The sequence below is a fragment of the Myotis yumanensis genome, unplaced genomic scaffold, assembly GCF_028538775.1.
Source record: "Myotis yumanensis isolate MYYU_CA2020_CCGP unplaced genomic scaffold, mMyoYum1.0.hap1 SCAF_10, whole genome shotgun sequence".
Taxonomy (NCBI): domain Eukaryota; kingdom Metazoa; phylum Chordata; class Mammalia; order Chiroptera; family Vespertilionidae; genus Myotis; species Myotis yumanensis.
In genome coordinates, this window is record NW_027223761.1 from 2,597,069 (window position 1) to 2,662,979 (window position 65,911).

General features: G+C 58.0%; 5 protein-coding genes across 20 annotated transcripts in view; 3 read left to right on the top strand and 2 right to left on the bottom strand.

Annotated features, from left to right (window-relative positions):
- Nucleotides 1-6,523: 6,523 nt before the first annotated feature.
- On the bottom strand, nucleotides 6,524-12,347 carry TMEM138 (transmembrane protein 138). 6 transcript variants are annotated; one of them, XM_070427225.1, is made up of 6 exons: nucleotides 12,037-12,347; nucleotides 10,842-11,046; nucleotides 9,722-9,949; nucleotides 8,527-8,698; nucleotides 7,455-7,530; nucleotides 6,524-7,066 (listed from the first exon to the last, which is right to left on the bottom strand). In XM_070427225.1, the coding sequence occupies exons 3-6, from the start codon at nucleotides 9,847-9,849 to the stop codon at nucleotides 6,618-6,620; spliced, it is 825 nt and encodes a 274-aa protein (XP_070283326.1). In that variant the 5' UTR covers nucleotides 9,850-9,949; nucleotides 10,842-11,046; nucleotides 12,037-12,347; the 3' UTR covers nucleotides 6,524-6,617. The 6 variants fall into 6 exon arrangements, with proteins under 6 accessions (XP_070283326.1, XP_070283325.1, XP_070283329.1 ...); XM_070427224.1 differs by lacking the exon at nucleotides 10,842-11,046; XM_070427228.1 differs by lacking the exon at nucleotides 10,842-11,046 and having other exon boundaries at nucleotides 9,722-9,807; nucleotides 12,037-12,293.
- A 374-nt stretch (nucleotides 12,348-12,721) lies between these two features.
- CYB561A3 (cytochrome b561 family member A3) lies at nucleotides 12,722-21,262 on the top strand. Of its 9 annotated transcripts, none has more exons than XM_070427236.1 (9): nucleotides 12,722-12,881; nucleotides 14,472-14,543; nucleotides 15,227-15,427; nucleotides 15,772-15,855; nucleotides 16,789-17,054; nucleotides 18,040-18,248; nucleotides 18,727-18,881; nucleotides 19,315-19,471; nucleotides 20,065-21,262. In XM_070427236.1, exons 5-9 carry the CDS (start codon nucleotides 16,871-16,873, stop codon nucleotides 20,086-20,088), a joined length of 729 nt encoding a protein of 242 aa, XP_070283337.1. In that variant the 5' UTR covers nucleotides 12,722-12,881; nucleotides 14,472-14,543; nucleotides 15,227-15,427; nucleotides 15,772-15,855; nucleotides 16,789-16,870; the 3' UTR covers nucleotides 20,089-21,262. The 9 variants fall into 9 exon arrangements, with proteins under 9 accessions (XP_070283337.1, XP_070283335.1, XP_070283334.1 ...); XM_070427234.1 differs by having other exon boundaries at nucleotides 15,304-15,427; nucleotides 15,772-15,965; XM_070427233.1 differs by having other exon boundaries at nucleotides 15,304-15,427.
- A 1,018-nt stretch (nucleotides 21,263-22,280) lies between these two features.
- TKFC (triokinase and FMN cyclase) lies at nucleotides 22,281-33,242 on the bottom strand. Of its 3 annotated transcripts, none has more exons than XM_070427231.1 (18): nucleotides 33,174-33,242; nucleotides 31,699-31,818; nucleotides 29,800-29,989; nucleotides 28,775-28,885; nucleotides 28,501-28,682; nucleotides 27,240-27,318; nucleotides 26,883-26,975; nucleotides 26,272-26,306; nucleotides 26,111-26,195; nucleotides 25,928-26,017; nucleotides 25,064-25,180; nucleotides 24,624-24,740; nucleotides 24,329-24,466; nucleotides 23,690-23,796; nucleotides 23,493-23,596; nucleotides 23,332-23,365; nucleotides 23,143-23,232; nucleotides 22,281-22,791 (listed from the first exon to the last, which is right to left on the bottom strand). In XM_070427231.1, the coding sequence occupies exons 2-18, from the start codon at nucleotides 31,699-31,701 to the stop codon at nucleotides 22,627-22,629; spliced, it is 1,740 nt and encodes a 579-aa protein (XP_070283332.1). In that variant the 5' UTR covers nucleotides 31,702-31,818; nucleotides 33,174-33,242; the 3' UTR covers nucleotides 22,281-22,626. The 3 variants fall into 3 exon arrangements, with proteins under 3 accessions (XP_070283332.1, XP_070283330.1, XP_070283331.1); XM_070427229.1 differs by having other exon boundaries at nucleotides 24,603-24,740; XM_070427230.1 differs by lacking the exon at nucleotides 33,174-33,242 and adding an exon at nucleotides 32,943-33,006 and having other exon boundaries at nucleotides 24,603-24,740.
- Nucleotides 33,243-33,349: 107 nt separating this feature from the next.
- On the top strand, nucleotides 33,350-58,605 carry DDB1 (damage specific DNA binding protein 1). Its single transcript, XM_070427242.1, has 27 exons — nucleotides 33,350-33,556; nucleotides 34,708-34,856; nucleotides 35,861-35,977; nucleotides 36,349-36,570; nucleotides 39,071-39,185; nucleotides 39,852-39,949; nucleotides 40,932-41,090; nucleotides 41,870-41,953; nucleotides 42,480-42,596; nucleotides 43,151-43,253; nucleotides 46,658-46,733; nucleotides 46,826-46,934; nucleotides 48,085-48,263; nucleotides 48,344-48,507; nucleotides 48,583-48,690; nucleotides 48,816-49,023; nucleotides 49,997-50,092; nucleotides 50,185-50,296; nucleotides 51,169-51,292; nucleotides 51,583-51,747; nucleotides 52,434-52,528; nucleotides 55,194-55,364; nucleotides 55,684-55,793; nucleotides 56,003-56,172; nucleotides 56,324-56,426; nucleotides 57,263-57,386; nucleotides 57,907-58,605. The coding sequence occupies exons 1-27, from the start codon at nucleotides 33,496-33,498 to the stop codon at nucleotides 57,988-57,990; spliced, it is 3,423 nt and encodes a 1,140-aa protein (XP_070283343.1). The 5' UTR covers nucleotides 33,350-33,495; the 3' UTR covers nucleotides 57,991-58,605.
- Nucleotides 58,606-62,273: 3,668 nt separating this feature from the next.
- VWCE (von Willebrand factor C and EGF domains) overlaps nucleotides 62,274-65,911 on the top strand; it is a 24,946-nt gene continuing 21,308 nt past the window's right edge. Inside the window, exons 1-4 of the mRNA XM_070426368.1 lie at nucleotides 62,274-62,383; nucleotides 64,450-64,544; nucleotides 64,663-64,752; nucleotides 65,078-65,206. Coding sequence (XP_070282469.1) covers nucleotides 62,274-62,383; nucleotides 64,450-64,544; nucleotides 64,663-64,752; nucleotides 65,078-65,206 — 424 coding nt within the window. The remainder of the gene's footprint in view (nucleotides 62,384-64,449; nucleotides 64,545-64,662; nucleotides 64,753-65,077; nucleotides 65,207-65,911) is intronic.

The window sequence follows — 65,911 nt, forward strand, 5'->3', positions numbered from 1 at the left end:
GAGGTCACGGTTGGATTCCTGGTGTGGGCACATGCCCGGGTGGCGGGCTCGATCCCCAGCAGGGGGCCTGCAGGAGGCAGCAGGTCCATGATTCTCTGTCATCGATGTTTCTATCTCTCCCTCTCCCTTCCTCTTCAGCGGTCCTCAACCTGTGGGTCGCGACCCCTTTGGGGGTCCAACGACCCTTTCACAGGGGTCGCCTAAGACCATCGGAAAAAAAATATATAATTACATATTGTTTTTGTGATTAATCACTATGCTTTAATTATGTTCAATTTGTAACAATGAAATTGGGGGTCACCACAACATGAGGAACTATTAAAGGGTCCCGGCATTAGGAAGGTTGAGAACCACTGTGACTTAGATCAATAAAAAATATATATTTTGCTCTAGCTGCTGTGGCTCAGTGAATAGAGCGTCGGCCTGCGGACTGAAGGGACCCGGGTTCAATTCCTAGTCAGGGCACATGCCCGGGTTGCAGGCTAGATCCCCAGTGTGGGGCGTGCAGGAGGCAGCTGATCACTGATTCTTATCATTGATGCTTCTATCTCTCTGTCCCTCTCCCCTCCTCTCTGAAATCAATAAAAATATATTTAAAAAATATATATATTTGAAGTGGTCAGTTGTGGCCATGTGACCACAGGACCCTCGCCCCACGATTCCCTTTTCTAACATCTGTCTGAAAACGAGGAGCGGTGTGCCTGACGGCGCTCTGCAAGCGCGGGGTGCGGTTAGGGGTCATTTGTCTAGCGGGCAGCCTGGGCGGGGGGGCGGGGTGGTGTGCGTGGAATGTACCAGGTGATTAGAAGGCACGGTCCTGGACCAGAACCGGAGGCTCCTTTCAAGGAGCACAAATCGGAGCCCGGGATCAGCACGTGACCCATGGGGAGCTCGCGGGGGGGGGGGGGGTCGCTGAGAGGACAGAGGACTCGCGGGAGTGGCGAGAGGTACCCAAGAGGCGCCTGCAAACGGGGTTTTGAAGCCTCAGCAGGTGAGCAGTCCAGGTGCTCCCGCCGCGGGGAGCAGGAAGGAAAGGGTGTCGAGGGGCTCCAGCTGCCTTGGCTGTCAGCGTGGTCGGTCCGGTAGGGGAGGAAGCCGATGGCGCTCAAACCAGGTCATCTGGGTCGCCAGACTAAGGACAGCGCTGTGACCAGCTGGCCGCCGTGGAGGTGGGCGTCACTGTTACGTCCCAGGAAGGGACGGGGCAGAGCGATCCCTGCACCTGGAGAGCAGTGGGGTGTCTCACTTGGGGAGAGGGTGAGAATGCCCCTGTGGGACGGTCTTGTCTTGAAAGGTGGAATATTAACCTCGAGGGAAGCTCGAAGGTGTGTGGGACGGTGCCCACGGAACCTGGGCAGGCGAAACCAGACTCTGTTGTCTATGTTTTGCCTCTGGCTCCACATTGACCTTCAGCTCCCGCGCTGCGATGCTGGCCTGGCCTCGGCACCGCCCCCCTGTCCGCGAGGGCACCTCCCCCCTCCCCCCTGTCCGCGAGGGCACCTCCCCCCTGTCCGCGAGGGCACCGCCCCCCTCCCCCCTGTCCGCGAGGGCACCGCCCCCTTCCCCCCTGTCCGCGAGGGCACCGCCCCCTTCCCCCCTGTCCGCGAGGGCACCGCCCCCCTGTCCGCGAGGGCACCGCTCCCCTGTCCTCGAGGGCACCGCTCCCCTGTCCGCGAGGGCACTGGCGGGACTGGGGGAGGGAAGGGCTTGTCTTCCCCTCCGGGAGCCCTGGTTGCTTCTGGCTCGCGCACCAAGATCTACCAGCCTTGCAGGTGCCCGGGCCCTCGGCCACCAGGTGGCGCTCTGCTCCAGCTGCACCTGGAGCAGGTTCTCCCAACCGGCTGAGGTCGGCCGCGTCCTCCTGTCCAGGATGCTGCCTAGGCCAGGCCTTGCACGCGGGCAACGCAGCTCCCTACCTCTGTGCACCTGGCCCTCAGCCTTGTTTACTGATGCCCTGGACCGTTTTCCCAAAGTCCTCCTGGCGTGGGCTCTGTACCCACAGCAGTGCCCCGCTCCCTCCCTCAGCTCATCCACTCCGGCTCTTCTCCCCAGAGGGTCGGTTCCCATTACCTGCCACGCCCCGTGTGGGCATCACACACTCCAGGTCTCCTGCACACAGACCTGCCACTCTTGGCGCTCCTGCCCACCAGCCGTGGCTCACCTGTGCCAGGAGGGTTGTTCACAGGCCTCTGGTTTGCAGTTAATTTGTTGTTAATTTTATCACCTCTGTATGTGGTGTGTGGTTTTTCTCTTGCCACTTTCAAGATTTGCTCTTCATTTTTAGCTTTCAATAATTTGTGATGTATGTAGGTGTGGCCTTGTTTTTTATTTTGTTTTTATGTATATTTTGTTGATTTCAGAGAGGAAGGAAGTGGGAGAGAAACATCAATGATGAGAGAAAATCATTGATCAGCTGCCTCCTGCACGCCCCCTACTGGGGATGGAGCCCACAACCCCCACATGTGCCCTTGACAGGAATCGAACCTGGGACCCTTCATTCCACAGGCGGAGGCTCTAGCCACTGAGCCAAACCGGCTAGGGCAGTGGTTGGCAAACTGCAGCTCGGCAAACTGCAGCTCGTGAGCCACATGCGGCTCTTTGGCCCCTTGAGTGTGGCTCTTCCACAAAATACTGACTTCTGCTCATGGGCCACGAAGTTTCAATCGCACTGTATGTGCGCGCCTGCACGTGGTATTTTGTGGAAGAGCCACACTCAAGGGGCCAAAGAGCCGCATGTGGCTCGTGGGCCTCGGTTTGCCGACCACTGGGCTAGGGCAGTTTGGCTCTTTTATAAATATATATATATATATATTGGCTTGAGAAAGAGAGAAGCATCATTTGTTGTTCCACTTATTATGCATTTCTATATGTGCCCTGACCTGGGATCAAACCCATAACCTTGGCGTACTGGCACCAAGCTCTACCGGACTGACCTACCTGGCCAGGGCTGCCTTTCTTTCTTTTGTGTGTGTGTGTGTGTGTGTGTGTGGAGTATCTTTTAAAAATCTTTCTCTGCCCAGCCAGTGTGGCTCAGTGATTGAGCGTGGACCTATGAACCAGAAAGTCACTGTTCGGTTTCCAGTCAGGGCACGTGCCTGGGTTTTGGGTTCAATCCCCAGTAGAAGGTGTGCAGATGGCAGCCGATCAATGATTCTCATCATTGATGTTTGTCTCTCTCCCTAACCCTTCCTTTCTCTGAAATCAATAAAAAAAAATATAATCAATAATGTAGTCCTATCTCTGGACTTGCTAGTGCTTTTCTGATGCCCAGGCATTGTGTAGAAAGTAGAGTGCCTCTAGATGTTTTTCTTCCCTTCTTTCCTCTGCTAGGCAGGCAGAATGGGGGCTGTTCACCTGAGTCCACTCGGGCCTGAGGGTTGAGGCTGCACGTGACTTTGATGAGCTCCAGTTCCTGGTGAGCAGCCCTCCTGAGCTCTCGCCTGAAAGCCCTGTGTCCCTGCCCCCCGCCCTCCGCCCCCCGCCGGCCCCAGGTTCTAATCACCAGCACAATAAGCCTGCCAACAATTCCGTTCTGCTTTTCAGAGGTTTGAGGCTGAGCTTTTCATAGCCTCTGTCCCTACACAGCTCCAGAATTCGGTAAACATCTCGAGGAGAAGTCGTGTTACGTGCTTCCGGCTCCTCCGCGTCCCCACTCGTGTCCCTCCAGCAGTGAGACCACGAAGCTCAGCTGACTTCCCCGTTCCCTGGCGCAGCCCTCCCTGGGGGCCATGCCTGCCTCTAGCTCAAGCCCGGAACCAGCACATGCCCAGGGGCAAAGCCTGCTGGTGGTCAGCGCACCTAGCTGGCCTCTCCTCCTTCAGAGCGTTAGGCCCCCAGACTGCTTCACTTAGCAGTTCCCTGAGGCCTTTAAAAGAGCCGGCATTTGTATTTGATCTGCTTTTTCTACTTCCAGATCCCCTTACCATCAGCGGAAGCAACTCCATCCGACTACAAGCCTCTCGGCACTTTTAAAGTGTTTACTTTCTTTCTCAGAGCTTTGAAAGCTGACTGTTCCTAAGGAATCAATTTACACCGTATCTTAAAAACATACTCCTACTGCTAAGTGGAAAAAACAACAAAAAAACCAAAACTATGTTATGCCATGTTCCCCGTAATCATGCTGTAGGTAAAATACATTTACAGACAGTTGTCCCTCGGTATCTGCTGAGCGTTGGTTCCAGGACCCCTCCCCCCTGGCAAATACCAATTCCAAGGATGCTCAAGGCCCTTCTATAAAATGGCGTGGTATTTGCAGAGCCGACATACTCCTGTCGACTTTGTATCATTGCTAGATTGCTTATAATACCTCATCGATGCAAATGCTATGTGAACAGTTGTTATCCTGCATTGTTTAGGGAATTACAAGAAAAAAGTCTGTACCTGTTCAATGCGGTCAGGCACGATAGGCCTAACAACATAATACCCTCAGCAGCAATGTATCATATTCCCCCCCCCCCCCCCACTGTTTTTCATCTGCAGTTGGTTCAAACTATGGATGCAGAACCCATGAGTATGGAGGACTGACTGTGGTTGAGGATTTGAGATACATGAGTGGGGTAGGATTATGGCAATTTATTTTGTAAAATGCTTCTGAAATATTACATAGTCTCTGAGAAGGACATAAATAAATGTCGGTTGTCAGGGGGGAGGGCAGAACCCGGGGCGGAGACGCAGGCGTGGGAAGATTAGCTGCGTAACTCGTCTCACACGTGAACTGTGTGCACACGGGTCCCCCGGTTCCCTCTGTCCCTCGGCAGCGAGGCCATGAGCTCGGCTGGCCGTGTCCTGGCTGCCGCCCTGCCCTCTGCCTGGGCAGTGAAGGGAATTACATCTGAGACTCGGGGCCACAAAGGGCCGTGAGTGTTTGAGGAAACAGGCAGTTGGTTGTACTCGCTGGCTTCCAAACGGAAGGAGCAGTCCAGCCCTGATGTGGAGGCACAGAAAATTGCCTCTCAGGACATTAATGAGCAAAGGGATTATACTTCTGCAAGATCCTTCATGAAAAGATCAGCTATTAATTATTTTTTGTATCGATGAAGGGATAGTAGGTTAGGACTTTTTAGATTACATTTTCTGATTATAGGATATGGATCTTAGATGATGTGTTTGGGCATTGTACCTTTTTAAAAAAATGTTTTGCTTTGAGAGAGGAAAGGAGAGGGAGAGAAATATGGGTCGGCTGCCTCCTGCACGCCCCGTTCTGGGATGGACGAGTGCCCTGACCGGGAGTCCAGCGGGTGACCTCTGGTGCAGGGGACAACACTCAACCACTGAGCCACACCGGCCGGCTGCACCTTTTCTTTTTAGATGTTAGTGTTGACAGCACAGCAGGTTACTGCCGACGGTCTCTCCTCACAGCGTTATTCTAGGCTTCCACACGGGGGTCAGCACACGACGGCCGGGCAAATCCAGCCTGAGTACCCGAGCTGGCATCAGCTGGCTTTGCATCCTCAAGCTAAGAATAGAACGACCTTTTTACATGGTTGAAAAAAATTTTATGACACATGCAAATATGAAATTCAAATTTCACGTCCTAAAATAGTGTCGCCGGAGCACAGCTGTGTGCATTCGTTCCTGTGTCAGCTGTGGCTGCTTCCCTGCATAATGTCGAGTCGCTGCAGCAGACCCCATGGCCCTCAAACTGAAAATATTTACTCCCTGGTCCTTCACAAAAGGACCCTGCGCTAGTGCCTACGAATAACAAGTTTCACGGAGCGACTTCCTGGGGGGTGGACCGACGATGAACGGCCCTGCCTGCAGCCAAGCCTTGTGCCGGGAGACTAGAGTGCCGCTTTCCCTCTGGCCCTGGCACAGTCACATGACCCGCTTTGACCAACGGGAGTCAGAGAGACACAACACAAACAGAGGCTTGACGTGGCCTTGCTCACGGGGGCTTGTTCTCCTGCTCCTCGGCCACTGGCACATGAACAGACTCGCTCATCACAGACGGGTCATGTGAACCCGAGTGAACAGCCCCGTCATCCCGGCGGAGGTGGCCTGGGTTAGCCAAGAGCCACGGGGCCCGGGGCCATCACGCTGCCTGGCTGACCCACAGCTGACCAGACTCATGAGCGAGCCCAGCAGAAATGGCCCGGACTCGGCCAGGCCGCCTGAACCCAACTCAAGAGCCGCGTGACCGTTTGTGGTTGTCTGCGCTGAATCCGGTGGCGGCTCCTCACACACTGTTCTGGCAACAGACAGCTGAGACCCTGGGCACACGGATTTAAAAAATGTCTTTGCCAACACAGGCTAAGGAACATGTCTGCGCTGCTGAGGGCAGTTTAGGGACCTGCCAGGGGCGGAGTCTGAAGGAAGCACAGAAGTCTGGACTCCAGGGGCGGGGCGGGGCGGGGCATTAGGTTACATTTTGAATTCCTCCAAAAATATCGTGTATGCATAACGGGACTCGATAAACTGTATCATGTGTGTATGTTCTGTGGCCCGAGCTGCCCAGGGGGCGAGGCTGGGACTTGGCCTGACTCCTACCAGGAAGGGGAGCGATCTGACCGACGGACACCACCACTTCTGGAAACACTTCCATTTATTCCCTATTTATAAAACGTTAAGAAACAGAAAGGGCCTTGGGCATAGAATCTCAACATCCCAGGCGTGGTCAGTCAGCAGCACAGAAACACCCCTTTGTGTGGCCTGGTCCTTAGGATGTGGAGCAGAGCGCAGATGCGGGGAGTTCCCACGGATAAAGCCGAGGGCCCTGTGAGCAGAGGGGGGAGGAGCAGGCAGAGCCGAGAGGGACAGGGACGGGGATGGGGCGGGAGGGGGGGGGGGCGGGGGGAGGGGGGGGCAGAGAGGAGCCGGGCAGAGCCGAGAGGGACGGGGACGGGGATGGGGCGGGAGGGGGGGGGGGCGGGGGGAGGGGGGGGGCAGAGAGGAGCCGGGCAGAGCCGAGAGGGACGGGGGGCTATGCATGGCCTGGAGTCTGCACCGGAACCTGAGTTTGCAAGAGGGAGGATCTTGCTTCTGGGCTGCTGGACACAACTGGCCTGAGCCTGTCGGCTGCGTCCCGGGCCCGGGGCCACCGTCCCCCTCGCAGATCCACATGTGGCCCCTGCCAGGCAGGAGGCACCCATCAGTGTGACGCGTCACCTTCGGACTTGCGTGAACTCCTTGCGCAGCCACACGGAGTCCTGGTAGAAGCGCGGGTCGCCCAGTCTCACGGCCGTGCGTTTGTAGAAGTAACAGTACAACACCGCCGCTGGGGGTGAGGAGAGGAGGCCGGGCCCCTGAGGACTTGCTTCAGCGAGAACGGAGCCCCAGGAGGCTGAGGCCACCTCGTGACGCCCAGGGACTCCCCGCAGCCACGGGCAGCAGCCCCGTTGTTGGTGTGGCTGTCCCCCACCCCCCCCGCCGGCTGTGGGGGCTCACAAGCCAGGACCCAGGCCCTCACCGCCAGAGCCACGGGGGGACTGCGGGGGCCTGAGGCTGCCCGCCCTTACCTAGCCTCTGGGACACAAACAGCGTTTGAAGCCCCTCTGTCCAGACAAAGCGGTTGGAGTCTTTCCAGCGTAAGTTCTGCAGGAGACAGGGAGGCAGGAAAGGTCAATGGCCAGGAGCGGCCTAACGCCTCCAACTGGGTGAGCTGCACAGAGGCCGCTGGTTTAAAGTCAGGCTGATCTCACCCACTTTCCACAGCCCCCAGGGGTGGTCCTCAGAGGTGCCTCAAGCGCCCTTTTTTGCTGCGAAGCAAATCTCCTTTTAACCCGAGGGAGGAGGTGTGAACTACGCTGGTTATACCTTCACCCACAGCCTGGCCCAGGAGAAAGGCCACACTAGCGCAGCCTCGAGGGCACTGCCGTCCTTGAAAAGCTCAGGCTCAGAGCTGTCAGACGAGGGCTCGGGCACCGCGGGCGTAATCCGGGCTTCCCAGGACACGGCCAGGACCCAGAGCAGGGACCATCTTCTCTAGGAAGCACCCGCGACCCGGGCACAGCCGGCTCCCTCCCTCCGAGAAGGTGGCTTCAGTACCGAGATGACCAGACCCCCGGAAGCTGTAATGCGCCCCTTAGAAGGCGACTTGGGAAACCCTGGGACACCCGAGGGAGGAAGCCCGTGAAGCGGAAGGAACCTGGAACCACGAACACTGCGTCTGCTCTGCGCCCATCGAGCGCCGAGGAGGCACCTGGCGTCGGCTCTCCTGGGGCGACGGTGGCGCGGGGGCCGAGGCACAGACGGGCAAGCAGCACTCTGGCGTGGCTCTTTCCCATAAGACACGGGGGCCTATAAAGCCCCTGGGTCAACACCCACCCAAACAGATGAGAGAGATTCAACTTCCCGTTTGGGCCCCAGGAGACCTGTTTGGGGCGAAGGTGAACTGAATGTTCCAGAAGCTGGGCTCCAACACGGAAGGTCGGGCAAAAGTGGCTCGGAGACTCACATACCCTAGTCCCGGCCGCACTCCCTTCACCTTTCTGATCCAGGGTCTGGGCGATGTGCGAGAATGATGCTGGTCCCCGAGGAAAGCTATTCCTGGCCCTTTAAGGATTCAGAGGTTCGCAGCTCCCCACTTACCATGACCCAGACGTGGAGGGCGATGCTGAGGGCGAAGTACACGGCCGTCAGGACGATGGTCCCCTTGAACTTATGGAACAGGAGGCTGACCAGGCCGGCCTGGAAGACGAACGTGTTGAAGAACATGAGGAAGATGATGATGATGTTGAAGAGGATCGCGATGTCCTGGATGCTGCAGGCAAAGGCAACAAAGCACGGCCATGGGGCGGCCGTGAGGGCCGAGCTGTGCTGGGTCCCGAGGGGCACCCGGACTCTGTCCTCCTGTGACCCCGTCCTCCAAAGCCCCCCCGAGGGAGCATGCGCTCTGGGCCCCAAATGAGATGAAGCTAAGGCTCCCACTGGCCGCGCAGCTAGTTGCAGCCACAGACAAGGCGTCCTGCTGACACGCTTCCCTCCAGGAGCCCCCTGGGCGCTGTGGGCAGCTAGTCCCTCCCTCTGTCCAGAGCCGCCATGCCGGGCACACAGCTGGGCACACGTCCTAGCAGACGCTCCCATCCAGACTGCAAAGCGCCTGCTGATCTGTGCAGGGCTGTGCCTCAGGGCCACTCACGTCTCAGCTCAGGTGTCCCTCTTCACAAAGACTTCCTTTAGCGCCGTTAGCTAAAGTGGCCCTCCCTCCCCGCCCCTCCCCAGCTACTGCATGTCCATTGCATGACACATCACTAGTTGAAATGACCCTTTTAAAATATGTGTATATTCCCTGTCCACCAGAAGGGAACTCCACGAGAGCAGGAGGTCGGGGTCGCCGCTGTGACGAGAGCGCCGTCTGGCAGGCCGGGGCACTGCCTCATGGAGGACGGTCACGCCTAAGACTGCACTTTCCCCCGGAACTGCCTCATGGAGTCTCCGTATGTTACTGTGAAGGGAAATGCCAACAGCTTCCATCGTGGGAGTCACATATTTTATGAATACAGTTGCCCTTTAGCTTGCCATCTTGCAATCCTCCTCACGGCCACAGGAGACAGTATTTCTGCTCACAGGTGCAGAAAGTGACAGGGTTAGCAGTGGGACCCCGTGTCTATGTGAACTGCTCCCGTCTCCCAGGCCCTTGTCAGAGGGAGAGAAGCAGGACCTGTGGCGTCTCCATGGTCCTCATACTTCCTCCCCCAGATTCCCTGTTAGTAACTCTTAAGGCCTGACTGTCCAGGCCTCACGCTGCTTGTGGTGGGCGGTCAGTCCCACCCACTGAACTCACATGAACAGCACCAGCTGGATGACGGGCGCCGCGCGGAGCAGCTCCGAGAAGGAATTGACAAAGAGGTCATAGGTCAGCAGCAGGAGCTGCAGGGAGAGCACCAGGCTGTAGCCGCTGGCCTGCAGCATCTTCCTCTGCTCTCGGCCGCCGAGGGCACATCCCACGTCCCCAGACAGCACCCGACTCGCCCAGCGCCCAGGGAGAAGAATCAGAGCTGTTTCTTTTACTCTAAGACAAGAGCCCGTTGGGGCAAAAAAAAAAAAAAGTGGTTAAAAGTTCATGAATACAATGACTATTTCCTGAGGACCTAAAGGGTGTCCCAAAATTCACGCAATAAGTAATTTTGATAGAAAACACAGGTTTATAATTAAAAATTGTAAATTTTTTATGGATTCATAAAGTATACAGTATAGGGTTATGTATGGAATAGCATATCGGGTAAATGGCCTCCACGGCTTTGCTGGCACATACGCACTCTTTTGTTATGGCCTGAGCAGCCGCATTTTCGAAGAAGAATGGTCCGATGATGCCTCCAGAACAAAACTCTCACCAAACAGTGACACGTTGTGGATGCATTTGTTTCTCAACAATCACTCGTGGGTTTTCTGAGCCCCAAATGTGACAATTTTGTCGATTAACCAAGCCATCAAGATGAAAATGAGCCTCATCGAAATTCAGCCACATCTATGCAAAAACGGTCATGGAAAATTTCAACAAAAGAGTGCGTATGTGCCAGCAAAACCGTGGAGGCCATTTACCCGATATGCTATTCCATACATAACCCTATTCTGTATACTTTATGAAGCAATAAAAAATTTACAATTTTTAATTATAAACCTGTGTTTTCTATCAACATTACTTCTTGCGTGAATTTTGGGACACCCTTTATTATGGGCCAGGCACCATGCTAGGTGCTTGGATACAGCAGTGAACAAAACCACCACCACCACCAAACCCCGAGGAGGCACTCCCTCCCGGCTCCTCACCCTAACCTTCCCCCGTGCTCCATGCTGGGAACTGGGACACTCAGAGCTCTTTCAACCACTTTGAGGCCAAAGGGCTCCAGGAGCACACGAGTGTCTGGTCGTGTAATAATACCGATTGTAATACTGATACTTACTGCGGCTGCAGTCCTTTACATGTGTGCTGGGACCAGTCTAAGCGCTCCTATTGTTTAAATCTCACAAAGTAGAAGATACTCCCCATTTTACAGATGGGACAACTGAGGTCCAGAGAGATGAACTAATCTGTCCAAGGTCACACTGCTAGTAAGCGGCAGAGCTGGGATTCGGATCCAGGCAGTCCGGTCTGGGTGCTCTTACCTACTGCACAAAGCGGTCTCTTACATTACTGACAGGCCGATATGGAACCAGGCGGGAACATGTTGGCACAGGAGAAGTGGGAAGTGGTGCAGGCAGAAAAAGCTGAGAGGAAACGGTGCTCTCCCGCAGAACTGCGTGTAAGGTTATGGGAGCAACACAGTGGGCACCAGGGGATGGAAGCTGGGCCTTTATTTCCATACTAGAGGCCCAGTGCACGAAATTCAGGGGTCCCTCAGCCCAGCCTGTGCCCTCTCGTAGTCCGGGAGCCCTCAGGGGATGTCCGCACTGCGCTCACCAGCCACCGGGCTCATGGCTGAGCGGTGCTCCTCCTGTGTTGAGCATCTGCCCCCTGGTGGTCAGTGCATGTCATAGCAACCGGCTGTTCTGCTGTTCGGTTGATTTGCATAATAGCCTTTTATTATATAGGAGGATATGACAAGACCCAGAAGTTGCTCTGGGGGTGTCCTGTGACCATTCCATCTGGATTAAATTTATGAACAAATTTCAAAATGCTTTGAGGTGGCCCGGCCGCAGTGGCTCAGTGGTTAAGCTTCGACCTATGAACCAGGAGGTCATGGCTTGATTCCTGGTCAGGGCACATGCCCGGGTTGCGGGCTGGATCTCCATTGTGGGGCGTGCAGGAGGCAGCCGATGGGTTATTCTGTCATCATTGATGTTTCTCTCTCTCCCTCCCTGAAATCAATAAAAATATATTTTTTAAAAATGTTTTGAGGTGTTAGAGATTGAGATTGAATTAACATCTGTAAAATGCTTTACAATGTACAACTCTTTTCAGACTTATTACTTTGTTTCATCCCACACCGGCCTGCGCAGCAGCGGTTAGCGTGCGTGTGCCCCAATCTCACAGAGACTGAGGGGTCAGGAGCCTCGCCCCGCTCGCCTGCTGAAGGCCCGCCTGCTGGGGGTAGGGACGTGGTTTCTCTGCGCCCAGCTCCCTCCTTCATCAGATACTGGTAGTTACCGCGTACTTACCAGCACCGAGGCAGCTTCCTCTAACCCTGCAGCTCCTCTGCAAGGCGGGAAAGCATGATCCCCATCCTGCAGGTCAGAGTTCAGGTCACCGGCCAGCGGGCAGGGGAGTGGAGCCGGGATGCCGCCGCCCGCCGCGCTCCCTTTGCCCCAGAGCACGCCCCCTCGCCTCCCTGAATCCGCTTTAATAACGGGGCCGCCTCGGCAAGAAGCCAAAACCCAAACAACAACAAGGCGCCGACTTCCGGACACTTTCTCTGCTAGTCCTCAAGCAGCGCACCTCAAGCCCCAACGTCGGTTGTCATGGAGACACCGTCCTGGCTTCCGGAAACCGGTTCAAATTCCGGAAGTGGAGGCGGAGGTTTCCTCGGCCCGCTCTGTGGACGGCCGGGTGGCCATGTTGGGGCCCAGCTTTCCTGGGCCCGACCCTCCGCGTGGCCTTGCTGAGCGCCAGCCCCTGGCGGGGGTTTCGCTGGGCCCGAACATTTCGGGGAGTGAGGGGCAGGGCGGGCCCGCGATGGCGTTGCCGGCCCCGGGGTCCCCGGGCTTGGGGGTGGGGGTGGGGCGCCCGCGGCGGAAGTGGCGGGGGAGTCAGCTGCTTGGCGCGCGAGGAGAGGGCGACTCTGGACTTCATTTCCCAGGCGGCCCCGCGCGCGACCGGAAGTTCCCTGAGCCTTTAAATGGTCAACGCGGCTTCGCCAGGCTATTCCTGGCCGTGGTGCCGGGTGCGAGTGCTTCTCGTGGCTGTTCTGTCTCAGTTCACCTGGGACCCCCCGAGAACGGCCGCCGGGTGGCAGAGGCGGGTCTCGGAGACCCCAGACTCCGCTGCGTCCCACCGTGGTTCGGGGGTGAGAGCCCGGGCTGGGAGTTCCGGGGCCCGGGTTCGAGCGCTGCCTTTGCTGCTACCCAGCTTCGCACTGTCGCGGGCCTCGCCCGGCCTCAGTTTCCTCCTTTAGGGAGGGGACACCGTCTCCGGGCCTTCCTCCCACCGGGGGTGGCTGTGCCGACCCCGAATCTCTCCGGAAGGCGCGTCGGCAGTGGAGCCCGGCACCTTGGTTTTCGCCCGCGCTTGGCCGGGGCCGCCTCCGTCCCGGAGGGGAGTCGGGTTGGCCCTCGCGGCCCGGGATGGCCCTCGGACCCCGGAGCCAGCCCCCTGCACCGTCCGAGGGGGTGTCCGCAGTCACTGTGCTAAGGGGGGCTTTGCTGGTCCGCCTCGGGGCTGGAACTTGGGGTCCCCCGCTCCCGAGCCCTGGCCGCCCTCGGAGGTGAGGAGCCCTCCAGTGCGGGGAGCGACCAGGGTTCCTGCGCCAGCCCAGCTGCTCTCCTGGGCCGAGTCCCATTTCTTCTCTGGAGCCAGCGTTTATTATTATTATTTTTATTTTTTGAGAGGAGGTTCATTAAAGCTGGGGTCCGTGGAACAGGGACGGAGGGGCTGAGGGTAGACGCAGCCGCAGGAGAGAGCCGAGGCCGGGGCGCGCTGCTTTGGCTCCGGAAGGGCGGAGGAGAGGGGCCTTGGAGACCCGTTCAGGGTGAGCCCGGGACGAGCTGCGGCTGCCCGCTGCTCTCCTGCTTGCAGGGCTTGTGGGGACCCTTAGGGTGCAGAGAGCGAACCTACCTGGGAGAAAGGAGGGGTGCGCGTGCTCGAGCATTCAGGACTTGAGCTTCCGGAATCCTAGAGCCCCCCTCCACCTGGAAGGGAGAGACTGTCCTCTCTCTCATCCATTTGCGTTGGAAGTTGTAAAGGTAACACTGTACGCGTTTGACATGGAGCCTTTTCCTAGTGGAAGAGCTGCCTGGGCCATGCAGGCGTCTCTCCCTCGGCTGCCCTCGCTTTGTGGCGCTTCACGGCTGTTGCATTTCTTACAAAGGCAAGACCCTCCACCAGCAAAAAGGTTCCGCCAGCTTTATTTCGACACTCGCCTTGCTGTGGTGGTCTGGAGCCAAACCCACCAGGTCTCCCTGCTGCGCCCCAGGTCTGGGGGTGTCCTAATTACTGACAGGCCCATATGGAACCAGGTGGGAACATGTTGGCACAGGAGAAGTGGCCCCTCCAGGGCCTGCTGTGTCCGTACCGATCCTGCCGGGCCGAGCTGTGTGCAGCCTGGGAGACGGAGAACCCTCCTGCCGAGGCCCCAGCTGAGGTTTAGGTTGGAGGGCAGACCCCTTAAGTCGGGTCGGCAGGCCTCACCACAGGCCACAGCGGGCTCCCCTGAAGGGCCTGCGCATTAAGTGGCTGAAGAGGAGTGAAAAGGGTAAAATGCGGAGATGATAAGAAATTCGTCTCTGTGTCCGTCAGTAACGCTTCTTTGGAACACAGCACGGTCCTTTGTGAAGGCGTCGCCTGTGACTGCTCGCACTGCATCAGCAGAGGTGGTGCTCAGGTGTGACAGCCGGGACGGCCGGCCGAGACTGAACTATCTACCATCCTCCCTTCACAGAGGAGTTCTGGGACGGACGTCTCTGAGAACGGGTCCCCGCGAAGCGAGGGCGGAACTGGAGGCCACGCCGCGGTGAGCACCTGGACCAGCACCGCCTGCCCTCCGAGTGCAGGAGGGGGTGTTCTCAGCGTCTGACTGCCGCGTCCCCGCGTCCTTCCCTGTCCTCTGCGTGGCTGTATCTCAGGCAGAGGGAGGGCTCGTCTGTGTACTGTGCCCTGTGCCCGGTTCCACGCCTGCCCCAGCGCAGTAACAGGACCTCTGCCAGGGCGTGGGTCCAGTCCCTTTTGGACTATATTCTTTTCTCCTTTAACAAAGGAAAATACTAAAAGTAGATGTTTGATGGGTGGAGCCCACTGACCAAGAGCTCCTTCTTGCTGACTTAACCCTCCCCGGGGGGCGGGTTGGGGTGGGGGTGACTGAGCATCTGGTGACCTGAGGCTCCCTCTGCTCTCGAGGGAGCTAAGGGACAGCTCTGAGCTCCGGGTTGAGGAGGGAGGAAGCTGATGGCTTGATTGTGGCCTCCCAGCCTCGTGGAAGCGGGCTTCTTTCCGCAGACCTCAGGCGACCTTTACCCGAGGTGATTGCAGCTTGGATCGCCGCCTGAGAGCTCAGTGTCTGTTTCCGGTTAGGTGGACACCTGGCTGGAGAGAGCTGGCCTGGCACAGAGTCAGGGCCACTGAGAGGCCTGGGCAGGCACGAGGGCCATGAGCCTGAGGTTTTTGTTTTTGTTGTTTACATACTTTTATTGATTTCAGAGAGGAAGGGGGAGAGAGAAAGAGACATCAATGGCGAGGGAGAATCAGTGATCGTCTGCTTCCTGCACACCTCCTAGGGATCGAGCCCACAACCTGGGCATGTGCCCTTGACCGGAATCGAACCCGGGACCCTTCAGCCTGCAGGCCGACGCTCTATCCACTGAGCCACACCAGCTAGGGCCGAGCTTCAGGTTTTTGCTGGTAGGTTTTTTCTTAGCGACGACACTAAGAAAAGTGCAATACTTGACTTTCACTGTGTCCTTACATACATTTTCTCACTCCCTCCGACAACCTGTGGTCAAGGAAAAAACATGGGCCCTGAAGGCAAACCGGTCAGGGTTTGAAACTTCCTGCTCAGTGACTGGGTCTTAGTGCCAGCTACTTACTCCTCCTGAGCCTCCGCTTCCTCATCTGTAACACGGGGAGGTACCTCCTCACAGGCTTGCTAAGTGGAGTCCATGGCATCGTGTGCGTAAGGGTCCAGTGTGGGTGTGCTCGTAGCTGCCTCACCGAGTTAAGTCCTCACAGCTGTGCCCCTCTTCCAGCTGAGAAGACTGAGTCCTGCAAGTGCTGCGTGCCTGCTCACGTGCCCCGCCTCGCCGCCGCTCTGCAGCCTGCCCGGGTCTCCGGTAAGGAGGAAAGGGCTCCCTCCTCGACGCTTGTGAGGACCCCTCTTCCCTCTGTGAGCTGGTTCAGATCCAGGGGCCTCACCTGCAGGAAGCCACAGCGCCACCTTTTGGTGAGCCCGTGGGGTGTGTGACTCCCTGGAGAAGGGGCCGTGCCCCCTGCCCGTTAGCTGAAGGCAGTGGCACTGCCCGCTACGCCCCACGCCCACCTGCCTGACTTGTAAGGGCAGCTGGGGGCCTCGAGCCCTCCAGGCCTGGCACCAGAGTTGCTTTCTGAGTTACCAGTTCGGGTGGAAATACAGCAGGTCCTCGAATAATGTCGTTTCATTTAACATGGATGAGACGCGGTGGGGACCTCTTGTTTAGAACAAGGAGGCTGGGGTGAAACTGGCTTCATCGTCTGTCAGTTCACCACAGCGGCAAGAACCCACCGAAGTGTCAGGTGAGGACACACTGTAAACTCCCGCTTTCTAGAGCTTGAGTTCTCGCTTCCTCTTTTCTCCTCTGGACTTTCCCCAGAGGAAGAGAAAGCGGAAGGCCCAGGCCGGGGGATTAGCCGAGGCCACGCCCAATTCAAGGTGTGGAGTGTGGGGATCGGGAGGGGAGGGAAGGCCCGGCCCACAGACCTCACCATGGGGAAGAGCTGTTCTGTAGAGCGGGGCCCTGTGCGGCCGGGCCTCGGTGTGGTCCAGCCGGAGTTTGATTCCTGCCGCTTCTTGCCGTGAGGAGGTCGCTCTTTATCTCCGGGCCCTGTGGGCCCAGAGCCCTGGCACCGGCCACAGCAGAGGAGACGCCACTCTGGGCCAGCCCCAGGCCTGCTGGGTGCCCTGTGTGCTGCCAGGTAGGGGGTGGGGCCTCAGTCACAGTCCCTAACCAGGGGTCCGGCCTCACGGGGTGGTGCCCAGGGGAACTGACACAAAAGTGTCCACCCTTCAGACCGAGAGCGCGGTCTTCGCGGGTGTGGGCGCACTGAGCGGAGGGACACGTGGCTGCTGCTGCTTCCAGGAGCCTGACCGGAATGGCCGAGGGACGCTTTTACCTGTCGGTCCTGGCGCTGTCCTCCCTGGGCTCCCTGTGTGTCCTCTTCACCGTCTATTGGATGTGGAGCTGGCACGGTGGCTTTGCCTGGGATGGCAGCATCCTCACGTTCAACTGTCACCCGGTGCTCATGGTGGCTGGCATGGTGGTGATCTACAGCGCTGGTGAGTGAGGTCCGCGTGGGAGACGGGCCGGGCCCGGCCTGGACGGAGCAGAGCAGTCCCTCTCCGGGCCTGGCCTCTGTCGCTGTTGGGCTCAGGGCTGTGGCTGTCGGGCGGTTGGTCTGCCTTTGGGCCCAGGTGTCATTCGGAGGAGGCAGCAGTGAGAATGGGGCACGTGGAAAGGGCAGCTTCCCAGGTATTTTCTAGAAGAGGGCCAGGGAGTAGGATCAGGCTTTGCAGGCCACGTGGTGGGTGTTGCAGCGACGCAGCTCTGCTCTGTGCACTGAGAGTGGCCGTGGAGGACGGAAACACGTGCATGGCTGTTCAAGGAAGCTTCCTTCACAGAGATGGGCGGGCGGGGCCGGGCCTGGGAGCTGCAGTTGGCCGTCCGGCTCTGGGAGCAGGAGGTGGACGCCTCTCTTGGCCTAGAGGGCCCTGCATAAGGGGTCTGCTTACTCCTGCCCGACCCATCTTGGCCCCGAGCGTCCAGAGCTGGGCGTGGGGCCCAGGAGGGCCTCCTTCCCCTCCTTGTAAACGGGGACGAGGGGGACACTGTGGGAGCAGCTTACCCGTGTGCTTCAGGTCATCACCGCATTTTACTCTTACAAGAAGCCTGTGAGGCGGGCTCTATTGTTACCCTCCTCCAGATGAGGACGCTGAGATTAGAAAGAGGATCTAGGCGGCTAGGAGGCGGAGCCAGGGTCTGGACCCGGGTCACCTAACCGGCAAACCTGCCTCCAGACCACCTTGGGTATCGCAGTTCCTCCCTTTTTATCCCTGTCCCTTCTCTCCTGCCTTCACGGCTGGCCGGTGTCGCGGAAATGATGCAAGGATAGAAGACGCCGATGAGTGTCCTAGCATTTCCTGATCATGTCCTGGCATTTCCTCCTTCCCTCGTCGGAGGCTGTGTGGGGACATGTGGGTAATCCCCTAACGTGGGGCGAGCACGAGGGGAGGAGGCCGAGCCCTGGACTATTCTCTCCGGCAGCGTCACTGGTGTACCGCCTGCCCCAGTCCTGGGTGGGACCCAAGCTGCCCTGGAAAATTGCCCATGCGTCCCTGCACCTGCTGGCCTTCATCCTGACCGTGCTGGGGCTGGTGGCCGTCTTCAGATATCACAACTATCAGCACATCGCCAACCTCTACTCCCTGCACAGCTGGTTGGGCATCACCACCGTGTTCTTCTTCGCCTGCCAGGTGGGTGCTCTGCCCTCCTTAGGGTTCCCACCGCCGGATCAGCCATGGGCTCTGCTTGGGGCTTCACTTGCATCAGCACCGAAGGACAGGTGCGCGCCCTGGTCTCGCTCATTGCGTGGAGGCGGCCTTTGCAGGCACACCCTGTAGGTGGGCATTTGAAAGGGCCATGGAGACTGTGGCTTCCGCACTCACCCTGCGCCCATCACCCTGCTGGCCTGCGGTTCCAGAGCGCCGTGGGCAGGGGTTATGAGCCAGGACGCAAGGAAGCGGAGGCCGGCAAGGGTGACTGCAGGAGGGGGTTGTAGCTGCGCAGTCATGAAAGGTTCTCGTTTGTGTAGGACAAACAGATCACAGCAAGGACGCGGTGGTGCTGGGGCAATTCCTGGTGGGAGGTTTGATGGGAGCGAAGGGAGAAGGTCCCCTGACCAGTCGGCGCCTGTGGTCACGGGCGGCTCAGCTCCTTCTCCCTGCGTCGCAGTGGCTGCTGGGCTTCGCTGTCTTCCTGCTGCCCTGGGCGTCCCTGTGGCTGCGCAGCCTCCTTAAGCCTGTCCACGTCTTCTTCGGAGCCTCCATCCTCGCTCTGGCCATGGCGTCCGTCATTTCCGGCATCAATGAGAAGCTCTTCTTCAGCCTGTGAGTGGGTGGGCCCTCCGCGTGGAGGGGAAAGAGCAGGGTCTTCAGATGGCTCTGTGGTCACAGCCCTGCCGAGGGGGGCCTGGGGGGCCGGGCATCCTGGTCTGGAAGGCAGCGGCCTTTCTTGGGTGAGCTTGGCAAATCGTTCCGTCGGTATTTGTCTAGCATCACACAGACTTAGCACCTGCTGCGCTGAACTCTTCTAACGTAGTCCTCGGTTGCCCTACGACATGGACACTGTCAGGGCCACTTACAAATGAGTTCCTCTCAGGGAAAGGCGCCCTGCAGGTATTTGTGGGGGCTGGGGCTCAGCAGCGTGTCAGCACTGCGGGTCCCGTCCCAGGAGCTCGCCACCCTCTGTGCGTGGCCCTGGGTCTCGCGCCGGGCGAGGACCGGGGAAGTCTCTCGGGCCCACGTTTCTGGTCACCCACAGGAAGAATGCCACCAGGCCCTACTCCAGCCTGCCCGGCGAGGCTGTCTTTGCCAACGGCACCGGCATGTTGGTGGTGGCCTTTGGGCTGCTGGTGCTCTACGTCCTGCAGGCCTCATCCTGGAAACGCCCGGAAGTGGGGATCACGACCGAAGGACAGGTGCGGGCCCTGGTCTCCCCGACCAGGCTGGGGGAGGGCTGGGTCCAGAGAATGGTCACCAGGAGAGGCGTGGGCCTTACCAGGAAGACTAACCCAGGAACATGGTGGGGAACCGGGCAGCTGGAAGGTGGGGCACTGGTGTCAGGCCAGCCCGTCCCCGCCATCGGAGCAGAGGCAGCTGCCCAGGCTCCGGGGCTCCCAGGGGCCGGTCCACCGGGAGAGGACGGGGGTTACTCCCTTCCCCAGATTCTTGTGGCTTCAGGAGGGAAAGCGTGGCCTCACCCTCCCCAGGGGAGCCTTGGGCGTGAAGAGGGGGTGTCGTCACTTCTGTGTTCCCAGCTCAAGGCTGGTCTCACAGGTGCTTGCAGACGAGCTGAGTACTTGGAGCAGGTTCTGCCTGTTGGCCACTCGGCATCTGAGGGGTGGGGTGAGGGGGGTGTCAGGCTGAGGGGCTCGGGCTTCCCTGAAAGATGCTGTGACTTGGGGACTGAAGGTTGGGGTCTGTGTGAACAGCCCAGACCTGGTGTGATGCCTGCAGGTCAGGGGCCATTTTGACATTAGGCCTTTAACCCTGTGCGCCTGCTGTCTTCCAGCCCCTGTTGCGTGAAAGGGAGTGAAGCGAGAAGGGACGCAGGAGTGGTCGGGGTGCGTCTGGACTCCCTCAGCACCTCTGCTCTACCTGGGGATCCCGGCGGTTTGCCGAGCCCCCACCTCGCCCGCCCCGTGGGCTGCTCTCTCCGCCACGTGCTGCCTACGCATCTCTCGGTGCTCTGACTTCCGCTCTCCTTCCTGGCCTTGACTTGTGAGGTCCTCCCTGTACATAGGCCCTTCCTGCCCTGGCTGCGTGCGCACCCCTGCTCCCTGGCTCAAGTCCAGCTGAGCTGGTTCCCTAGACACCTCGGGAGGTGGTGGCAAGTCCCAACAGCTCCGATGGCCCGACTCCAGCACCGTCTGTAACGTGCAGTCAGCTCTCCCTGGGACGTGCATGTCATTTCGGCACCTGCCATGGCTGGCCCCTGGACTTGAGGCTGGGAGGGAGGGGATGACAGAGCAGCTCTGCAGGGAAACTAAGGCTGCCTGCTCTTCGCCGTTCTGTTCATGTCTCAAGTCCACTGTGACCGTGTGGCGCCATCGCCTCTTGTTGCTGCTACAGCCTGGACCTGGATCCGGCCTGTCCCCGTCAGGCAGCCAAGGAGCCTGGAACCTGCTGTCCCCAGCTGTCCCAGCGGGGAGGGCTGGCAGGGGTGCCTTACTCTCCTTTACCAGGTTAGGGCTTCCCTGCCTGTCCCTGGCCCCCACGACATGACCAGCGTTGGGTGCTTTGTCCCAGCAGAGCCGAGGACCACGGCCACTTTCGCAGGTTTTTGCTGAGCACGAGTGCCTCACTGCTCCCACAGCCAGCGGCTGCTGCAGGCCCCAGCCCGCCTCGTGCAGAGGGCAGTGCGAGCGGAGCTTTTTAGAGAAGTGGGGAGGGGCCTGGCTCGTCTCCTACGTGTTGGGGCTTTGGCTTTTCCTGCCTCCACATGAGTCCTGCTGGGTCCCGGGGCCACACTGCTGTGCGCAGAAGGCGAGCAGCTGACGCCCGGGTCTGAGTGTGCTTCCTCTCCGGCCCATGGCGATGAGGCCAGATGCCAGCAGGAGGACTGCCTGAACCTCTGGTGACCGAAGGCTCCAAAGCCACCTCGATGGCTGCCAGGCAGCTGGGTCACATGACCCCCCCTGGCCACATGGGTAGGCATTTCACCTGTTTGTAAAGCCTGATTCTCATTAAATATGTTTTTAAGAACCAAAGCCTCTTCTACTGAAATGAGATTGTGGTTAAGGGAGCCCTGGGCGGTGAGGAAAAGCCCAGGACAGTTCTGACCCTGAGGCCTTAAGAGGACTGTCGCCCGGAGCCGCTGCTCCTGCTGTGGCCCCGAACACTTCCTGGTGTGTGCTTCCACACCTGCCTGAGGTCACCCAACAGGAAGTGGCAGCGCTGGGACCCACTGGCAGGTGTCTGATGCCAGTCTCCTCCCCAGCTGCTGGGTGTGTGCGTCTGCGCACGCTGATAACCGCCTCGTGGTCGGGGACCGTGGGGTGGCTGGTGCACAGGAGCCCTGGGCTGAGTGAGTGATGGGCCCCCCCAGTGTGACCAGCTGTAGTGTAGGTGGTGGCGCAGGACCTGGAAGTGGGGTGCAGACACCAATGAGCGGAGTAACCACAGTGAGTGGCCCCCGGACTGTGCTGAGGCTTCACATCGATTCGTTGGACCCTTTTCTATTGTCCCCACAAGGCAAGCGCCATTCAGTTTCCCAGATTCCAAGAGGCTAAGTGACAGGCCTGAGCTTCTGGAGCCGGTTTGAAGCAGAACAGGGACCCAGCCGTGTCCATGTGAGGGCACACCAGGCCCTGGGACCGCCCCTGCACGGAGCACAGGTCGGGTGTGCGCTGCCCTGCCCACCACGCACTGGGCCCGGCAGGGCCGCCGGGATTGCTCTAGAGCAGGGCTGGCCTGGGCGCGGTTCCTGTGCCGCCACCCAGCTGACACTATGGTGGCTTCTTTTCTTGGTGTCCCGTGTGCCCACTGGCTTCCTGAAGGGTCAGTGGGTTCTGTTGGTTTAGTGCTGAGAAAAGCACACCGTCGGGTGTGGCGTGTGTATCGGGTGGACGGGACTGGGGTCCCGGTGGAGCCAGCCCAGCCGTGCAGGCCTGGCCTTGGGGTCTCGGTGGAAGGAGGGCTCATCTCGCCAGGGGCTGAGCACTGCCCAGGGCAGCAGAGGACGGCTCCTCACACGCCTGGAGACAGGGCCTCAGAGGCGGCAGAAGCTCTGGCTCTGATGCGGTTTATTAGCTGCTTTTCACAGTGGCACCGGCTCAGGTGCAGGCATTTCCCGGGAGTCTTGACACCACGTCAGCAATGCCAGTTACGGCTGTGCCGCCCCCAGGGAAATGCCTCACTGCTGAGGCCAAGGCGGCTGGGGCTGGGGCAGAGCGGGCAGAGCGGGCTGAGCCCGGGACCCGCCTTCCCTGAGTAGGCAGTGACGCCTCTGGGCCTGCAGTCTACACTGTAGTCGCTCCGGAGGCTGGCAGGGGTTGCTGCTGAACGTAGAGGATGGGCGTGCGAGGCGAGGGAGGTGACAGTGGCAGCCTCTGCACAGTAGTGAGAGTGGCACTCACGCATCCTCCAGGTTCTGCAACACCTCCAGGATGGCCCGGAGAATGGCCGCGGCGGCCACTGCCCCGGGGTCTGGCTGGTCGAGCTTCATAGAACTGATGTAACTGGCTCTCCCAGCTCCAGCTATCATGTCCTTGGTGGCCTGGGCCGCAGCTTCTGCGCTCTGAGGGGGATAGAGAGGAGCAGGGTAAGGACAAGCCTCCAGCCTCCTCCTGCCCTGGAAGGAAGGCCTGGGCTTGGGGGAGGCCCTGGACCTTCCTGTCCCAGCTCTGCCAGCGCCCTCTGTTCTGTCCCCAGGGCAGAGCGGTCATGCCCACCTGTCTGTAGCAAGGCCCGTGGCCCCATTTCCTGAGGACCTGCTGGGTCCCAGTTACCAGGCCGGGCTCTGTTCATCTTTAGCCTTGCACACCCCCTGGACAGGCACTCGTCTCCATTCTCAGGAGAGGGAGCCGAGCACAGGACGGGTATTAACTGGCTCCCAGCCTGTCTCCGTTGGCTGGGCCCCTCCACTCACCTCCACTGCCTTGGTCAGGATGTGGAACAGATTAGCGTTTGGGTTCCTCAAGGCTTGGAGCTCCTGTCCTGCTGCCCAGAGAGAATCCAGCTGGACAAGATGAGGGAGGGGCGTGAGCACAGGCCCCGGCACTGAGGATGGCCTTCAGGGCTCTGCGATCAGAGGGGGGAGGGCTGAGCGCATACACACCATAGTCCTGTCTCCTGGGGCAGCCTTCCCATACCTGCAGGGGAGAGAACAAGTGGTCACTGGAGGGGGTGATGGGGTTGGGGCAGGGCCTGGCTGGGAGCAGGTGACACTCAACACCCTCCCCCCAGCCCCCCCTGGGCTAAGGCACAGGCTCCACTCACTTCCTCATGGCCTCCAGGCCGGCATCCATGGCAGCAGACCAGGCTGGGAGGTCAGTGCTGGCCTTGAGGGGCTGGGCCGCTGCGGTCAGGAACAGGCCATAGAGCTGGGAGAACCAGAATTTTTACACTCAGGCCCGGCCTGGGCCGCAGCCAGCCCAGGGCCGTGTCACCCTCCGCCCGGGGACTGCAGCACTCACTGCCCCGGATGAGCCTCCCATCTTCTCCAGCAGCAGGAGGGACAATTCGGAGAGCATCTTGGCAGGGCTGCCAGGGGGGGGACCCTCCCTCAGCTGCTCCTGGATAGCTGCAGGCGGAGAGGGGGAGGAGGTCAGGGGCCCCGCAGCAGGCAGCGGGTGAGGAACGGTGGCAGGCCTCCCCCCAGGCCTCGCTTCCCGGCTTCATGCTCCTCCCCGGCCGCCACGCCGTCCTGGGCCTTGTACTGGCACCAGCCACGCGGGCCGCGCTTTTCATCTGCTTTGCTCACTGCTGTGTCCAGAGCCGCCTGGCCCACGAGAGGCACTAACTAGCTTTCCTGACTGACGCTGGACAATGAAGACGGGTGCACTCGCCCGGGTACTGCAGAGCGAGTTCCCTCGGGACCTAGTCCCTCCCTGTGAAAGAGACGCCTTGTTCTGCAGTGACAACTCCCCACGTCTGCAGTGGTGCAGGCCCGGTCTCCATGAAAATGGCGGACGGGGGCGAGGCTTTGTGCAGGACTGTGCTTGGCCAAAGGAAAGCTGGCAGCCCATGCAAGCACTCCGAACGTTTCTGAAATTGTTCTGGCTCATGAAATGCCAACATCTCAGAAATGTGACAGCGAGGGCCCTGGCACCCACCTCGGGCAGCGCGGCTGTGGGTGGTCCCACAGTCCCCGTCGCCAGCCACACGGTCCAGGGCGTTCAGGTACTCCTCCAGGTCCAGGAGGGTCGTGCACACCCGTTCCAGCACGAGCGCCATCCGCTTCGAGATCAAGCCTGCAGGGGGAGGACAGCGGGAGGAGGAGCACCTGGCCCTCTCACAGCTGAGCTTGATGGGGTGTGAGATACGGGCGTTAGGGCCCCTGCACACCCCTCACCCTTCGGGACTCGGGCCAATGCCCGGGTCACCTACCCCAACAGCAGGGCTCGGTACCTTCCGTAGTGAAGTCAGGGGTCTCTGAGGGCCGGGAGGGGGCTGCCCGAGTCCGCTTCCGCCCCGTCACGGGGACCTTGGGCATGTTAGGCCAGGCCGACGCGGTTGTCTCAGCATCTAGTGGCAGCAGGATGACTCTTAGACATGGGGTGGCTGGCCAGGGGTCAAGTGGGACCTGGATTCCCCCTGGCCAGTTCCCTCCATCTCAAAAAGCAAGTACTGAGTACCCACTGTATACAAGGGAAGAGGGGCTGTCCCTGGGGAGAAGCCTAACACCAACTCCTCCAGTCATGCGAGAGCTGGAGACGTCAAAAGGGACCCTCCCCGGGGGCCTGATGGTCATGGTCAATGAGGAGACCTCTGGTGGGGTCTCCCCAAGACCCCTGGCTCCTTCCAGCTACAAGGACCCTGGCTTGGATGACCCGGGCTCAAGGTCTCACCTATCAGTTTCAGCAGGGACTCATCCACCAGCAGAAGGGTGAGAGAGAAGCCCGGCATCTCCAGCGCTGACATGAAGGTGCCCACCAGGGCACGGGCAACCCTCACCCCACGGCCCTCTGCAATAGCAAAGCACAGACGTCCATGAGCGAAGAGGAGAAGGGTGGTACTTCCCCCGGAACAGAGAAACAGAGTAAGAGAAGATCAAGGGCGTTGGAAGCGGGGCCCGAGGCCAGCAGGGAGACGGCCAGGTCTGCTCAGGGCCTCCCTCCAACGCCGAGTCACCCGTTCCCTGGCCGGGTCCCCTCTACAGGGCAGGTGGGTCACTGCAGGTCTCATCTGCTGAGCTCTTACAGGTACCAGGCACTGTGCTGAGGGCATTCGGTATGTTTAGTCTCATTTAATCTTCACAACGACCTATGAGGAGGCACTGTTACTGTCACCCCTCCCTACGACAGGGACAGGCTCAATACTCGAAATTAGGGCAGAGCGAAGACCTAACTCAGGCTCGTCTGACTGCACAGCCCAAGCTCTGGGCCACCACAAGACCCTACCTCAGCTGCTTTTCTTTTCTTTTCTAAAATAAATTTTCTATTGGTTTTTCAGAGAGGAAGGGAAAGGGAGAGAGAGAAATATTGACGTGACAACGAGACATTGATCGGATGCCTCCTACACACCCACTACTGGGGAATCAAGCCTGCAACCCAGGCATGCGTCCGACTGGGAATTGAACCGGCAACCTTTCAGTGCATGGGACTAGGCCCAACCCAGTGAGCCACACCAGCCAGGCGCAGCTGCTTTCCGTATGTGCAGCTCCACAGGCTGGAGGGAGCTCTGGGTGCTAGCAGGCCCTTCCGGGGGCTCACCCAGAGTGCGGACGGCTGCGTCGGCCACGATGCCCAGCTCCAGGACCGACAGGCCGCCCAGGTTGTTCACCATCAGCACCACCGAGGAGCCTGTGGGCAGACACGACGCCGGTGAGACTCTCTGGGCCCCTCACCCGGGTTGGGGTGGGGGTGCTGGGAGACAAAAGTGTAACAGCCCCTCACCACTCTGCACAGACACATGCGACACGCTGGACGAGTTGGTCATGTGGTCGAGCATGATCGTCACAATCTGGTCGGTGGTGGCCATCTGTCGGAGGGACCCAGGAGTGAGCTGTGTCCGAGGCCTGGGCCTTAGACCAGCCTGGGCCAGGGAGGCCACCTACCTTGATCCGGCGCACGCCGGCTTCCCCGTGGATGCCTGTGGATAGAGCAGTCACTGCTGAGGCACTCAGGCCTGGGATCGGCTCATCGTGTTTTTATCGATTTACTCAGGGCTGGGCTAGGTGCTGTGCAGGTGGGGGGCGGGGTAGAAGCGGGCAGGATAATGAACACGACAGTTTCTGCCCTCCAGGAGCTGTGGCTTGTGGTGGAGAGAGCCATGACCTGAACTTGTAATAGTGAAGCAGCTTTAGCGAGAGGCAGCCAAGCGAGGAGACATGAGGCCTCTGCCCATCACTTTGGAAGCACCAGGGGGAGAGGGAGAGCTTGCAGCTGCGCTGGCCTCGAAACGGCCCTTGAAAGGAGGCGGCAGGTGGCAGGCGACCCTGAGTGATGTGAGCCAAGGCAGGGAGGTGGGCCGCGCACGGACGGAGCCTCACGTGGCAGTAGAATCGGGCAGGTGGAGCCCGAAGAGCTTCAAGTGCCCATTTAAAAACACCCAGCACCTATGTGACAGCTGCAGATAAGCTGAAAGGACGGGCAGGTGTCTCCCAGCGCAGATGTGTGTATAACCCCGGGAGCAGGCACGGCTAGGACAGGGGTGGCCAAAACTTACCCAGGCCCAGCTCCACCTCATCAGCTGCAAGATTAAAGGTGAGTTTGGAGGAACCAGGGACAGTGCAGGAGGACAAGCTGACTCCCAGGGTTCCTGTGAGAGATGAGGGATGAACGGGATGACAGCTCTGCTCCTGGCATCACTCAGGGCAGCAGGCATTAGGCGGGGCAGCCTCTCCGTCTCAGATGAGAGAAACCTGGCTCTGGGACCCAAGGCTACGGGTGCCCCTGGCTCCCCTAGGAGACCCCTGAGCCCGGGGGAACAACTGGGCAAGCCCTCCCCTGCAGCTGCTGGGAACGCTCCCAGTCCCAAGGCAGCCCCGCCCCCCCGCTTCCCGCCCCCTGGGCTGGCACTCACCCATGGCCTTGGCAACCACGCCCACCCGCTCTGTGATCTCCTTCAGCCCCACACCGGCCTCAGCCAGGGCACCCGCCACCTGTACCCACAAGAAAGAAGCCCCAAAGGGACCAGAGTCACTAGCACGTGGGGGCGGAAGACAGGGGCTGAGGGTCTGGCTGGCAGGGACTCTCTGGGCACTGCCACACCAGCCTGGCCCACGGTGTTCGGGGCAGAACGGTGGATCCTCGCGTTCACAATGAACCTGCCAGGAATCTTGAACCATCAGTCTGTTGGAGCCAGAAAGAACTTTACAAATGGAGAAATGGGCCCAGAGAGGGAAGATGACGTGTCTCACGTCACACAGCTGGCTGATGGCCGGTTTCCTGATTCCTAGTCTGGAGTTCTTTCTCCAGGGCATGCACACTGCGGCTCACTCACCCACTCACCCGCATATTCATCCGTCTACCCACCCACCCACCCGCTTTCTGCCAAGCATCTAGTCTGTGCTGAAATGAAAAAGTGACTGGTTACAAGCCTTCCTTGGAGGAACCAACCTGGGGAGGGTCTGGGAAGCAGAATCGCAGAGGGAGCATCAGTGAGGAGTGAGCGCAGTGGGAGAGCGCGTGGTGGGATGCGGGCACTGAGAGGGCTCTAACCAGCTGAGTGTCGGGAGGGAAGCCTCCCAGACGGGAGACACCAGAGCTGGACCTCAACAGGAGGATTAGCCAGGCCAACTCGAGTTAGAGGGAGAAAGGGTTTTTAAGGCCATCGGTACAGCCTCAGGAAAGACCCGGGGGGCCGCAGCCGGTGGTACAGGCCGGTGGTACAGGGAAATGGTATTCATGGAGCATAAGAGGAGGGTGGGGATGATGGGAAATGAACTTGGAAAGCTCAGGGAGGAAGGCAGGCGTGTGGTGGGCGCCAGACCACGGAGCCTGGGCTGACTCTAGGAACCCCTGATGGCCGTCAGCAGGCGAGCAGCCCCATCAGACACGCGGCTTCCAGAGGCACCTCTGGGTAGTGTGGGAACAGGCTGGAAGGGGAGGAAGAGGCCGGCAGGGGAGCCCCGTGAGGAGGCACCCGCAGAGCGCTGCCCCGAGGCTGGGACGGAAGGGCAGGCTCTGCGGAGGATGTGCGTGGCAGAGACACCAGTGGCTGGTGTGGGCAGGAGAGGGAAGGGCCTGGGAGCATGCTCACATGCTGGGCTGAGGCGCGGGGAGCACTGGGGAAGGAATGGCCTCCTAGGGGGTGGGTGACGGAGGCTGGAGGGAAACCTCACCTTGTGGATGAGCACCGTGCCACAGAGCCCCCGCCTGCCCGTCTTCTTCACGACCGTGAAGGCACAGTCATCCCCAACGACCACCATCTCCACGGGGATGCCCTCAGCCCGGGCCTGCTCCCGGGCCAGGCCGAAGTTCAGCCGGTCCCCAGTGTAGTTCTTCACGATGAGGAGGATCCCCACTGGAGGAGCAGCAGCGGGGCCCATCGGTGCTTGTCCTCACCCCCTCCCAGCCTCTCCGCCTGGCAGCAGCCCCTCCTGCACCCCAGCGTACCTGTGCCCACCTGGGCCACTGCCCTGATGGCTGCCAGGATGCTGCCCACTGCCGGGGCGGTGAACACAGCTCCCGCGATGACCCCCGTCAGCATCCCCTTCCCTATGAAACCTGGCGGTGGGTGGGGGAGGATGCTGGGTCGCCGTGCTGGCTGTCGCAGGGTCTCCCCCACTCCTGAGCATCACGGGCAGGTGGCCCCCTGCGTGCCCGACGCTAGACAAGCACCTGGGCTGCTCCGCAGATCTTCACTCAGTTCTCTCCCTGGACAGGCCTTCCCTGACCCGCAGCTGAGCGCTGCCACCCCAGCCCATGGCTCGCTGCTCCTTCCCCTGCTTTCGTCTTCAGGCCTCACGTACACACTCTGGAACGATCTCTTCACTTATGTGTCTACCTGGCTACTGTCTGTCTCCCCAAAGGAGAACAGAGTTCCATGAGGGGAGCCCCTTGTCTGTCTGGTTCACTGTCGCATCCCTAGTGCCCAGGACATCGGTACAGCATCAGGAAAGACCCAGGGGGGCCCTGGGTGCTCAGGATTGTTTGCTGGATGGATGGGACTTGCCGAAGGGAGACAGCAAAGGCACAGAGGCTCCAACGCCTGGTTGCTGCCCCCAGGAGCTCTCAGGGAGAGCGCACGCCCGGCACTGGGCAAAAACAATCCAGGGCTGTTCGTGTTTTTGTGAAAATGCAGGGTGGGAATTCAGAAGAGGGATGTCGCTCTAGGCTGCAAGAGTCAGGAGGGCTTCTTGGAGGAGGTGGCAGATCAGCTGGCAGCCAGGAGGTTTCACAGACTCACTGACTCTCAGAGTTGGAAGGGGCTGAGAGGTCAGTTGGCCCAACCTGTTACTTTTATAAGCTATAGAGACTGCGGCCCAGAGAGAGGCCATAACGACCCAAATCACAGCCTGAGGGAGGGGGAGAGCGGGAACCAGGACCCAGTTCTGGAGTCTGGGCTGCGTTTTGAACCTCCTACCAGCACTGACATCTCCTCGGAGCCCCCACCCCCCGCCTCTGGCTGGGGCACTCACCGGCATGGGCAGGCTCATGGCCGGAGCCCCCACCCGACAGCAGTGCCACCCGGCCCTTGAGGCTGTCCAGGTCAGAGCGGAGGGCCACGCGGTGGCCCTGCAGGAGCTGCAAGTTGGGGTTGCAGGCCACCAGGCCAGCCAGGGCATCGTCGGCACAGCCTGCCACCGAGTTCACCAGCTTCTTGGAGGCCTACGGGAGAGGAGCGAGGAGGAGTTTCAGGCCACCAGTCCCGTTGCTATGGCCACGACCCCTCTTCCACGCCCACTCAGGAACGCCAGGGGCACGCAGAACCCTGCCTCATTTTATCAGGTGGCTATTTCTGTGAGTTCTCTTATTAATTTGTCCTTTTGAAACGTTTTGGATTATAGCTTAAATTTATCCTGAAGAATGGCTTCCATGCAAAGAAAAGGGGGACTGGAGTCCTGGAGGGCCAGGGCGGGTGGCCTGAGTGACCCGGAGCAGGGCGAAGGGTTGGGTTCTGCAGGCACCGGCAGCTGGGAGCAAATCCCAGGCCTGCCTCCCTGGGCTGAGGACTCGGGGAAGGCACCTCACTGTTCTGAGCTTCAAGTCTTCCTCTGCACAACGGGGACGTGACAGGCGTAAGCCTGTCATATAGTAAAAGCTGAATACGAGGGCGCTACTTCCTTTCTCAGAAAGCTGTAACTAGCTGAGGGGGTCTGCCGACCCAGGCAGCTCCTGCTTTTGTCCCAAAGAGAGTGAGACTAGCGCCCAAAAGGGACCCAGAGGGCCAGGGCGGGGCAGCCCGCAGCTGAGCCGGGCCCTGGCAAGCTGCACTTCCGGAGGCTCCTCCCTCAAGCCTGTGAGCAGCAGGTTCCTCTGTGTAAACTTTGACCTTGCCTGGGTCTGGCGGGGGCCAGAGCCAAGCCATCTGCTCCAGGGGACAAATACAGGTCAGTACGGAGAGAGCAGGATAATGAGAGCCACTCCGAGCCGTGCCTGAGAGTCAGACGCTTCTAGGTGCTTTTGAGCTTGGCCCGTTCATGTTCCCACCAACCCTATGGAGGAAGGGTTAGCTTGGTGGGGAAACTGAGGCACAGTTAAGTGACTTCACCCAAGATCACACAGCCAGCAAACGTCTGCCTGGCTCCAACACTGGTTCCGTTTTGCTGCTCCACGCTGCTTCCCCCAGGGGCTGAGCTCTTCCCACCAGGGACTGGATATGCAACAACGCTGTGGTTGGTCTCGGCTCCAAGCCCAGCCTCCAGCGCCACCACCCACCAAGAAGGTGACCCCTCGCCATCGCTGACAACCATTCCCATCCCAGAGTCAGAGGAGGGCAGGGACCAGGGCTATCCTGGTTCCCTCGGCCTGAGGGCACTGTGCTCGGCCCCAGGACTCGTCCGATAAACACCTCAGGACCACTGCAGGGAGGGCTTAACCGGCCTCGTACTGCAAGGAGAAAGAGGTTCAGAGAGTGCGCGTCTTCTGTAAAAGGCCACACAGCTGGTCAGGGGCAGCTGGATTTGGACTAGGTCTGTGCGAGGCCTGCTTTGCTGCACATCTGCTCCGGAGTGGTGAGGGGGCAGCGCTCAGTGGTGCTGCGCGTCCCCTCTGTAGCTGGTACAGTGTCTACTCCAGTGCAGGTAACTGTGACGGTTCCAAAGACATGACCAGACCAGGGGGCGGATGGGCCCTGGAGGGACTCAGAGGCTGCAGCCCTGGGCCTGCCGGGACTAGCTAGGAAATGGAGGGGAGCAGGGACCAGGCCCCGAGAGGGACCCTCTGTCTTAACCTCTTTGAACCTTAGGAGGCAGCAGCATCTCTTGGTCAGAGTGTAAGGAACTCCAGCGTGCCCAGGGCTGGCATGCTCCCCCCCCCCCCCGCCATGCCCAGAGCCCACAGTGTCCTTCCCCAGTCCTGGCCCTCCTGCGACTCACCATGGTGGGGAGGTGCTGAAGCCAGCAGGCTGAGTTGGCGCCTTGGCACTGAGCTGCCGGAGGACGGGCGATCCTGTGGGTGCTGCCTGGGCCGGAGCACGGTGCAGGTGGCAGCAGCACCTGCAGGAGAGTGAGAATGTGTGCTGCTGGAGGTGCTCGCAGCTACTGGCACATCATGCTTCCAGGCCCTCGTAATTAGGGAGCTGCCCCAGACTTTGATCCAAGGCTAAACTCCAGAACGTGCGCTGGGGATGGAGTGGAGCGTGGGGCTGGCCAAGGTTCACCTGACGTGGCTGCCAGAAGGCAGATCTGCCCACAGTGGGCACAGAGAGCACCCACCTCACCACCCAAGGGTGCGATGAACCAGAGTAACACCCTCTCCCACACAAGCATCGTGTGCAGTGAATACACTCACAAAGATCTTCACGCACTTGCTCTTGTTGCTGTTGGTATCAAACCAAGAGGAAGGCAGCTGAGCTGTGCGCACAGTTTAGTTCTAGGACACTGACTCCGAAGCTCTAGGGACTTGTTCAAGGTCATGCTAAGAGCCAGGACTTAAACCCAGGTCTAGTCTTTCTACAAAGTCTGTGTTCTTCCCACGGATAACTCAATGCCTGCAAAGTCATGCAGCGTCCCTGGTGTGGGAAACCACCCCTGGAACCCCTAGGCATGTTTTAGCTCCCCTCAGTCCCGCCTGGTTCAGAGGTGTCTTGGGGTCACTCAGGGTCTTGGGCGCAGGGAATGAGTCTGCAATGGGAAGAGTCCACAGCAGGCTCTGCGCCTAGTTCTGCCTCTGACTTACTAGGGGATCTTAGGTAAACCAACGGCGCGGAGCCTCAGCTTCCTCATCTGTAAAATGGGGCCATAAGGTCTGTGCCATTCTGCTGGCGCTCCAGACCACGTGGTCTCCCATTCCCGAATCACGTGATCCGGTGAGGCCAATTACGCTGCAGAGCTAAGGACTGCCTTTCTGGGTCATTAAGGTTCTCCCGGGAAATTCTGGTTTTGCATGGTTAGAAATTGCACAGCAATTAGGGGCACTAACCGTGCTGGGCCTGCGGCCTGGCGGGCCCTTCAAAGTCTGAAGAATAAAACAAAAGTTCAAAGGGGAGAGGTGAGCCTCCTGGTACCCCCCTCCCCCAGGTGAGGCAGGGGTGAGAGGCCATTTTGGGGTCAGGGGAGGGTCATTCTGGGGTCAGCTGGGTGTGGGGAGCTAGGCGGGCCGAGGGGAGGGAGGTACGGACCTTGGTCCTAGCCTGGGAGCTGCACACACTGCTATCACCCCTCCCCTCCCCAGGCCCCTGCGGCTCTTCCGGTTCCAAAGGAATGGCAGCCCGAGGGCTGGGAGCCGCGGAGTCGCCTAGGATGGGGCCTGGCGGGGGGGAGGGCGCGCACCGGGGGGAGGGCGGCGGGCGGCGGGTCAGCTCTGCGGGTGTCGGCGCTACTCCCCCAGCCCCTCTCTCCCCGGCACCCACCCGCCGGCACCACGGCTTCCCGAGGACCCACAACGGGCGCCCTCATCCGGGTACTCGGAGCGCCGGCGGTGCGCGGAGGGGCGGGGCCTCCGGGGCGGGGCCTCCCCTGATTGGCCGCCCGGGGCGCCGTGAGTCCTCCAGGAGGCCAGGTGAAGCCGTCCCGTGATGCCCCGCGCCCCGGCCGCTCTGGGCTGCAACGTGTCTGCGGGGCGGAGGCAGCGGCCGTGGAGCTCGCCGCGCGGGTCGGGCCCCCTGTGTCTCCGCCGGCGTCCGTCTCTCTCTCGTCGCGCTCGCGTCTCGACAGGCCGCCCCAGCCCTCGACATGTCGTACAATTACGTGGTCACGGCGCAGAAGCCCACCGCCGTGAACGGCTGCGTGACCGGTGAGGCTGCCCGGGCCGGAGACCCCGGCGAGGGCGGGATCCGGGGGCCCCCGTGGCCTAGGGAGGCCCGCGACCCTTGGGGCGGCCGGGCGGGACCCGGCCCGGGGGATGGGGGGCGCCGGCGGCCGAGGAACCTCCTAGCCCACGACTCCAAAGAGGCTGTGTCCGCATGCGCCTTTTGGGGTTCCAGGGCTGCTTTCGGGGGTCCCCTTTCGTCCTGGGAGGTCATCTGACCTCGAGGACCGGGGCGGGCCTAGGAGGACAGAGAGCGAAGTGTGAGTCGGTCGTGCGGTGCTGCTGGGGCCCCGAGATGGGCCTCGTGTGGTCGGGGGAAGGGGCCGTGGCGGTGGCGATGGGGGTAGAACTGGCCTTGGGGAGAGCCTGGGGCGGGGGGCGGGGCGGGGAGGGGTGTGGGGAGCGCTCGCCCGCGCCCCCGCCCCGAGCTGGACGGGATGAGTCCTCCTGGCCCGGGGCTGTTGTTTACTCGCTGCTGGAAGGGCGGGGAGCGGGCCCGACCCGCGCTGGGTCTGCCTCGTTGATTGAGAACACGGGTGTCCAGCACCCGGGAATAATCAGTCCTCTTGAACCCGGTTTTCAGCAAAATGAGGACCTCAAACTTCCCAGCAAATGCTCCTTATGATTCCAAAACAAACAGCTGTCAGAGAGCTGGCAGCGGTGAGAGTGTGGCTGAGGGTGCTGCCTGGTCCACGGCTGGGCGGGCAGGGGGTGCGGACAGACCGTGTTTGGGTGCAGAGCTCCCACAATGCACCTCTGACCCGGTCTACTTGTCGGGTCAAGATTTAGTGGACGTTTAGGTAAGGGCGTAAGGGAAACGGACAGCCTCCGGCCCAGCAGCCCTCGATTAGAGGATAGGCGGCCCTCGCAAAAGGAAAAGGGAAGTGGGGGGCGCAGAGCCCTGGGAGGGGGTTCACAGTCATCGTCACGCTGCCCCGAGCCCTGTCCAGGTTTCCTGGTCTGATTTTCTTAGTCTGATCAGAGAAGCAGCTTTCCTGACGGCCTGAGTGAGACTCTGAGGTGCGGGGTTTGGTGAGATGGGAGTGAGTGGCCGGAGGGAGCTGGGAGATGTATGAATTAAGTGGGAATTCTGAAGCTGTGGCTCTAGCAGTGAGAGGATCTGTCTGTTCCTTCAGGACACTTCACGTCAGCGGAAGACTTGAACCTGCTGATTGCCAAGAACACGCGATTGGAGATCTATGTGGTCACCGCGGAGGGGCTCCGGCCCGTTAAGGAGGTGGGCATGTACGGGAAGATCGCCGTCATGGAGCTCTTCAGGCCCAAGGTACGTGCTCTGGGCTGGGCCCAGCAACGAAGAGGGTCTTAGGTTGTGTTACGTCGTTGCTTGGGGTGGGTGGGGAAAGGCTTAGGAGAGCAACGACTCCTTTGGGATGGCAGGCGTTAATTTATATTCTTGAACAAGCTTCCTAGACTGGGAGAAATTGACAAGGGAAAAAATGAGCAAGTGGACTTCGGTGAGAAGAGGAAATGGAAGCAGTTGGAAATGTGGGTCACCATACGGTGGGTCGCCATGGTGACTCCGGGCATTGGCTCTGGAGTAGGGCAGCCCTGGCTTATTAATTCTAACTTTGGGTGTCACTTAACCTCCCAGAGCCTTATTTTCTGTTTGCAAAGTGGGGATAAAAGTATCCAATCCCCTGGTTTAGTGTGAAGATTAAATGATTTAATAACACGGGGCCTGGCACATAGCAAGCACTCATTGTTATGTTAATAGTTATCACATTGTTATTATAATTCAAGTGTTTTTACTTAATGAGGCACCATATTACTTGATTATACCTTAATGAACCTAACAAGAAAGCAGTGGGTTCAGAATCTTAATTACAGTCTCTTTGATGAAAATACTCACAGTGTGGGGGTCTGTGTTAATAAGACTGTAGACCCATTTTAGCTTCATTGTTATTCACGTGTTTTCCTTCTTTCTCCAAATACTTGGAGAAGATTAGAGAAGTCATTGCATTCATCTTCAGGATTGAAAGGAATGATTTCAATTAGCTCGATATGGAAATAGATGAAGACATTGGACGTAGAGCAGAGAGGTGCGGATTCGTGACAGTGAGGATTAGGTGTTTCCAGCTCCAGTCTGGGCTTTCGCATACCCTTCAAGTGTGTGCACTTAGGTTTGTTACATACTCACTGTAGATTTTCTCTTCAGGGAGAAAAAAGTGCGTAAGTAAGTTAGCATGCTTAAAGAATGATGCTTACAGGCTGGCCAGGAATGTCTGTTTTAAAAAGAACCTCTTTTGATAGCATAATTTTGGTTTCCAGGGGGAGAGCAAGGACCTGCTGTTTATCCTGACAGCTAAGTACAACGCCTGCATCCTGGAGTACAAGCAGAGCGGTGAGAGCATCGACATCATCACACGAGCCCATGGCAACGTCCAGGTGCGGGGCTGCCTCTGGCTGAGGAGAGTTTTGGGAGCGGGGAGGGGGGGGGGGGCCGGCAGGATTTGATGGAGAAGATGGAAGCACTGGGGGCAGCTCTCTCCATGACCAGAGAAACAAGGAGAAAGCACTCAGGGTTTGGGCTTTTAGAAAGGACTTCTCTAGTTCACTCAGAGTCCAGGGGACGGGGTAAACGAAAGAATCCACTGAGTTCCGTGTTTTACAGAAGGACAGGCACTGGCACTGGGTTTCCTGCGTGTCACCCAGATGCCCCAGTTCGACCACCTCCTAACCCGTCCTGGGAAGGCGGTGCCGGGTCCTCTGTGGCTGTGGGTGTGGAGGCTCTTCCCTGACCCAGTGTCACTTCCCAGGACCGAATCGGCCGGCCCTCGGAGACCGGCATCATCGGCATCATCGACCCTGAGTGCCGGATGATTGGCCTGCGGCTCTACGACGGCCTTTTCAAGGTCATTCCCCTGGACCGGGACAACAAGGAGCTCAAGGCCTTTAACATCCGCCTGGAGGAGCTGCATGTCATCGACGTCAAGTTCCTCTACGGCTGCCAAGCACCTACCATCTGTTTTGTCTACCAGGTGCTGGACCGGGCGGAGGGGGAGAGGCTGTGTGGTTGGGCATAGTAGGGGGTCATTTCCGCTACGTCAACTGCCTGGCTTTCATAGGAGGGTCGGCGGGAGTACTTACTGTATTTGCTCTGAAATGTTCGGGACGATGTGGGTCAGGCTGGGTTTGCGACTTGAGTGCAGTGGTACTGACTGGAGGAAGCGAGCTCTCTGAGGCTTGCAGCAGGTTTTAATCCTTGGAGATTTTGTAGGGTGACCCAGTTTCTACTTGATCTTGGCCTCTTACTGGCGTGCTAGGGGGTTATTAAAACAGAAAGGGCCCCGCCGGTTGCCTCAGTTACAGTGTCGTCCCAATGTGCCAAGGCTGCGGGTTTGTTCCCGGTCAGAGCACAGACGGGATCAACCAGTGAACGTCTTAATAAGTGGAGCAGCACAGCCATGTTCTTCCCTCTTCCTTCCTCTCTTTAAAAAAAAATCAATTGAAAGAACTCAAGAGAAACGATCTGAGAGTTGCCTTCCCAAGCAGAGGAAATGTCTTGGAGATGCTTCATGTATGTCTTCTAAGAAGAGGTTGCCATTTCATTCCGCACTCACTTTCTGGGGACTCGCTGGCTCTTGACTTCTATTTTAGTCTGTGCTTAAAACTTCAGCAGAGCTGCTGGTGGGCAGCTGTTCTCTGGGCAGATCTGCTGCGGGGGCAGGTGGCAGAGCACTGGATTAACATGCCCGTCTCTAGGTAAAATCTCAGCCTTTTCGCAAAGGGCCACACGGCAGGAGGTCATCTTACTCACGTGGCAGAGTAAGTGACGGAAGGAAGCAGCCCAAGTCCGTGTGTTGTGAGGACGTGAGAGCACTGGTGGCTGTGTGACTTGCTAGACGTACGCTGACGTGCACTATTTGTAGGCTTTTTGGTGCCACTGGGAGTGTTCTGGTTCTGAGGCTGGTTGGAGTAAGGGTCATGGGAATAAGGTTGAAGCCATTTCGGAAATTTTGTCTGCTCTTCTTTACAGTGCGTTAACTGTCAGAGCTGAAATAAAAACTTAGAATTTCTCTCCCTTCTTCAGTTTTGTAAATATCAGGCCCTTAAAACAGTGATGTTGGTTAGTCTGCCTCTGCATGTTCCCGCCGCGGGGCCGCCAGTGTAAACGAGCTGTTCTCTGTATGTGTCTCAAGAGGCCCAAATCCAAACCTCAGGTTAAACTTTTTGTGAAGTTGAGTCTTACTTTAATCATTGATGGGAAAATGTTTTCATCAACTAAAAATTACTTTACCTCCTGTTTTTGTGTCAAAAGTTCCATTTGACAACATATATTTCCTAGCAGCCCGATGCAAGAGGTCCGTGCAAGGGGCTGAGCCCTTGCAGCCCCGGCTTCTTGCAAGAGCAGGCCTTCCTTCCCCCGGCTGCCGGCACCGCTTCCCTCTGGCACCCGGGTCCCAGGCTTCCCTCCTCTGGCCGCCAGCGGGCACCCGGGATCCTGACTGGCTTTCCTCTGGCCTGGGCTTCGTCAGGAAGGACGTCCGGAAGATGTCCGGTCTAATTAGCACATTACCCTTTTATTATTATAGATAGGAAAGTGTTTCAGTAACTGTCGCAGTGGTTAAGGCGTGGTCCCTGCCCTGAAAAACATTGAATTCCTTTCATAACTTATAAACCCTGGTCTGGCCTTTGTTGAGGCCATCCTTCCCCCAAACCCAGCTCATATCTCGCAAAGATGACCGATAGCTCCAGGACAAAGTGAGTCATGATTCAGAAAAAGGAGGGAGCTGGTGTTGACAGGGGCAGGCCTGGAGGTTTTGACTAACTTGAGAGGAGCAATGTGCTATCTTCTCCCTACCATCCCCACATCAGAATGCTTTTAAGAATTTAGCATGAAAATTTTTAAAATTTATATGTATTTAGCTTCTCAATAGGTTTATTTTTTCTCTTGAGCTATTTTGTAATTTCCTTGAGGCTAAGGAATGAATGTAGAACACACACACACACACACACACATACATACACACACACACACACACCTGTGTATTTACTTTGTATCTTATAATGGTTAGTACAGTGTGACAACTTTATTTTTTCTTTTTTTTATTTCTTATTGTTGTTAATGCTCATCTGAGGATATTTTTCCCATTGATTTTTAGAGAGAGTGGAAGGGAGGTGGGCAGGGAGAGGGGGAGAGGGATTAAGAAACACTGATGTAAGAGAGACACATTGATTGGTGGCCTCCAGGGATGGAACTTGCAACCCAGGTAAGTGTCCTTGACCGGGAACTGAGTGACCCTGTGACCCTTCGGTGCGCAGGATGGCGCTCTAACCACGGAGCACGCTGGCTAGGGCTCATGTTTTCTCATTTATAAACGTTTATTGGTGGTTGCTGTTGGTAATGTAGGCCTCAGTGGCAGTCTGCCCATCCCAGGACGGGAAGGCTGTCGTGGTGGGAAGTCATGCTGGGTGGCGCTCACCTGTCCCCTCAGAGCCTCTCCGTTCCTCAGGCTCATGACTCCACCTTCCCCCCAGGACCCTCAGGGGCGGCACGTGAAAACCTACGAGGTGTCTCTGCGGGAGAAGGAGTTCAATAAGGGCCCTTGGAAACAGGAGAACGTAGAGGCGGAAGCTTCCATGGTGATTGCAGGTTGGTCGGGTTCAGGGTCTGGGCCGGTTCCCATCGATCCTTCCCCACCCGCCCGCCCCTCCTGCAGAGCTCGGAGCGGGAAGCTTGTGCGTCCTCCAGCATGTGCCGCCTGAGTGCGCGCTCCTTTGCCTTCTCCATTTCCGTCTTTGGGATTGTCTTGCTTTTCACTTCCCCCCAACATAGAATTCTCTTTTATTTGGGATTTACTATAAAACCCTGAGATTAATTTGTAGAGTGGCAGATGGTAGTCTCGTTATTTTATTTTGAGCATAACATTTAAAAGCGGACAGGGACCAGTAGAGCTTATCTAATCTGACTCCTTCGCTTCAGAGGAGGAAGCGGGCCCGAGGGGCTTGCCCACGCCTGTGCCTCCTGGCAAAGCCTGGGCTGCATCCCAGACCTGCACCCCTGGTCTGGCCCTCGCCCCGCACGAAGCCGTGTTTCTCCGCTGGTAGAGAAACTTTACACTCAGTCAGATTGGCTCCTAAATGGTGGCTCTGATCATGGGGAAAGCTACGCTCAGGAGCAAGGAGGAAAGGGAAAGCTCTTAGGACGTCTTTAAATAACGATTGTCTCGGTTTGCCTCGTGTAACTGGGTGAGGGCCCTGCTGTGTCAGGCTGGCCGGTCCCCAGTGCAGAGCCCTCTGACGCGCCCCTCTCCTGCAGTCCCGGAGCCCTTTGGCGGGGCCATCATCATCGGGCAGGAGTCCATCACCTACCACAATGGGGACAAGTACCTGGCGATCGCTCCTCCCATCATCAAGGTGAGCGGCTTTCCTTTTCCCCTCCTGTCCGCCCTCCTCTCCCCCCGTTCTTACCCTGCTCCTCCTTTCTCCCCACTTGTCAGGAGGGTCAAGGTGTTTGCCGTCTGTTCACTGAGTGTATAAGATAGTGTGTTGGTCATTGGGATGGAAAGAGAGGTTTGCCTGTTTGTGTTTAAAAAGAGCTTGCTTGCTCACTACGAGGGAGAAATAATAAAATAGGTTTACCCTTTCCATTGATTGGCTGGGGTAACTTGAAGAAGGGAAAAATTTTGCAAATTTAAGTATTTGCAGGGTTCACGTCATGTAAAGTACTATAGTGATAAATGATACAGACTTTTTTAATCCTCAATATTTTTTCCTTCTTTTTTTTTTTTGAGAGAGAGAGAGAGAGAGAAAGTGGGAGAGAGGGAGAGAGAGGAACTTTGGTATGAGAGAGACACATCGATTGATTGCCTCCCTCGATTGCCTCCGCACATCCCGCCCGGGAATCGAACCTGCGGCCTTCTGGTGTGCGTGTGCGGACCGATGCTCTCACCACTGAGCCACACCCGCCAGGGCATATTACATACACGTTTAAAAATTAGTCATAAACATCCCAAACCTTAAAACTTCAGGTCATAAAAACGAGGCCTTGAGGATAAATAACCATCTATAGTAGCATTAGTGCTAGGAGGTGATTAGTGGTAGTGAGGGTAAATGAACAAAACCTCTGGTAGCATTTATAGTCCCGTGAATAATTACAGCTGCTTTCTAGTCTTTCTAGTCCTAGTTCCCCGTAGAATAACACGTGACTAAACCTCTCAGGTGTATTGGACCCCTCAGAAAATTGTCCTCAAAATGAACCGCCTCTGACTTCACCAGCACACGTGATGCTGGCCGAGTGGCTGCGTGCTCGCGCAGGGGCTGGGGTGGGAAGGGGAGTGGTTTGCGCTCTGGCTGTGGAAGATGCTTCATCTCTAACGACTGTCCTCCCTCTCGGCAGCAAAGCACGATTGTGTGTCACAACCGCGTGGACCCCAACGGTTCCCGTTACCTGCTGGGGGACATGGAGGGCCGGCTCTTCATGCTGCTTTTGGAGAAGGAGGAGCAGATGGATGGCACCGTCACCCTCAAGGATCTCCGAGTGGAGCTCCTGGGAGAGGTGGGGCTTGCTCCTCCTCTGCTGCATCCTCCTGGGGGCCCACTGACCCCACGAGTGTGGCCCCCACTGTGACGGGGGGTTCCATTACCCAGCAACACATGGTCAGTCCTGCTGTGGAAGTTTGTGTTTGAATGAGTTAGATCAGTGGTTCCCAAACTTACTTGGCCTACCGCCCCTTTCCAGAAAAAATATTACTCAGCCCCTGGAAATTAATTTTTTTAAAATTTTAATGGCAGTTACTCATCGCCCCCAAATGCACCTGTGGCCATCACCGCCCCCCTGGATTGCTGCAGCACCTACCAGGGGCGGTAGCACCCACTTTGGGAATCACTGAGTTAGATGGTGGAGAAACTCACAGGCAGCCAGGCGCTACCTCAAGCGTAAAAAGAAAGGAAACTAAAAGTAGCAAGAAGAATGAACGGTTAACCTAATATGCTTACATTACCTTCTGGGAGGAGGCTCCCAGGCATGTTAAGGATTAGGCAGTGAATTTTAGAGGTTTCCGCTAGTTTTGAGGTGATTGAAGTGGGGATTAAAGCTGTCATTTGGAGCAGGCACCTTCGAGATGAAGTGTAGATTCCTTAGACTAGGGAAGTGATGAATGGAAAGTCGGAGACGTCAGAGAGCGGGGCCATTTGTGTGGTGTGGCCTGAGGTTTGAAGTGGAGGGTGGTGGTGGGCACCACGGCTGCAGGTGTGCTCTCAGCACAGCCTTGAGGGGAGGACGGGGTCCGGGTCGCACAGGAGTCCTGATGCCTCCCTGCGGTTGGCTTTGCCTAGACCTCGATTGCTGAGTGCTTGACGTACCTGGACAACGGCGTTGTGTTTGTCGGGTCGCGCCTTGGTGACTCCCAGCTTGTGAAGGTGAGAAGACTTTTCTTCTCTCTGCTGCTTTCCCGCGGGCCTCACTGCTGCTTCGTCAGGGTTCTCTGTGTTCAGTGCCTCTCGGGCTTCCCTCCGTTCACCACTGTCTGGGCCTGTACGATTCAGCTTTCTGCTTGGTCGGTTGCGCGCCCTGCCTTGATGAGCTCTCCTCCTCGTGGTTTGTGCAGCTTGTGTGCGGGGCCGGGTGCTGGGTGCCGTGGGTGATGATGAGCAAGACCCAGCTCCGTCTGCAGAAGGTCCTGGTCTAACGGGCTGCTTCCCCTTTAGAATGTGAACATTTTGGACCTTCTCTGCAGAAAGATGCATGCACACATTTTCCACTAATGTCCAAGCTGCTTCATTAGAAATCCCTGCCTGGTTGGGGTCGCCTGTAGGAGACGTTCCTTCGTCAGCGGTCCCCTTCGCAGCCGCCTCCCGGGGCACACAGGGAGGGTCTTTGGGTGAAGACCGTTCCTTCCGGGTCTGCTAGGCGTGCTGCAGGACTGACTTTGTTCTTCCTTCTTAGCTCAATGTGGACAGCAATGAGCAAGGCTCCTATGTGGTTGCCATGGAAACCTTCACCAACCTGGGGCCCATTGTGGACATGTGCGTGGTGGACCTGGAGCGGCAGGGGCAGGGCCAGGTAAGGTCCTGGATGGGCAGCTGGTGTGCCCTCTCGGACTGTGCCCTCCGGGGCTCGCCTATGGGGAGCGTGCACTGAAGATAACGTGTAAGAGCCTCACCATTTATCCAGGGCCTATCTTGGTCTGCCAGACACTTGCTGTAATCATAACCGCATGAGCACCGGAGAGAGAGCGGTTCTTGGCCCTTTCAGAAGGGCTGAGAGAGACTAGGAAACTTGTCCAAGGCCCCACAGCTAGTAAACGGCAGGTGTGTCTGATTCCAGGTCCTGGATCTTCCCAGTAAACTGGGCCCCGGGGTGGGGTGGGGTGGGGTAGGATGGGGGGGAGCTTGCGGGTAAGTAGCAGGAGCCTTTGCTGTTTGGACTAGGGTGTCCTGTCTGTCAGGACGTTGGGGAGACTGGAGGAGAACCTCTGCTACGTCTGCAGCCTCACACCCAGCTCCACAGTCAGGTCCTTGGGTCCAGGTGCAGCTAATGCACTTGCTGGGCCTCAGCATGAAGGCCCGGGCGCTGGGTGTGGGGGTGTGTGTATAGAACCTTGTCTCTCTCTGCAGCTGGTCACTTGCTCGGGGGCTTTCAAGGAAGGCTCCTTGCGGATCATCCGGAATGGGATTGGAATCCACGAGCACGCCAGCATTGACTTACCCGGCATCAAAGGTAGCCTTTTGGTGGATGTAGGGTGCAGATCTTACTTGAATGACCTTGGCCTTTGTCCTTGTTACGTGTTGGGAAGGCACTTGGGTGAGAGCTAGAGGAAAGCAGATTGAATAAAGAGGAAAGAATAAAGAAGGTCACGGGTGCAGTGGCCTGGTAGACGCTGAAACATACCTAAAAGCTTAAAAAAGAACGCTATTGACCAGCATTGGATAGTGAAGTGGAAGAATGGGGAGGAGAAGACTACAGGGTAATTCCATGTTGTGTGTAGGGAGCTGACAGCCGCCAGGGGAAGGGGGACTGAGGAGACCATAGAAGGGGAGAATAACTTCTAGGACAAAAGGCAGATCTTCACCTCCAGGAGAATTGATGTAATAAAAAAGATCAAAGAAAGGCTGCACAACGAAAGACCTGCAGTATATAAGCAGTAAGCATAACTGAAAGTAATACGACAGAGCTGACACCATACGTAGGTACCAGCGTGTATATATCAGGTACCTGTTACCCTATTAGTAAATGTACGTGGACTAAACTCACCTATTACAAGAAAAAGATGATCGGATTGAATCAGAAAGCAAAACCAGTTTAAAGTTGTATATATGAGCTACAACTAAAGTGAAATAATTCAGAATATAAAGAAACGTGATGGGAACAGAAAAGAAATAGAGGTTTATGAATTAGAGAGGAAGAGGTCATATAACTGCAAAACCCAAGAGAATCAACTGAAAAATTGTAGGCAATAAGGATTCATTAGGGTGGCAGGTTATAAAATTAATGTACTAAAATCAATAACTTCCATTTAAAAACACAATTAATCCTTGATTTGGCTCAGTGCATAGAGCATTGGCCTGCAGACTGCAGGGTCCCAGGTTCAATTCCGGTCGAGGGCACATGCCTGGGTTGTGGGCTTGAGCCCCATTAGTGGGCGTGTAGGAGGCAGCCAATCAGTGATTCTCGCATCACTGATGTTTCTATCTCTCCCTCTCTCTTCCTCTCTGTAATCAACAACTATATGTATATGTATATGTACATATACACACACATGTGTATGTATATGTGTGTATATATATGTGTGTGTATATATATGTACACACACATATATGTAATAAAAGGTTGTTACTGTTTTAAAAAAGTAAGAACACAATTAGAAGGTAAAATAGAGGGAAAGAGGCAATTTGCAATAGCAGCAAAAAAGGTAAAATACCAAGGAATAAGTTTAACAAAAAATGTGCAAAATCTATACATAAAACTTTAAAGTACTCTTGAAGGCTAGCTTATTCCAATGAAAAAGATACAGCCAGGTCTTACAAATCGTTAGAAAGCTGTTCTCTCTCCAACTTTTTATATGTAATGTACCAATAACATCAGTAGGTTTTTCCTTGATGACAAGTCAAAGTCCAAATAGAGCAAGAAACTAGAAAAGCCAGGAAAACTTAAGAAGAGTGATGCAGGACTAGCCTTATCAAGTGTTAAAACATATTATTAAGCCCTGGCTGGTGTGGTTCAATGGTTGGAGCACCAGCCTGCATACCAAAGGGTCTCGGGTTCGATATCGGGTCAAGTGCACATACTTTGGTTGCAGGTTCTATCCCTGGCCCAGTCAATCAATACATCTCTCTCATGTCAATGTTTCTCTCTCCTCCTCTCTGTCCCTCTTCCCCCCTTCCTGTCTCCCTCCCTCACTCTAAAAAAACAGTGGAAAAATATCCTCAGGTGAGGATTAACCAAAAAAAAAGTAAAAACTAAACAAAACATACTATTAAACTTAAGAAACTGAAAGTGTGGTTTAGTACAAAATAGGTAGAGTCCCATGAGCAGACTCGGAAGTCCAGAAGGAACAATACGTGAGGGAATTTAGTGTATGACGGTGGCGGTGTCTCAGTTCACGGAGACAGAGGTGATCCTTTTTAATAAGTGATATTGGGACAACAGTCATTGGGAAAAGATACGGTGGGACCCATACTGCACAGTGTGCACTTCGCTGGAATCTAAACAGAGCAAAGACTTCATGTGAAAAATGAAGCCATACAAAGCTAAACGCGAAAGTTGGTGAATTCCTTCCTGATTTTGGAGTGGGAAGGTCTTTTAGACTATGACTCAAAGTACAGGAGCTAAAAAGAAAGATTGTTAAATTCAATAAGAAAAATAAAACACTCCTACATGATGAAGACAAAACATTGTAAAGTTAGAAGAAATGGCAAACTGGTTAAAAACATGTTATTTTTTAGCCAAAGACCCAATCTCCCTAATTTATAAAAAAAAAAAACCTTCTAGAAAGAGCACCAGATTTCCTGTCCTCGATTTGGCAAAAGACATGAATGGACAGTAACAGGCCTCACTTTGTATTAAAAGAGATGCAAATCAAAACAAAATAGGGATATCATTCTTCGCCAGATGACCAAAACCCAGAAGTTCGGCCACACCTTCTGTTGGTGAGGCTGTGAGGGACGTGTGCTCATTAGCGATGCTCCCCAGCAGCAGCCGCAGTGAGTGATTCACCTGGAACCCCCGTGCTGGGCGTCTGCCCACAGGCCTTCATCTGTAGCAGAAACAACGGCGTCAGGTTATTCTTCGTGGCGTGTGTGTCAGCAAAGTCCACTGAAAAGGTGTCCAGCAATGGACTTCCTAGTAAACTGGTACAGCCTCATCGTTCAGTACCGTGCAGATGCCAACAAAAGGAACTGCTCTGCTCTGATAAGGGCTTGGCATATAACGAGAAAGCAGGATGCACAACAGCATGTAATGGGCCGTTTTATTTGTATTTGCTTATAATACAGTGTTTACCTGTTTCCTTAAGTTATAAAATAAAGTTGAATCATTAACCGATGTTACCTCAATAAATTTAATTAAGTAAATTGGAAGGACAAACCAGAAACTATTCTTTTAAAAAATATATATTTTTATTGATTTCAGAGAGGAAGGGAGAGAGAGATAGAAACGTCAATGATGAGAATCACTGACGAGCTGCTTCCTGTTCTCACCACACTGGGGACACAGCCCACACCCCGGGCATGTGCCCTGACTGGGAATTGAACCGTGACCTGGTTCATAGGTCAACATTCAACCACTGAGCCACACTGGTCAGGCTCGAAGCTATTCTTGTGACTTATTTGAAGGATGGGTTGGAGGGAGGGTTAAAGGAGTGAGACTTCTGTTATATTTTTTAAAAATAAATTCGATTTTGAATCATGCAAATGTATTATCTGAAATCAAGTTAGAAACTTTAATGTGGCAGGCTCAACACTGTCTTGGAGTGTCTGACTTCTTCAGAGTTAATACCAGGGGGAACACTGTGTGTTTCAACTCCCGACTGATTCCAGATTCTCCTCTCTCCCCGTGGGGACAGCTGCCCCTTCCTCACAGTGTCGGTCTGTGCTGTGCGTCTTAACCCTTGATCTTTGTTCCAGGCCTGTGGCCCCTGCGGTCTGATCCTACCCGGGAGACTGATGACACTTTGGTGCTCTCTTTTGTGGGCCAGACAAGGTAAGAGGAGCCCGCGCCGGCTCCAGGCGCTCCTGAGAAGGCAGCGGGGCGGGGGGAGCTGGTCCGGCTCACCGAGGCTCCTTCCCCTGCAGGGTCCTCATGCTGAACGGAGAGGAGGTGGAGGAGACAGAGCTGACGGGGTTTGTGGACGAGCAGCAGACCTTCTTCTGCGGCAACGTGGCTCATCAGCAGCTGATTCAGGTAATGACTGAGAGGGGCGGGTCCCGTGTCCTTGAATTTGACCTCAAGTGCAGTACAGAGCAGTCCATGCTTATGGCTCTAAAAATAATGTTAAAGGGCTAGAAAAAAATTAAATTACTTCGTAACCCAATACTCAGAGATAACAATTTAACAGCTTTTCACTTTGGAGTTGTTGCTTTTAACTTTGTTTCCTCTGTAAATGTGTGTATATTGTTTATTCACATTATCTTTTATAGACTGGGATCTTAATATATATATTTTGAGGGTTACTGTCTTAATACTTACACCCTGTCTTCTGAGACACACATTTTCCTCATAATATTAATACATTAGAGGCCCGGTGCACGAAATTTCATGCACGGGTAGGGTTCCTAGGCCTGGCCGGCAATCAGGGCTAATCTTTGGGGTGACTCGCAGGGTGATTGGGGAGCCCTGCTCGCACCTGCCTTGGCCTGGTGCTGCATGCTTGCCGGCCCTGCCCCTTGCTGCTGCCGCCACTGGTCACCATCTGTGGGGTGACTGGTGGGGCAATCGGGGCCCCCGCTTGCACCTGCCTTGGCTTGGTGCCACCCACTTGCTGATCACCCTTCCGGTCACCCCACAGACGGCAACTGCGGGGCGATCAGGGGCCTCGCTCACACTTGCCTTAGCCTGGTGCCGCCCATTCACCTCCACCATCCATTGCGGTCCTGCTCTTGTCGGTCAGGGCTGCCAGCGCTGCGTAGCTGACACCCACCATGTTCCATGCTGTCCCTTGGTGGTCAGCACACGTCTAACTCCCGGGGGGGTCAAACTCCCACCCATGGGGACAATTTGCAGATTAACCTTTTATTATATAGGGTACTTATAGGGAAAATAGAGAAAAGCACAAAGAAGAAAAACAATTAGTCATAGTGCTACCATCCATATATGATTATTGGCAGCACTTCCCATGTATTAGTTACTAGAATCAGAGCTCTTCTAAATGTCCCTGCTGTGGGGGTCAGAGAGCCTCTGGGCATTGGTTATCCTGGAGAGCCTGGTTGCTGAGCCTCGCCCCCTCGTCCCCCGCAATCTTTTTATGTTTGGAGTGACCCAGATGCTCTCTGATTTCACCCCACCTCACCTTTTGAGCTGCCAGTCCTCGGAGACATCCCTTTTCTTCCTCTAGATCACGTCTGCCTCCGTGAGGCTGGTGTCTCAAGACCCCAAAGCTCTAGTCAGCGAGTGGAAGGAGCCGCAGGGCAAGAACATCAGCGTGGCCTCCTGCAACAGCAGCCAGGTGGTGGTCGCCGTGGGCAGGGCGCTCTACTACCTGCAGATCCACCCGCAGGAGCTCCGGCAGATCAGGTGCGCTCTCTGTCTGCCCTTCCCTCCCTGTTCTCCTTTCTTCCTGGCTGCTTCCCTCTGCCATCTGCCTCTTTGTTCAGCCACACAGAGATGGAACACGAAGTGGCCTGCTTGGACATCACCCCCTTAGGGGACAGCAATGGGCTGTCCCCTCTTTGTGCCATTGGCCTCTGGACAGACATCTCGGCCCGGATCCTGAAGCTGCCCTCTTTTGAGCTGCTGCACAAAGAGATGCTGGGTGGAGGTACGGACCTTTTAGGGACCTGGCTTGGGACTGGGCAGATGTGGGACGATAACTGAATGTCCCCCTTCCGCACAGAGATCATTCCCCGCTCCATCCTGATGACCACCTTCGAGAGCAGCCACTACCTCCTCTGTGCCTTGGGAGACGGGGCGCTGTTCTACTTCGGGCTCAACATCGAGACAGGTGAGAGCAGCACTTTGCCAGTGAGGCTGGACTTGCCGCCTCGTAGCCTGAAGGTGCTGCTTGTGGACCTGCCCAGCTCAGCTGTCGCCCTGTCCCTTTCCTCCCTTCTCCGGTGCTGTCTGTAGGCCTGCTGAGCGACCGCAAGAAGGTGACCCTGGGCACCCAGCCCACGGTGCTGAGGACTTTCCGGTCTCTTTCTACCACCAACGTCTTCGCCTGCTCGGACCGCCCCACTGTCATCTACAGCAGCAACCACAAGTTGGTCTTCTCTAATGTCAACCTCAAGGAAGTGAACTACATGTGTCCGCTCAACTCCGATGGCTACCCTGACAGGTGAGCCTGTTTCTGCAGCAGGAGCCGGGATTGAGGATCATGGTGTTTTCCTCAGACCCCTCCCCTGCGCCCTTCCGCAGCGTCAGTCCGGACAAAGCGGAATGGGAAGGGCAGAGCAGAGGCGCTCAAATCTGGCTACCCATGGAGATACCTGGGGAGCTTTTAAAGTACAGGTTTTTGATTCCTTCTCAGATTCTGATTCAGCACATCTGAGGTTGGACCCCAGGATCTTTATTCTCAGGAAACCTCAGGTGCTTCAGATGACTAACCCGCAGCTTCATTTTTTATTTATTTAATCCGCAGCTTTAGAGATCATGTGTAGTTCCCTAGAGCGGAGCTCATAAGCGTGGCCCCACCAGTGCCTCAGCACTGCCTGGGAACGCGTGGGAAATGCTAGGGTGTTTCTTGGGGGAGCAATCGGGTTTAGCAAGCCCTTCGGCAGAGTTGCTGTTGAAATCTCTGTTGTAGATTCTAGTGCTGTGAGCATTAAATTGAAAGCTCATAAACCTCAGCCTGGGTCAGTGATGGGGAACCTTTTGAGCTCGGCGTGTCAGCATTTTGAAAAACCCTAACTTAACTCTGGTGCCGTGTCACATATAGAAATTTTTTGATAATTGCAACTGTAGTAAAACAAAGACTTAACGTTTTTGATATTTATTTTATATATTTACATGCCATTTAACAAAGAAAAATCAACCAAAAAAATGAGTTCGCATGTCACCTCTGACACGCGTGTCATAGGTTCGCCATCACTGGCCTAGGCCCACCCAGACCAATTAAGTGGAACCTCCTGGGAGGACCAGGCATCCGGATTGTGAAGTCTCCCCAGGCGCTCTGAGCCTAAGCCTCAAAGCTGAGAGCCACTGCCCTGGAGGAAGCCGGTGCGGTTCTGCCTGGTTTCCTCCCTGTGGGGCTCCCTCCTGGCATCCTGTCCTTCCTCGAGTCTCCTCACTAACCCAGACCCTCTTTCCAGCCTGGCACTGGCCAACAACAGCACCCTCACCATCGGCACCATCGATGAGATCCAGAAGCTGCACATCCGCACGGTTCCGCTCTATGAGTCTCCGCGGTGAGGCGCGGCGTGGGCGGAGTGGAGGGCGGCCCGGGAGTGGGTGGGTGGAGGCTCCGCTCTGACGGCCCTGCTCTGCGCTTGCTCTGCAGGAAGATCTGCTATCAGGAGGTGTCCCAGTGTTTTGGGGTCCTCTCCAGCCGCATCGAAGTTCAGGACTCGAGTGGGGGCACAACCGCTCTGAGGCCGAGTGCCAGCACCCAGGTGAGGGCAGTGGACACAGAAAGAGGGGTGAGAGCAGGGGCAGACTTCTTACTTTCAGCTTTGCAGGGCCTATGGTCTCAGTCACTACTCCACTCTGCCTGTGGGAGAGTACCATGGGCAGCAGGTGGGCACAGCTGGGCCCCAGTAAAACTTTACATATAACACAGGCAGGAGCTGGATTGGGCTTCCTCACTGCAGGGGTGAGAATTTGGGGTACGGGTGGCTGTCAGTGTCTTTGCTGCTCGGTAGCTTTGCAGGATGAGTAATGCTTCTCTCATCGTTGTGTACTTTGTGGGGTGTGCGTAGTGGGGGACAGCGTAGCATGATAGCCGAGAGCATGGGAGTGGAGTCTGACGGAGCTCGCTTCGAGCTGCGGTGCTAGCTGCTGACCTCATTTTTTCTCATCTGTGAGTGCCAGCGATAGGACGTTCCAGAACTGCACTTAGTGAGAGATTGGCTGACCGTCTCATTCCAGGGGCTCTCTGCCTTTCTTGCTCCCAGACACCTATGATAGGGCTTCTTCCCTAATCCGATGGAAGGTCCTCCGTTTTCCTTTTGTTGGAAGTGTCCCCGCTGTTCCCATTGGGAGAGGTGGAGTCCGCTTCCTTAGGCTCCTCCTCAGCTGGGCCCGATGGATGTGGGTCACTGTCCTCGTGATCTCTCCTGGCCCTCAGCTTCCTGTGCTGTCAGGACCGCTGTCAATTCCAGAGGGAATTCAGATCCCTGTCCTCGTCCCCATGGCCTCCGAAGCCCACGGCTCCTCAGGTTCCACTCGAGCTGCCAACCTCCAGAGTTCTCCCCGGTCCCGTCGGCCCAGGCCTGACGCTCCCAGCACGGTCTGCTCCGGGTAACGAGTGTGCCTCTGTCCCCAGGCCCTGTCCAGCAGCGTCAGCTCCAGCAAGCTGTTCTCCAGCAGCACAGCCCCTCACGAGACCTCCTTCGGCGAAGAGGTGGAGGTGCACAACCTCCTCATCATCGACCAGCACACCTTCGAAGGTGACACGAGCTCTCTGTCATTTTGTACCTGCTTCTCCCTAAACGAGGCGGCCTGGGTCCTGATGTATTTCAGGATTTGATGGGCGCTGTGCTAGGCCATCCTCAGAGGAGAAGGCAGGAGGGGCGGGGCCTCAGGCCAGCGCAGGCTGGCGAGGGAGTCTGGAGACAGGAGCAGCAGGGGCGCGTGCACTGGCACCACCGGGGCTGCCCGGAGCCGCGCTGCGAGCCTCGGAAGTGCAGGGCTGCCTGCGCGTGGGACCGTCGCCGTCACCCTCTCCCTCTCCTTCCAGTGCTCCACGCCCACCAGTTTCTGCAGAACGAGTATGCCCTCAGCCTGGTCTCCTGCAAGTTGGGCAAAGACCCCAACACCTACTTCATTGTGGGCACAGCCATGGTGTACCCGGAAGAGGCGGAGCCCAAGCAGGGTCGGATTGTGGTGTTTCAGTATTCAGATGGTAAGTGGACGGTCTGCAGCCTCGGAGGCTCTGAGGCTCTGAGGCTCTGAAAGGAAGCAGACTGTCCAGGTTTCAGAGCCTCAGCTAAGCAGCAGGAAAACGGTGTTCATCGTTGCGCCATGAGCCACTCTATCCCCTCCTCTCACGCTGTCGCCTGAATGCGTTCTGGAGTAGATGAGCCGCGGCATGTACACTCGCACGTGCTGCTTCCTTTTCTGCTCTTGGAAAGGCAGGAGGGGGGAGGTGGGTGCGGGGGAGGAGCATCTAGTGGCTTGAGTAAGAGATGCATCCTGGTTGCTCAATGTAGGACTTCTTTCCCGCTTCAAGGCGTCGTGTTCAGTCCTGTATCTTCACGCGTCCGTCCCCCCCCCCCCCCACCCCGCCACTCCCCTCATAAGGTCCTAAAGACTAGCTTTCAGCCCAGAAACCTTGGGACAGGTGAATGCGATGGAATTCGTCTCCCTCCTGAGAGAGCTGTGCACCAGGCGGGCAGCTCGGGGACGCTGTCTGGAGTCACTGCACATGACCTTGAGGCTCATCCTTCCGTGGTGGTTCCCCTCAGTCTGCACTGGCTGTGTTTCCTGCTGTCGGAGGCCTTAGAGCCGGAGGGGGCATCACAGTTGCCTTTTGGTTAGTTAGTGTGGGCTCATCAAGGGGAGGCTCAAGAGTATCTCTTCCTCCCCCAGGAAAACTGCAGACTGTGGCTGAGAAGGAAGTGAAAGGGGCCGTGTACTCCATGGTGGAATTTAACGGGAAGCTGTTGGCCAGCATCAACAGCACGGTGAGGCCCACCACTCGGGGCGGTCCTCCCCCGGCTGCACACATTGTCCACAGGCTGTCTCCCCGCTTTCCTGGGGGGGGTGTCCAGTGCTAACGATAAAGCAGTGAGGGGAGAGGGGAGGGGGAGCTGGGGGTCTGGGAGGCGTGGTTATGTGAACCGTAGGAGCATCAGATCTGCAGTGCACGTGGGTTTGAGCCGGGTGAGTGGCCCTGCTCAGAAGGGTCCTGTGTGCAGAGCCGCTGTCCTCATGGTGGTGGGGTGTGCTCACCAGCCGAGGGCTCTGACCCTGCACGTCGGGTTTTTGTGGAGACTTCATCCTGTGGGCACGACGGGCATTAACTCGGTCTCCAGCCCCTTCCTCCCCAGAGGAGGGGGGGACTGCAAGTTCCAAGCTTCTAGTCTTCCGAGTGACCACCCCATCCTGACACTACCCAGGAGTCCCCAGGAATGGCCTTACTAGAACAAGACTCCTCACCCAGGAAATTCTGAGGGGCTTGGGGCTCCGGGGAAGGTGCTTCTGACACCCTATCGCTTAGGAATCGGGGCAGAGACTGAATCAGTGTCTTCCGTGCGGTGGCGGCACCAGAGGTTCGGTGTCCGCTGTCATCTGAGTGAGGGTGTCGGTAGGAGCTGGATGAGAGAGGCGGAGCCAGGCGAGCGGTGGGCTGGCGATGGCAGCGGGTCTGGATGGAATCACGTGAAACCAGGAGGGGGCTGGTAAACTGCACGTGCTGCCCGCGCGTCAGGGAACCTTGGGGTTGGAACTGGCCGTTGGCTTTGGCAGCGTGGGGGTCGGGGGCGACTTAGGGTGAGAGGTGGGAGGAGGGGAACCTGAGGAAGAGGGTTCTGCAGGGGCGAGGAGTATTGGGAACCCCTCAAGGCGTCTGGTGGGAAAGGGGGAGAGAGCAAAGGTAAGGACGGGACCGCAGGACACTCAGCGCTCCAGTGAGGGAGCACTGCGCGCTTGTCTGCCGCTGGGACGCTGAGAGGGCGCTGTGAGCGGCTGGCGGGGGCTCTGGGCAGCTGGGGAAAGGACCTGCGCAAAGGGCACTCTCGAGTTATTTTTAACAACAGGCTCTAAGGGGGGTCAGATAAGGTCAGAGGTCAAGGTATTGGAAAGATATTCTTTGTGTGGATGCTAGAGGACCAAGAATTACAGGACTGTTGTATGTGAGAGAGCAAGCAGGGGGGTGGAGATGGGAGTGGCCTGGTGCCTGTAGGGGGAGGTGGTAGAGTCTGAAAGGGCAGGCGAGGTGCTTGGAGGGACAATGGGAGGAAAGACAGCCAGTTGAGAGGGCCCAGGGCCCTAGGAAAAGGTCTACGTTTCCGTTAGAGCCACAAGGGGCTGGCCAGAGAGCAGGTCGCCGGGCCTAGTGACAGCGGCTCCAGGGGGAGCGGGACTGCGCTGGGGCCCCGGCTGGGAGCTGTTGTCGAGTACGTCGCCGTCTCAAATGCCACAGGAGCCACGTGTGTAATTGTAAACTTCCTGGAAGCCATGCAAATAAAAGCAAAAAGCAGCAGGTGAAGTTAAGTTTAGTAACGCATTTTATTAACTCAGTAGATTCAAAGTATTACTCAACATGGGACAATATAAAGATTATTAGATATTTTCCTTTTTTCATACTAAGGCTTCGGAGCCTGGTGTGTTTTACGATGACAGCACATCTCATCTGGGGCTGGCCGCATGCCAGCTGTCGTGTAGCTGTGTGTGGCTCGAGGCCACCGTACTGAACAGCGAGGTCTAGAACCTGGGCTGAGGGGGTCTTGGGTTTTGGTGTCTGACCGTCTCCGTGGCCCATAGAGAGGGAGGGGTGTGTCGCGCTCTTGCCCCTTCTTCACGCCACTGCGGCGGTGTGGAGGCCCCGCAAGGCCTCCCCTTGGCCCCGCTGATGGAGGGTGGTAGCCACTGTAGTTATGAATGACTCCTGGAGGCCACCCCTGTGGAGCGAGGGTTCTTTGGCCACATCCCAAGAAATCATGGCTCGTACATCCTGTCCTTCCTGTGCAGAGGCCGGAGGTGGGGCCCCAGGACCTGGAACCGCCTGCCAGGCGGCTTCTCCCGGGAGCTGAGTGTCTCTCAGCCTGGGTTCTGCCAGATGTCTGTCTGCCGATGATAAAGCATCTTCATTCTCTCGGAGATGTGGCTGTCACGGCAGCAGCATTGAGTGGAGGAGAAGGAAACCCCTGCTCAGGAGTGCGGAGCCTTTGTTACGCGAGGCGGTTCACTTTCCCATTCATTTCCCTCTCGGGCTCACGTCCCCGGTTCCAGGAACGGACGTGTTTGAGAAAGGTTTGGAACAGGCGGATTTTTGGGAGGCTACCTTGTTCCTTTCTGATGGCGAAGTTGGAGATGGAGCTTCTTTCTAGAACATTCTGCAAGTCTGCCACCAAACTCAGTCACAGGAAACCATCTTTTGTCGTCTTCATAGTGGTGCTGGCATTATTGCCGACTCAGCGTTTGTCTTTATGCTCCTTTTCTATGTAAAGGGAAACTTGGTATCAGTTTGAGGTGCTCGCTGCTGTCGTAGCTCATAAATATAGATGCTGGCATGTTTATGCACGCCCTCGGCAGGCCGTTTCATGGCCCACATGCCCTGGTGCCGGGCTGAGAGGGAGGACGAGGACAGGCAGGACAGTCCTGTGAGCGGGCACGGTGCCCCCCCAGGTGCGGCTGTACGAGTGGACCGCGGAGAAGGAGCTGCGCACTGAGTGTAACCACTACAACAACATCATGGCGCTCTACCTGAAGACCAAGGGCGACTTCATCCTGGTGGGCGACCTCATGCGCTCCGTGCTGCTGCTCGCCTACAAGCCCATGGAGGGCAACTTCGAGGAGGTACGGGGTGCAGGCCTCGCTCAGCGGGGCCCTGGCGAGGGGCAGGCAGCCCCGGGGGACAGGAACGTGTTCCCTGGAGGGCACCTCCTGCAGTGAAGTCGTCCTGCAGCCCCATCCCGAACCGTGAGCATCTCCGTTTCTGGGTAATTGCAGCCAGTGGGCTGCGTCGGCAGAGACAGGGAGAACCTCCAGAGTGGCCGTTGCTAGGCCCGGGCAGGGCCTCCTCGGGGCAGACTGGGTTTCTGGCCAAAAGACGGGTCCAGCGCGGGCTCCACGCACTCTGTTGACTGTTCTCTCGTCTGCACCCGCTCGTGTTCAGATTGCGCGGGACTTTAACCCCAACTGGATGAGCGCTGTGGAAATCTTGGACGATGACAATTTCCTGGGAGCTGAGAACGCCTTTAACCTGTTCGTGTGTCAGAAGGACAGGTGGGTGACAGCCGTGGGGGTAGGGGCTGGGCCCGGCCTGTGGTGGGGAGGACACAGGGCCCCTCAGGTGCGGGTTCCTCCAGAGTCCAGGCTCTTCCTGAGAGAACAAGGCCACAGGCAGCCTCTGGGACCCAGCCCTGTGCTGCGGGCTGTGGGGCCCCGGGAAGCACAGGGGCTGAGGGTGGTGAGTTTGTCGCGCTGCCTTTCAGCGCTGCCACCACCGACGAGGAGCGGCAGCACCTCCAGGAGGTCGGGCTCTTCCACCTGGGCGAGTTCGTCAACGTCTTCTGCCACGGCTCCCTGGTCATGCAGAACCTCGGCGAGACGTCCACGCCCACGCAGGGCTCCGTGCTCTTCGGCACGGTCAACGGCATGATTGGTAAGCGCACCTGCTGGGGCTCCCGCCCAGCCTCGCAGGTCGCCGCTCAGAGGGAAGAGCATGGAGCGGGCATGGGCAGCGGAGGCCGCGGCGAGCGGGCTGCCCTCTGCCCACGCCGGCTCTGCAGCTCAGGGCTCCCTTTGCTCTGCAGGGCTGGTCACCTCCCTGTCCGAGAGCTGGTACAACCTCCTGCTGGACATGCAGAACCGGCTCAATAAAGTCATCAAAAGCGTGGGCAAGATCGAGCACTCCTTATATCCTTCCCGAGGAGCCCGCTGAGCAGCACGCCCCGCCCAGGGAGAGCGGCCTGACCCAGCTGCTCTGGACACTGCTGTCCAAGAACCCTAATGGCTCCTGTGGGACCGGCCCTTTTAGCTCACAGGAAATCCAGGCACACAGGAGGGAGAATAGTGTAAATACCCAGCGTCACCTGGTTCACCTTGGAAACCTACATTTATGTCCCTGAAACGTGCCTGCCTCTGGCCCTGCTGGCATCGCATGTCAAACAGTCATTTTCTGTGACAACATAGAAACCTCCTTTCAGAGATCTTGTTGGGGCAGTGGTGTCTGAGGACCCTTGCTAGAGAGGCTGCAGGAGCTGGGAAAAGTAAAGAAGCGGGGGGGTGAGGTGGGGCTTGGGGGCTCCTGCTGAGTCTGTGGCATTGGTCGTGCTGTGACGAGGCCGTGTGGCCCAGCTGTAGCCGGGGAAGGGCTGAGGTGTAGGTTGGGGCAGGCCTTGTCTCACCGAGCCTAGTGGATTGAGTGGTGCAGATGCGGCTGGGCCTGGAGAAGGGGCTCCCAGGCGCGCACAGCCCACCGTGCTGCAGCGCTGTGAGCACCACCCTCCAGGCTCTGCGCTGCAGCCTGAGCTGTACTTTGAAAACGTTGTTTGAAGATCACCCTGTTGAGAGCCGTTGGAGCAGGTAATGCTTTTCCGGGTCTTTCATTCCGAGATGGTCCAGAAAGCAATGAGGCTCCCAGGCGGGTCTGTTTCCTCTTCGCGTCCCGATGGTCAGCTTGTGGCCTGAGCAGAGGGCGTGACTGAGGTCAGGGCGTTTCCATGTAACGCACATTCCTTAACTCCCTCCACCTGGAGGTCCTTTCACACGGAGCGGAAGACAGAACCGGCCACCGGCTTCATCGACGGGGACTTGATTGAGAGTTTCCTGGACATCAGCCGGCCCAAGATGCAGGAGGTGGTGGCAAACCTTCAGGTGAGCTGCGCGGTGTCCCGCCCTGGGCTGTCTCACAGTCCGCTGCAGGGCACGCTGGGACCGCTGAGCTCCGGCGCCTCCCTCCTCACTTCCCAGAGACCCGGGGCCCCTTGTATGTATTCATTCTCCTGCTGCCCGGGGAGTGGAGTCTGAGGACGGGAGATGTAGCTGGGCTCGCCTCCTGGGTCCTCACCAGGCGCTTTAGCAACGAGGGCACCTCGGGGCGCATTGGGGTTCTGGCAGACCCACGGGAGGGAGGCAGGGCCAGAATGCCCCCGGGAAGAGGTGCCCCCAGTGCTGCAGTTGGGGTATTGCTCCCTGGAGATGGTGCCTCTGGGTCCATCCTGGAAGCGCAGAATGTCCCCCCAGGCGGCAGCTCCGAGCCAGGCTCGTGGTCAGTAGACCTGCTGGGCTGTACCCCAAGGGAGAGGTGTGGGCCTCTGAGGGCTCCCTGCCAGGCATGCCCTCCCCAGGGGGAGAGCCCCTCGCGGCCCGCACACCGTCCTCCTCCCTCCCGCAGTACGACGACGGCAGCGGGATGAAGCGAGAGGCCACAGCGGACGACCTGATCAAGGTGGTGGAGGAGCTGACGCGGATCCATTAGCCAAGGGCAGGGCTCCCGCTCGCAGACCCTCTGGGAAGGCTTTGCCCTCCGTCTCCCCTCCCCCGCCGCTGTCTTCTCGGCCACGGGAAGCCTTTCCCTAAGCCGCAGTCCCAGAAGCCACAGTCACTGTGGACGTGGGGGTTCTTAGAACTAAACCAGCTCCCGGACACCGGGGCGTGGCCGAAGCTGAAGGCCTCCCTCCCTGGTTTTTAACGTCGCACCTGCTTCCAGCCCCACTGCGGCCACAGGCCTGGTGGTGAGGGTGCCGCTCCGTGGCCGAAGGGAAGCTGTGTGTGTCACGCTCATGCGCTGTCCTCTGCTATCTCTATTTAGGTTGGGGTGTGGGGGGCCGTGGGACAGGGAGGAGGGCGGGAGGGTTCATTGTCTTTGAAGTGAGGGCTTCCTTTTACTTCCGTCTGTTGCCTCTGAGAGCTTTGGTCTGGAGACCTGACCACCAGCCCGGGGCTGCCTGCGTGTAGAATCGGAGATGGTGGTTGGTCCCCAAACCACAGCCTTTCTGTGTGTGGGGAGCTGACTGCCTTCTTCAGAGAGGAGGTGGGCGGGCGTGATTGGTGGTTAGTTTACCAAATAAAGTAGAGTCTAAGAGGAAAGATCCATGTGTTTTTGCTTTTCTTCCTGCTGCCCGCCAGTCCAGCATCCTGGTCACACTGTGTCCAGTTTCCCCAAGTTCACTCCCCACCTGGATGGCAGCTGCTAGTCACTTGCCGTTGCTGCCGGACAAGTCTCTTCAGCTCTCAAGTAGCAAGGAGACATCTGCACCTCCTTAGCCTCGTGAGCTCTAAGGTGATGGCGTCAGGTTTTTGATTCCCTGGTCTGGTTACCTGTGGCCGGTGACCATTGGCATCCCAGCTGCCTGTTAGTCGCCTGCTGGGCCTGGGGGTTGCTGGGCTGCCTTTCCCGACATCGTTTCACAGCCAGATGCAGTTCCCACGACGGGCCCCCGACACTGCTCCGAGGCCACGGGCAAGCAGCTCCTCACGCACCTCTCAGCCTCCTGTGGGCACGTGCCCTTTGGGTTCTAGTTGTATGTCCTTTGGTTTGAAAATACAAGTGTAGGACATACTTGGGGTTCACCTTTCTGTCCAGCAAACAGAGCCTGTCTTTAGCTCAGTGGGTCAGTGTCTGGGCCCACATCTCCCCCAGCGATCCAGTGGGAATAAAGGCCGCTCTGTCCCCACGTGGAGTCGGTTGGTCCCAGGCGAACTGGCCGGCTCCTTTAAGACCAGCCTTTGATACAGTTCAGGGAAGTTGTGGTTTTGAGAGGTTCTGGTGGGAAAGGAAAAGGCCAGGAAGCACCTCTGCCTGGGGGCCTCGGGGCGCTCCTGCGCCATTGCCCTTCCCCTACTCTCCCGGGCTCCCCGGGCGTGGGTGTGAGCACACACAAGGTCTTAAGGGAAAAAATGATGAGCATCTCTCAAAACCACAGTTTGAACTTGAAACTCAGCACTGTGCCTTGAATCCTTCAAGGCTGGGTTTGAATTGCGAAGGCCTGCCCGTGCCAGGGACCTGATCTGCCGAGGCGGGCACGCAGCATCCTCCAGGGGGTGGAAAGGTCATCTTGGGTGGGCGGTGGACCCCAAGGTGCCCCGGCCAGGAAGGCACGATGCAGTGTGAGGACCTCGGGCGCTTCTGACGGGTGGGCCTGCAGCCAAGAGACCCAGTACAGTGAGCAGAGGCTACAGCCAGGCTGCAGCCTGGACGTTGGGAGCTGCAGAGCCCTCACAGTCTCCTACAATCTTGGGTTTATTCACTCAGGATTGGATCCCATCATTTTTTGGAAACTTGACCACACTTTCCCACCCATCCGCCTTCACACCACTCATCGCGGCGCCAGGGGTGAAGGTTGCCCGTGGAGCTCTGCTATGCCTCCCATGTAGGCACTGATGCAAGGGCCGAGCTCCGATGGACCTTTGGGAGAATAATATGACCGTCTGGAAGGGTCACAAGCCAGAGGCCTTTCTGCGCCAACAACAACGTGGATCCTCCACCTACGATGCAGGTCCCTTTTGTTACTCAGAAGCCATAAGCCACAGACTTGGGGAGGAGACACTGAAGAACTAAGGGATATGACCAACTAGTCCGTGAAGAGGACCGATACCAAGACTCTCAGGGTTCAAACTTCTGAGCCTCGGGTCAAACAAACCAAAGGACAAGAAAAGGAAAAGAGACAAGTAAATTGAAGAAGCAGACTTGATAAGCAGAGCAAGATGGATGCCATAAGGTCCGAGGAGCCAGGACCGTGAGAAATGCCCGGGTAGAAAGTGGCCCCTTTTGAAATACTCCAGTAGGAATTTGCAACACCTCCAAGACCCGACTCCTCCTGCGGGCGGATGTGGACGAGGCCTTTTTTTAACACAAGGTTGCCCCACAGCTGTTCTCTGACCATCGTGGGGCAGACCCTGTCAGGTGAAGGGTGGACGCAGGGGCGGGGCTACATGGAGCACTGCAGCTCAGGGGTGCTGGAGTGTGGGCGGAGCAGGCACCAGGTAGCTTCTGGGCCACGGTGGAGCACTTGCTTGGCATCGATGGTGGTCTTGGTGGGCCCAAGTGAGAGAAGAGCTTTCTGTGTCTATCCCAGAGCTAGATCTGTGGCTCTGTGGTCATGGAAGGTGGACACTGAAGCACTTGGTAAGGAAGGGCGGGGAATGCAGTGTGAGTGGTGGAGGGAGGAAGTGCACCTGCAGATGTTTGAGGCACAAATGAAAGATGCCCTGGGGGTTTGAATGGACATAAATATGGAAGCTACATTCAACTCGGGTTGCAGAATATTCTCACAACCTTTTTCTGAGAATTTGTAGCTTAGCTCAGAAGATGGACCAAAGCTAACAAAGTGAGAAAACCAGCCTAAATTGAAACATCTGCAAAAACTGGACCACACAGGTTCAGGTAGGGAGGTCGGCTTAGCAGCTTGTATTTAATAACATAAAAACACGACAACAAAAACACCCGAGGCTTTCCTTTGTTTTGAACCCACAGCATCATGGGGGTTGCCCCAAGGCCAAGTGGTATTAGGATGCGTTAGGAAAAGTGTCCGAGCACTCGCTGGCGTGGCTCAGTGGACAGAGCATTGGCCTGTGGACCGAAGGGTCCCAGGTTCGATTCCGGTCAAGGCCACATGCCCCGGTTGTGGGCTCAATCCCCAGTGTGGGGTGTGCAGGAGGCAGCCGATCAATGATTCGCTCTCATCACTGACATTTCTATCTCTCCCTCTCCCTTTCTCTTGGAAATCAAAAATAAAGAAAAATAAAGGCATCCGAAAGGAAAAATGCAAGCACCCAGGCTACTGTTGGCGTAGCGCGTTCATCTGTGGCCACCAATGTTAAGGGCATCAGGGACAGGCCCGGGTAGCCAGTGGGCGGGCAGCTGTGAGGCAGGACCACAGGAACAGGTCACTTGTGGGGGTAGTAAGAGCATTTTCCGACAGAGCAGTGACTCAAGCTGAAGTGGCCCCCCTTCCACCGGTATCGAGTTCCTCATCCCTGGAGATGCTGGAGCAAAGCCTGGCTCACTGGGCTGGGTGGCTGGGGAAGATGCCCCCGGAGAAGGCGGGATGTCCGCTTCCTCCGCGGGATGACCCTGGCCACCGCCACCTGCTCGCCACTCCCTGCCCACCACGCCGGACTGGCCGGGGCAGCTGCAGAAGGGGGCGAAGAGTGGCCCGCGGGTTCGAGACCGGCTAGTGTCCACTGGCCCGCTCACTCAGGATCAGGGCGGAGACCTGCAGGCGGGCTGGGGCCGGCTTGGAACTGCCCAGCAGTGAAAGGGCCCAGCACCTGGACACAGGCATCTCGGCTCCACCAAGTCCAGCAGCGTCTGGGGGCGCAGCCTCCAGCGCCAGCCTGGCTGCAAGTCTCTTCCCTCCGCGGGCCTCCGGCTGCCGCCCACGGCCCGTCTCAGGAAGCCGAATCCCAAGCCCAGGCAGGGCCAGTGGGCCGAGGGCAAACCCCGCCCCCAGGGGTCCCCGATCTTTGACCCCATCCGGGACTCTGTGCCTCCCCAGGAGGCCACGGGCGGGCGGGCGGCGCTGCCTTTTGTGTGCTCCGCTCCGAGGTGCCAGAGAGCCCCCAGCCGCGCGCGCGGGATCCCCTCGCGGCCCCCGGCCCCTCCTCTGGGCGTCCCCGGCCCCCCTGCTCGGCTCCGCGTGCCAGCTCGGGGCGCGCTGGTTCGCTCCCCGCGGCGCCAGGAGGAGGGGCGAGGCCCGGAGCCCCCTCCCTCGCGCGGCGCCGGAGCCAGCCAGCCGGGGGGACGCGCCGCCGCCCGTCATGTGGGCCGGACTGCTCCTAGCGGCTGCCGGCGTCGCGCTCCTGCTGCCGGGGGCCCCGGCTCGCGGCTACACCGGGAGGAAGCCGTCCGGGCACCTCGGGACGGAGAGGTGAGCGCCCCGCCCTGGCCCCGCCGCGGGGGCGCTCCCGGCATAGAGGAGCGGAGGGGCGCCCGGAGCCGCCGGCACCCGCGAATCGGGGCTCCCCTCTGGGGTTCTGTCCGCGCGGGCGCAGTCCGTGGGGGCCGGACAAAGAGACTGCACTGTGCCTCGCGCGCATCTCTGTGCCTGTGTCCGGGCCGTCCTGGCTGGGACTGGAGGGGACGGAGGTCCCGGCGCCGGGGGAGCCCACCTGAGGTCGCCCTGCAGCGCAGACCTGGGCGAGGGAGGCGGACGTGCCGCCTGGTCTGCAGATCGGCTGGCTTCGCCGAGAACGTGCCGGTGCTCCTGCCCGGGCGGGGCCTGGCTCCCGGCGCCGGCCGTCGGGAGAGGGGGCTGTTCCTGGCGCCGGCTCTGCGCGAGCCGCGGACCTTGGACCCGCGGGGTCTCTCGGGGTCACGTTTTGGTTTCCGCCGTGTGCGCGCGCGGGCGGGGGTGGGGTGTTTGTCCCTTTGCTCTGCCTGGACAGACGCCGCCGCCCCCTCGGGTCCGCTCCTGGCGGACGCCAGGCTCCCGCCGGTCGGCCGAGCACGTGTGTGCGCGATGCCGCCGCGGGAACCGGCTGGAGGCGCAGCCTGGCCCCGGGCCGCTGCCTGCGGGGGTGTGGGCGCCGGGGCGGCCCTGCGGGCGCGCAGCTCGCGGGTCACACGTGTGTGCCCCGCCGCCGCCGCCTGTGTGCTCAGGTTCCGGGCTCCGCGTTCGGGAGCCTTCCTGCCACCTGTGCCCCCGCCGCGCCCCGGCCCCCCGGGGGGTTCTAACTTCTGCGGCGGGAGCGGGGGTGGCTCCCCTTTCCTTTCGGAGCGGGACTGAGGGGCAGGGGCGCAGCGCCTCCTTCCCGGTGCTGACGTCATCTCTCGGGCAAGAGCGTGGCTGCGGCCTCCCTGTCGGCCCCCCTCCCGAGGGCCCCCCTTTTCTGTGATGACCTCAGAGAGCAGCAGGCTTCAGAGAGCCCCCCGCTCAGACGGCTTGTCGCATTTGGCAGGGGTCGTCTCCCCCGAGCGGGGCGGGTCTGTCCTGCACACCATGTCCTCAGCCCCGCGGCTGTGCCAGGGCCCTCGTGGGCGGGCGCTCCCACAGGCCTGGCCTGCAGACCATGCCCATCAGCCTCCAGGCAGGTGGAGCGCAGGTGGGAGGGCCTCTGGGTCCTGTGCTGCTGCGTGGGCTTCCCGGCGAGGCCAGGCCGGCACAGAACCAGCTGGAGGCGTGTCTGCGTCCCTCCAGGCCTGTGTCCCAGGCTCTCTCCGACCCCAGCATCCTGCACGCGCATGGCCGTCCCTGCGCCTCTTCCCCAGTTCAGCCTCCAGGAACTCCCCTGACCCCACTCGGAGCTCCATGCCAGGCCTGTGGGCAGAGTGTCACAGCGCTTTGTTACCACCTGGCCGCTTGTCTGCCCAGCGCCCCCGCAGGCTGGGAACTGGCTTGTTGGAGGCTGTACTGCGGGGGGCCTCATCCAGCAGCTGGCACAGCGGGCGGGCCCTTCTTCACCCCTTTGGCACCCCCACTCTCACCCCCGAGATGCCACCTGGGGAATGACGTGTGTCCAGCTGTCCTCCCCCTTCTGCGTTTTGCTGGCTTCTCTTCTCAGCCTTTCCCTCAACAGCCATTTAATGAGCACCTAAATGCTAAAAACCAGATTGGTGTTTCTGGTTTCTTGGGATATAGTCCTGGAAGTGGGATCACTGGGTCAAATGGGAGTTCCATTTTTAGTTTTTAGAGGAAACTCCATACTGTTCTCCACAGTGGCTGCATCAGCCTGCACTCCCACCAGCAGTGCACGAGGGTTCCTTTTTCTCCGCATCCTCGCCAGCACTTGTTTGTTGATTTGTTGATGAGAGCCCTTCTGACAGGGGTGAGACGGTACCGCATTGCTGTTTTGTCCGGGTCCTTTTTCTTTGGAAACTTCCCATCGCCTCTCCTGCGGGTCCTGAGCGCTGCTTGTTGACTGACCGACCAGCTTGAGACGCTCACTCCTCTGTAGACGTATCAGAACATGGAATGTGCTCTCTCCTCTCTTGCAGACGCCGGCTGGGCCCCCACGTCTGCCTCTCGGGGTTCGGGAGTGGCTGCTGCCCAGGCTGGGCGCCCTCCATGGGCAGTGGGCACTGCACCCTTCGTAAGTGCCTGTCCCCGAGCCCCAGACATCCTCCCCAGCGGGCGCTCACTCCCCCAGCTGGGGCAGACAGGGCACCCTCCCCCTGCCTCTGCTCCCTCACCTGCATTTCTCCTCCCAGCCCTCTGCTCCTTTGGCTGTGGGCGTGGCATCTGCATCGCTCCCAACGTCTGCTCCTGCCAGGATGGCGAGCAAGGGGCCACCTGCCCAGGTACCTGGGGGCGGGCGATGGCTCCTGGGAAAACTCTGTGAACACAGAGATTATGTGCCAGGCCCTGGGCACGGTGCCCTCGCATATTGTCTCCAGACAACCCTCGTAGGCAGGCACTCCTGCCCATTTTATGGATGAGGGACGGAAGCACAGAAGTCAGTGGCTCCCCCGGGGGTGCCATGGCTAGTAAGTGGCAGAGCTGGGTTTCAACTCAGGCCTGTTTGCCTCCAGGGGCACCTTCAGGCAGGAGGAGCCCCGGCGGGCGGGGCGGGGGCGGCCGGGACCTGGGCATGGCACGTGCTCACCTGTGTGCCGCCTGTTTCAGAAGCCCACGGGCCCTGCGGGGAGTACGGCTGTGACCTTGCCTGTAACCACGGTGGCTGCCAGGAGGTGGCCCGGGTGTGCCCTGTGGGCTTCTCCATGACGGAGACAGCTGTTGGCATCAAGTGCACCGGTAAGAGGCCTGGGAGCCGGGGCGGGGGGGGGGGGGGGGGGGCGGGGGGGGGCGGGAATCATGTCCCGCCCTCGCCTGCCAGGACGGTCTCCAGAGAGATGCCAGCGCAGGGCTGGGCAGGAGCCCCGCAGTGTGAGAGGCAGGGAGGATGGAGCCAGAGGCGGGGCCCTCCTGCTCTTCCGCAGACATTACAGAGCGCCCTCCTGGGCCAGGCGCGGAGCGGGGGACAGTGACCGCGCGGTACACACATGCTAGCTGGCCGCAACCCGCCTGGTGCAAGGTGGGCCTGCAGGAGGGTTGACGGAGGAGGGCCGCTGTGGGGAAGTGACTTTGAAAGATGAGAAAAGCGAAGCTCCAGGATTCCTTTGTAAAAGCGCGGTTTGCTGGTGATTTTGAAAAGTTTCTGCAGCCACGGTGACCAGCCACCGGCATCTTTCCGGAGACGCGAACCCTCTTTGGGGGTTTGATTTTGTAAGAATCTCGTTCTCCCCCCCCCCCCCCCCCCCCGAGTGCAGATGTTAAAGAGAACGCCCCTGGGAACGTTGGGGTGTGAAGGAGGGGCAGTGAGTGAAAGCCCAGCGTGTCCGAGCTGCTGCCCAGACGTATTGGCTACAAAAGGGGAGCTGTCTTTCCTGCCCTTTTCCTTGGGTGCATACGTGTTTGCACGTGTGTACCTGTGTGTGTGTGTGTGTGTGTGTGAGGCAT

Coding starts and splice junctions, on each gene's coding strand:
- CYB561A3 (XM_070427236.1), top strand. CDS start 16,871: ATGGCCGAGGGACGCTTTTACCTGTCGGTCCTGGCGCTGTCCTCCCTG. Junction 17,055..18,039: donor GGTGGTGATCTACAGCGCTG/GTGAGTGAGGTC, acceptor TCTCTCCGGCAG/CGTCACTGGTGTACCGCCTG. Junction 19,472..20,064: donor GGATCACGACCGAAGGACAG/GTGCGGGCCCTG, acceptor GCTGTCTTCCAG/CCCCTGTTGCGTGAAAGGGA.
- TKFC (XM_070427229.1), bottom strand. Junction 28,886..29,799: donor CCATGAGCCTGCCCATGCCG/GTGAGTGCCCCA, acceptor ACCCACCGCCAG/GTTTCATAGGGAAGGGGATG. Junction 26,196..26,271: donor CCGGCGTGCGCCGGATCAAG/GTAGGTGGCCTC, acceptor TCCCTCCGACAG/ATGGCCACCACCGACCAGAT.
- TMEM138 (XM_070427224.1), bottom strand. CDS start 9,849: ATGCTGCAGGCCAGCGGCTACAGCCTGGTGCTCTCCCTGCAGCTCCTG. Junction 8,699..9,721: donor ATCCAGCTGGTGCTGTTCAT/GTGAGTTCAGTG, acceptor CTTTGCCTGCAG/CATCCAGGACATCGCGATCC. Junction 7,531..8,526: donor CCCTCCACGTCTGGGTCATG/GTAAGTGGGGAG, acceptor TGTCTCCTGCAG/AACTTACGCTGGAAAGACTC.
- DDB1 (XM_070427242.1), top strand. CDS start 33,496: ATGTCGTACAATTACGTGGTCACGGCGCAGAAGCCCACCGCCGTGAAC. Junction 46,734..46,825: donor TCTTTTGTGGGCCAGACAAG/GTAAGAGGAGCC, acceptor CTTCCCCTGCAG/GGTCCTCATGCTGAACGGAG. Junction 48,264..48,343: donor CAGGAGCTCCGGCAGATCAG/GTGCGCTCTCTG, acceptor CTCTTTGTTCAG/CCACACAGAGATGGAACACG.